General features: G+C 43.1%; 2 protein-coding genes across 2 annotated transcripts; one reads left to right on the top strand and one right to left on the bottom strand.

The window, feature by feature from the left end:
• The first annotated feature begins 5,930 nt into the window (after nt 1-5,930).
• On the top strand, nt 5,931-12,793 carry LOC311135713 (growth arrest-specific protein 1-like). Its single transcript, XM_084169736.1, has one exon. The coding sequence runs from the start codon at nt 6,840-6,842 to the stop codon at nt 7,626-7,628; it is 789 nt and encodes a 262-aa protein (XP_084025862.1). The 5' UTR covers nt 5,931-6,839; the 3' UTR covers nt 7,629-12,793.
• An 18,438-nt stretch (nt 12,794-31,231) lies between these two features.
• c9 (complement component 9) lies at nt 31,232-51,057 on the bottom strand. Its single transcript, XM_084170703.1, has 12 exons — nt 50,950-51,057; nt 50,714-50,822; nt 50,386-50,539; nt 49,948-50,089; nt 48,841-48,979; nt 48,201-48,434; nt 47,747-47,886; nt 45,482-45,582; nt 39,123-39,254; nt 38,384-38,559; nt 31,793-32,015; nt 31,232-31,666 (listed from the first exon to the last, which is right to left on the bottom strand). Exons 1-12 carry the CDS (start codon nt 51,027-51,029, stop codon nt 31,494-31,496), a joined length of 1,803 nt encoding a protein of 600 aa, XP_084026829.1. The 5' UTR covers nt 51,030-51,057; the 3' UTR covers nt 31,232-31,493.
• Nucleotides 51,058-61,735: the final 10,678 nt, after the last annotated feature.

Here is a 61,735-nt window from a genome sequence, read left to right as displayed (position 1 = left end):
GTGGAAATGTATAACATTTTTAGTTTGCATCTCAATAGTACACTTTATATACATCACAGAAGACTGAAAAATATTTGTAAAATGTTTGACATAGAAACACGGCAGTAAAAAAATAGAAAGTTAATTGAATATGAAATTATGAGAAATATTAATAATATTCCACCCATGAGGCCACTATGTCATTTGACTGCAGGAAACGACTACTGTTAATGAATCAGCTTTTTTTAAAGGACTTATATCAGCCAGATAGATATATATATTTTTATTGCAGTTTCCATTAGCAATGAGGGAGAGAGCATAAGTAAAAGCAGGGAAGAAAACAATCTGGCAACTTTTTTATATTGTCCCTCTTCTCCCCCCTCACTCTCTCTCTCTCCCTCCCTTAAGGCAGCCCCCCGCACCTCTCTGATTCAGAGGGGTTGGGTTAAATGCTGAAGACACATTTCAGTTGAATGCATTCAGCTGTGCAACTGACTAGGTATCCCCCTTTCCTTTCCTTTCCACTCTCTCTACCCCTCTCTCTCTCTCCTCCCCCCTCTCTCTCTCTCTTGCTCTCTCTCACTCCCCCCCCCCCCCCCCCCCCCCCCCTCTCAGGGTTGGACACACTTGAATGCAGAGCTCAGAAAGTGATTCTGGCACGGCGGCTTGTATGTAATGACTTCTGACAGCAGTGGAGACACAGTTAAGAGCATGTCTGTCTTTGCATGAGTATTTCTGCGTCTTGAGAACCACATTCCAATTCTGGAATCATTATTATACATGAGTTGCCACCAGCAACCGCATGTACAGGACGCTGAACTAACCGGAGAAAAAACTCCTTCCAAACAAATAGGGGGGATAAGATGGTCAGCCAGTGACTTCAACAGTTGAAGGAGAATCCTGGCATACAATTTCTACACAAGGGATACATACATTATAATACATTATCCTCAATCTCCTATGTTTCCCCCAAAAAATTAATGAGCAGAAAATAAAGTAAGGTATAAATATGGAAAATAGTGAACTGTTAACAGTAGAAGGAAAACCTGGGATATATTAGAAGGGATACATACATTATCATACATTATCCTCAGTCTTCTAAGTTTTCTCCCAAAGAAACAGTCTGAAAATAGAGTAAGGTATAAGACTAAAGAATGTCACACAGTAAAGTATTGGAGTTAGTAATTGAGGGGTCCAGAGAGGGGGGAACGCATCAGCGTCCTCTAGCACACACAGACTAGGGCCTTGTTCGTGCCTGGCCCTAGTCCAACGCTGATGGGATTCTGCTCTGCTATGTGTAATGCTCCCCTCCGCTCAAAGCTAAACGCAGTCAGGAACACTACATAAGAAGACTTCTTCCTATAGGGTTTTTAGAAAATTAAAATAATTGGACGTGGATAATATTATACAGTACCAGTCAAAAGTTTGGACACACCTACTCATTCATTTTCTTTATTTTTTACAATTTTTTACATTGTAGAATAATAGTGAAGACATCAAAACTATGAAATAACACATATGGAATCATGTAGTAACCAAAAAAGTGTTAAACAAATCAAAATATATTTTATATTTGAGATTCTTCAAATAGCCACCCTTTTCCTTGATGACAGCTTTGCACACTCTTGGCATTCTCTCAACCAGCTTCACCTGGAATGCTTTTCCAACAGTCTTGAAGGAGTTCCCACATATGCTGAGCACTTGTTGGCTGCTTTTCCTTCACTCTGCCGTCCGACTCATCACAAACCATCTCAATTGGTTAGAGGTCGGGGGATTGTGGAGGCCAGGTCATCTGATGCAGCACTCCATCACTCTCCTTCTTGGTAAAATAGCCCTTACACAGCCTGGAGGTGTGTTGGGTCATTGTCTTGTTGAATAACAAATGATAGTCCCACTAAGCACAAACCAGATGGGATGGCGTATCGCTGCAGAATGCTGTGGTAGCCATGCTGGTTAAGTGTGCCTTGAATTCTAAAAACATCACAGACAGTGTCACCCGCAAAGCACTCCCACACCATAACACCTCCTCCTCCATGCTTTACGGTGGGAACTACACATGCAGAGATCATCTGTTCACCCACACCGCTTCTCACAAAGTCACGGCGGTTTGAACCAAATATCTCAAATTTGGACTCCAGACCAAAGGACACATTTCCACCGGTCTAACGTCCATTGCTCGTGTTTCTTGGCCCAAGCAGGTCTCTTATTATTATTGGTGTCCTTTAGTAGTGGTTTCTTTGCAGCAATTCGACCATGAAGGCCTGATTCACACAGTCCCCTCTGAACAGTTGATGTTGAGATGTGTCTGTTACTTGAACTCTGTGAAGCATTTATTTGGGATGCAATTTCTGAGGCTGGTAACTCTAATTAACTTATCCTCTCCAGCAGAGGTAACTCTGGGTCTTCCTTTCCTGAGGCGGTCCTCATGAGAATCAGTTTCATCATAGCGCTTAATAGTTTTTGTTACTGCACTTCAAGAAACTTTCAAAGTTCTTGAAATGTTGCATATTGACTGACCTTCATGTCTTAAAGTAATGATGGACTGTCATTTCTCTTTGCTTATTTGAGCTGTTCTTGCCATGATATGGACTTGGTCTTTTACCAAATAGGGCTATCTTCTGTATACCTTCCCTACCTTGTCACAACACAACTGATTGGCTCAAACGCATTAAGAAGGAAAGAAATTCCACAAATTAACTTTTAAGAAGGCACACCTGTTAATTGAAATGCATTCCAGGTGACTACCTCATGAAGCTGGTTGAGAGAATGCCAAGAGTGTGCAAAGCTGTCATCAAGGCAAAGGGTGGCTATTTGAATATATTTTGATTTGTTTAACACTTTTTTGGTTACTACATGATTCCATATGTGTTATAAAAACCCTTGAATGAGTAGGTGTGTGTAATGTAATATTTCAGTAATGAAAAAAAAAAAGAAATTGCAATTTGTGGGACTGAATCACTGTAAATCACAGAGGCTGAGTTTGAAATGGCACACACCCTGTTCCCTTATATAGTGAACTGGTTAACAGATTCACTAAGAGGTGGTTTAATATGACTTCAGTACGATCAAACGTGTGTAACACACTCATAGAAGTGTGTATTAACATGTGTATTAGTTTAGACCCATCCATCTGTTTTGTCGGAGCCGCTCATATTAAACTGTAGCTTACAGTGAGAGGAGGATAGTTTGGATCCATCTGTTTTGTCGGAGCCGCTCATATTAAACTGTAGCTTACAGTGAGAGGAGGATAGTTTGGATCCATCTGTTTTGTTGGAGCCGCTCATATTAAACTGTAGCTTACAGTGAGAGGAGGATAGTTTGGATCCATCTGTTTTGTCGGAGCCGCTCATATTAAACTGTAGCTTACAGTGAGAGGAGGATAGTTTGGATCCATCTGTTTTGTCGGAGCCGCTCATATTAAACTGTAGCTTACAGTGAGAGGAGGATAGTTTGGATCCATCTGTTTTGTTGGAGCCGCTCATATTAAACTGTAGCTTACAGTGAGAGGAGGATAGTTTGGATCCATCTGTTTTGTTCATATTAAACTGCAGCTTACAGTGGGCTCCCTCCCAGCTTGCTATAGCCTTGTGTCTTTGATCAGCAGGATGTAGGGAAGCCACACAAGATCCCAAAGCAGCCAAAACAACACTTTCACACTAACTGGGAAAACGACCATGCGTTTACATACTGTACGTACAGTATAACACCACTGCTGTGTTTTAAGCCATTCAGCTTTTAGTTTAGAACAGAAAATGATTGGTTTGAGAGGAAAAAAAGTGATATGGTATGTGGTAAAAAAAAATATTGAATCATCTCATTGAAGTGTACAAAACCTTACCTCTCATCCTCACTCCTACAAACGCCAACAATACAACACCATGCAGTACATTCGCTCTCTGCCCCACCAACAAAACTAGACGCCCAAATTGCCCACATGAATAAGCTGTTTTTTATCTACAAGTAGACACTCAAGGCTAATATGATATGACGTCACCCTCTTGGAGGGTATAGTGGACACCCTTGAGTGATTCGTCAGTTGGAGGATGTCACGTTTTTCAGATGACCTCGTCTTTGATGTGGCTGTAAGTGTAAGCTGACTCTCCAGCAGGCATGTTGCTCTGGTATGCCATCTGGGATGTCTGGAGCTGCTATGGGTGATATGAGTGTAATTTCTAGAAGAGAAGCGGGGGGAGAGAGAGACATAGAGAGGGAGAGTGAGATAGAGAGACAGAGAGATGGGAGAGGGGGGAAGGAGAGAGAGAGAATCGAGGGCCTGGGGTAGCAGTGGGATTTATTCTGCTCTGCCTGAATCCTCTCTAAACTCACTAATTGGGGTAGGGGGTCCTCGGGTCTCCAGACAGCTGCCAGAACTTTGTGGTCAGAACGGAGTGATATGACGGGGTGTCACAGGGGCAGGCGTATCACAGTGACTGAGTGGTCCCCTCTGGTTTCTGTCTATTTCTGTCTGACTGCTGGCCTTCTGGCCTGGCCTCCGGTCTGGACGGACACTGGAGTCCTACAGGGCATAGGGGCACCAAAGCGGCTGGCGGCGGCTGAAGGGGACAGATGAAACACAGGCGACCATACATACACTATATTTTTCTTCTGGGCTTTTGTTCAAAGGGTGCCATTTCAGACACAGCGTCTGTGATTTATAATGATTCTTCACTAACGCCAATGGATGTATTTTGCCCATTGCTCAATCATCACATTTCACTCGTATTCAGACACAGTGGCTCTGGTTTTGGCCACTCACTCAGTCACTCACTGGCAGCGTGTTTTTTTATGCGCCTTGATACTGTGGCCCCGTTGATCATTTTCACTCTCCCTGGCCTGTAGGCTACAGTCTTTTCATGAACCATTAACAACTAGGAAATAATGTTATCAAAAAGAAGAGCTATCCTTATGGGTTGAATAGCTGAGTATATATGAGGCCGACAAATGAGGTGTTTGTTTTTATCAGGTGAAAGAAAGTTATACTTCTCTTTTTCACCACTCTATTTTCACAAGATTACAGCTCTTCTTTTCTCTTCACCCTCCTGTCCTCCGTGGCTGGCATGTCTTTATTGGCATACATGTGGTGACTGGTGTTCTTCACACGTGTGCTGTAACATAGGAAGGCCCTTAAGGCTTGTGTTAATACTCACTTATGTTGTGTGGAGGGATGGAAGGGAAGGGAAAGTGGGCGGTGGAAGGGGTGGACAGGAGTAGCAGCATGTGTTATAGCAGCTGTGAGGTCAAAAGTAGTGTACTACATAGGGAATAGGGTGCCATTTGGGATGCAGCCTCTCTCTACGGGGAGTTAGTCAACATGACCACGTTTCTAAAGACACTGTCCTTCACCACCTTTAGAATGCCCGGTAATTATTCAGTGTGATTATAGGTCAATCAACATTCACAGTTTTTGTTTCACTGGTAGTTGAACCATAGGTTAGGCTACGACATGTCTTGTGTGATGGACGGCAGAATTTTCTTGGACTACCTTTTATATCTTATTTTCATATGTTTGAAATGTTTGGGGAGAATAATTGAGAATAAGTAAACATTTAGAATTAAATAAAAAGTTATGTGAAGTTAGATCACGTTTATTAGCCTATAATAACAATGTTATTAACTTATTAATGAGTTAAATCTTTATGATCAAAATGTATCCAGGCTCTGTCGCAGCCGGCCGCGACCGGGAGACTCATGGGCAGCGCACAATTGGCCTAGCGTTGTCCAGGGTAGGGGAGGGAATGGCCGGCAGGGATGTAGCTCAGTTGATAGAGCATGGCGTTTGCAACGCCAGGGTTGTGGGTTCGATTCCCACGGGGGACCAGTATAAAATATATATATATATATATATATATATATATATATATATATATATATATGTGTGTATTCACTAACTGTAATTCGCTCTGGATAAGAGCGTCTGCTAAATGACTAAAATGTAAATTTATTATCTTCCCTGGTTTCCACTAGATTCCAGAGCCACTAGGTTAAAATGGCCAATATCATAAAAATTCATGAAAACAAACATTTGCTTTTTGGTCTTAATTTAAGGTTAGGGTTAGGCATATGGTTAGCCATGTGGTTAAGGTTAGGGTTAGGTTTAAAATTAACATTTTAGAAGATAAATTGTAGAAATGGGCGTGGTTTCTAACTTTGTGGCTGTGGAAGCTAGTGACGACCCTTTTCCCCTGCTAATTCATTGGTCACGTTTCTACCTTCACGTCACTGCCCTGAACAATGTAAAAAATCACAACAACTAATTTGACCAGTATGGCAAGGAGGTTTTAGTCAACCGACGCAGAGGAACGAGAGAGTAACTCGGCAGTCTTCTATGGGGCGCATCGTTCATCGTAGTTCTCATTCCTTTACATATTTTTATAGCTGAAAAAGACATCGAATGGCGTGCTGCTTGCGCAGATAGCCTAGGCTACATTATCAAACTTTTCCTGGAACGGAGTTTCCCTTTCTGAACGGTAAAACGACGACAAAACTGTTATTTCTACTTCATCTTGTCTGTGCGGCAAAGCAATGGAACGCAGAAGTTGAATAATTCAATCTTGTGAAGCCGCTACTGCTGTGAAAATAAGTGGAGAGTGCCTGTGAACTTCTATTGTAACCGTGTATCAAACTTCGTGGAAAAGTTCAAATCTAACAAATTGCTAACAAATTGCAGGCGATGTTTGGTTTTCACACCGTATCACTGCATTGCATATTATTTGGTGAACCTCGTTCATTCCCCACTGGCGCGTACTGAATGCGAGGGAATGGATTTGGATTACTGCTTTTTGACACAGATTTAATGGAGATACTGCTACACAAATCCATATGTTGAATTCTTCCATTTATTTGCATCAGTCTACTTCGAAATGGCAAGTTTTGCCGGGTTTATAAAGTGGACTGGGAGATCAACTTTGTATTTATGCTGTGCGTTTGCTCTGTTCGGCTGTCTCTGCATCGGGTCCCCTACTCATGGTCGTCGGCTCATCTGTTGGCAAGCCATCATGAAGTGTCATGAAGAGCCGGAGTGCCACTACGCATATGACCAATACCTTTACGCCTGTGCGCCCGTTATCAACGGGGATAGGAAGAAGTGTCCCAGCCACTGCATATCGTCTCTTATCCAGCTGAATCTAACTGAGACCGGCCCGTCTCTAGAGGACTGTGACTGCGCCTCGGACCCCGTCTGCCGGAGCACCAAACGCGCCATAGAGCCGTGCCTGCCTCGGACCAGCAACATGGGCTGCACCGAAGCCCGGCGGCAGTGCGAAAGAGATGACCAATGCAGCTCCGCAATGCGGGACTATTTGTTTCACTGCCGTAAACTTTTCGGAGGTGAGAGATGTTCGGACGATTGCAGGAGGGTTATAACTAACATGCGCAATATACCCAAAGCACAACAACTTGATACTTGTGTTTGTGATGGCACGGAGAGGACGATATGCGAGTATGTCAAAGTTAGCATGAAAAACTTTTGCTTTGACTCTATGGACAGATACGCAGGCAGCGGGTTTTCTGATTCGGACTCTGAAGATGATTATGATGATATGGAGGATTATGTCTATGTGGAAAACTCAAGTGATTCACCCAGATCTGCCTGTCGGGGTGTATGGACTTCTGCTGTGGCCACCATTTTGGTTCTAATGCATCTTATCTGATAGGGTAGTCTACTGAAGTTGATTCAGCTGTTGGGGAAGTTGTTAGAGAAAGAGAGAGGCCTGTGTAAAATTGACACAGGCAGACAGAGTAGCTCATGAAAGAGTTGTAACACCAGCACACCTGCTTTAGCATATACTTTGGTGTATAGAGGATTTTATGACCTTTGCTCTGCTATCTTCATAATGGGGCTTCTCAACATTCTATCTGGTCTCAGTCTCTGTGCTGATAGGCTATGGGTCGTCTTGGTCACAAAGGTTTATATTTAAATTGTATACATTTTTGTGTGAATCTCAAAAGTTTTTATATTCATTTCCAGACAGCTGTGCACCTCTAAAATATGTTATTTTTTTAACCAACCCTTGAAGAATGTTCTAGGCCTACTATAAGCTTCTCCTTACCTTGTGTCTCACAAAATAGCCAAAAATGTAAGTTTGACACACAATTCTCTTTATGTGGATAGCCAAGTGACTTGTAAGTGTACATATGTATAATGCTGTTTTCGAGACAATAGTGAAAACAACAGTATAAATACCGATTCTTGGTCACTTGGCTGTAATGGGGAAAGACTAATAAAGTTTTATTCTTTCATTATGAGCTAGACAATAGACATAGGCCTACATTTCATTAAGATGTAATTTAAGCTCATCTAAGTGACAGATGTAAAATGGATGCACCTGACCATAGTTTGATTGGTTATTCAATGTTACTAGCCTTAATCATGTCCCAGACATTTCCATAAGCTCAGTATCAATATCAAGTTAAAAAACAAGTTTTAAGGAAGATTATTTTTTATATGTCAAAATCTGTAAAGTTAAATTGTACAGTATATTGTATGATATTGATTTTGTTTCCAGAGATATTTGTTTATTACTGCTAAGAAGATTTTTGCACTGTATAGAAATGTCATGAAATGCTTCACTGTGTCTACATTGTATTTTGGTGAAAATATACATTTTCTTGCTTAAAGTGCTGTTGACTCTTGATTGTTTCACACTTAACTCTACTTTATGTTGCCGTGTGGTTAGCAGCAGGCTACTTTAGCACTGTGTCTCGCGAGTCTTTTGACAGCTGTACCAATCCTTTCTACCATCACAAAACCCCCTCATTACAAACCATCAGTTGATCTGAGCTACTGAATGTCGTCTAAATCCAAGAGCAAATTAAGAGGCAGATTGATATACACTTGACTTTGTCAACATTAATGTTTGCTGAAGGCATACACTGTTAATGCTGGAAGACTGTATAAACCTGAGGACGAAATAGCCTATCTCCTGGGGATTGCTGCTCAGATGGAGCCAAGATGGGCTTGGCTAGTTTATTTATCCTCACCCCATGTGTTTGTTAGAAGAAGCATTCATACAGAGAGGAGAGGGGGAAAGGAAAGCTGTGTCCGGGTGAATTGAGACTTAAGTAGCCATTACAAACGCACTCCGATTGAATTGCTGTTGGTGTGTGTGTGTTTAGCCATGGACCGTTGCTATGTATGTGTAACAAAGTAGTTTGTGTTTTTATTTGACACTTTCGCTTAAACTATACGGTTATCATCCTGAACAGAAGTTGAAATGCTGGTTATTGACCTAGGTCTACTTGTAGATGTTGTAGCGTAGCCTACCCGCCATCAAGATTGTTTTCTTTTGTATATGGAGATCACATAGATTCACAATTGTTTTCTCTCTTGGCACCACTGAGAGACAGAAAAAGAGAGAGGGGACATCATCCTCTCCTTCACCTCTTGTCACGAGGGATTTGAGAGCAATGATGGCAGCCATGTTGTTTCTTTCTGGGAGAGGACGAGGGCCCTCCAGCCCAGTGAATGGAGGAGAAGTCGAGTGGCACTTCTGTCATAGAAATGTAAAACACACAATGGTGGAGCGGCACAATGTGCAGACACTTCATTCACTCTCTTTCTCTCTGACACAATCTCCTCAGAGAGAGAGGGGAGCTGGGCTGGGGCAGAGACAAGAAACTGCGAGCTATTACAGATAGGGGCTTCTTGGAAGGACGTGTAAAACTTCTGTCAAAGTTGTATCTCTCTTTCTCTCTGCTCTGTTAATGTCTTAAGTTAAGGCTATGTGATGCCTCCATGTTTAATATTAGGTGACACTCACTTGGCTTTGTTTCAAGGTGTGCTTATAAACTGTTTATAAACATTTATAAAGTTTGTCAACTATTCAAGTTAATACATTTAAGGCCTGATGTTTATGATATATATGAATACATAGATATATAATGACTAGAACGGACTTGGAACCTCAAACCCTGGCAATTTGACTGGTAAACTCATGGGTACACTCGCGATGGGTCATACACTTGCAATGGTACAGCGTCAGGTAGTCTAGACGGTGGCAGGTAGCCTAGCGGTTAAGAGCGTTGGGCCAGTAACCGAAAGGTCGCTGGTTCGAATCCCTGAGCTGGCCAGGTGGACAAATCTGCCGTTCTGCCCTTGAGCAAGGCAGTTAACCCCCAACAACAACTGCGCTGATGACATGGACGTCGATTAAGGCAGCCCCCGCACCTCTCTGATTCAGACGGTTGGGTTAAATGCCGAAGACACATTTTGGTTGAATGCATTCAGTTGTGCAACTGACTAGGTATCCCATTTTCTATGTATGAGTAGTATACATATTTCTATGATAATACATGTATTAGGTACAACATACATGAAAACATTATTAAGTATGCTTCATAATCAGGTTACTAATGGTTAACAAACTATTTGATACTGGTTAATAAGGAGTTTATAAAACATTTTATTATGAGCTCTTTATAAATACAGTCTTAGAAATCATTTATTTGAGATAGTAGTTTACTATCAGAATTACAATGATGTGATATGTACTCCCTGTTCACCCACGACTACGTGGCCACCCACGACTCCAACACCATCATCAGGTTTGCTGTTGACACAACGGTGGTAGGCCTGATCACCGGTGACGATGAGACAGCTTACAGGGAGGAGGTCAGTGACCTGACAGTGTGGTGCCGGAACAACAACCTCTCCCTCATCATCAGTAAGACCAAGGAGCTGATTGTGGACTACAGGAAATGGTGGGGCGTGCATGCCTCCATCCACATCGACGGAGCGGATTTAGAGCTTCAAGTTCCTCGGTGTCCAAATCACTAAGCACTTAAAATGGTCCACACACGCGCACAGTCGTGAAAAAGGTGTGACGGCGCCTCTTCCCCCTCAGGTGGTTGAAAAGATGTGGCATGGGCCCTCAAATCCTCAAAAAGTTATACAGCTGTACCATTGAGAGTATTTTGACTGTCTGCATCACTGTTTGGTATGGCAATAGCATCACCCTTGATCACATGGTACTACAGAGGGTGGTGTGGACAGGACCTCTGTATCAGGCGGTGTGAAAGGAAGGCCCGGAAAACCCTACACACTCACAGGACCCTACACACTCACAGGACCCTACACACTCACAGGACCCTACACACTTACAGGACCCTACACATTCACAGGACCCTACACACTTATAGGACCCTACACATTCACAGGGCCCTACACACTCACAGGACCCTACACACTCACAGGACCCAACACACTCACAGGACCCTACACACTTACAGGACCCTACACATTCACAGGACCCTACACACTCACAGGACCCTACACATTCACAGGGCCCTACACACTCACAGGACCCTACACATTCACAGGGCCCTACACACTCACAGGGCCCTACACACTCACAGGACCTACACACTCACAGGGCCCTACACACTCACGCACACTGTCACTCCAACACACACAGAAACACTCACTCCATCATTTGCTCACACTAACATAATATGCACATACATTTATACTGACTACACACCCACTCACATTCAACCATCATATACGCTGCTGCTACTCTGTTTATCATATATCCTGATGCCTAGTCACCTTACCCCTATACATATCTACCTCTATCACTCAAGTATTCCTGCACATTGTTAATATGGTACTGGAACTGATTGACCCTGTATATGGTATGTATATAGTATGCTTACATAATTTATTGTGTTTTTCTTATTTTTATTTATTGTGTGTTTTTGTTCTACCTTATGTTATTTTTATATTACATTGTTATTGATTACTGCATTTTTGGGGTTAGAGCTTGCAAGAAAGGCATGTCACTGTACTTGTGCACATGACATTAAAACTTAACTTGAACCAATGATGTATTTCGCTCCAATTACTTTTGCTTTCCTTCCCACTCAATGTTTAAAAAATAAAAAAATATACAAACTGTGGAAACCCTGCAGCTTTGTCATGGTGATGTGGCGAATGCATTTATGGGCCTTTGTTAGCCGTCACAAAGAGGGTACTGCCGCTTTAAGAGAGCAGGCCTGGGCTCCAACCATTATTAATTGTAATGCCTCTTTATTATTGCTAGGAATAATGAAGGATTTTTAATTTTATTTTTTAATTTCACCTTTATTTAGTTCTCATTTACAACTGCGACCTGGCCAAGATAAAGCAAAGCAGTGCGGAAAAAACAACAACAACACAGAGTTACATATGGATAAACAAAACGTAGTAAGTTATGGAGGTAAGGCAATAAATAGGCCATAGTGCAAAATAATTACAATTATTATTTAGTTTTAACATTGGAGTGATATATGTGCAGAATATTATGTGCAAATAGAGATACTGGGTTGCAAATGAGCAAAATAAATAACAGTGTAAATGACAATACGGGGATGAGGTAGTTGGGTGGGCTAATTACAGATGGGCTGTGTCCAGGTGCAGTGATCGGTAAGCTGCTCTGACAACTGATGCTTAAAGATAGTGAGGGAGATAAGTGTCTCCAGCTTCAGAGATTTTTGCAGTTCGTTCCAGTCATTTGCAGCAGAGAACTGGAAGGAATGGCAGCCAAAGGAGGTGTTGGCTTTGGGGTTGACCAGTGAGATATACCTGCTGGAACGCATACTACAGGTGGGTGTTTGCTATGGGGACCAATGAGCTAAGATACGGCGGGGATTTGCCTAGAAGGGATTTATAGATGACCTGGAGCCAGTGGGTTTGGCGACAAATATGTAGTGAAGGCCAGCCAACGAGAGCGTACAGGTCACAATGTTGGGTAGTATATGGGGCTTTGGTGACAAAACGGATGGCACTGTGATAGACTACATCCAATTTGCTGAGTAGAGTGTTGGAAGCTATTTTGTAAATGACATCGCCGAAGTCAAGGATCGGTAGGATAGTCAGTTTTACGAGGGCATGTTTGGCAGCATGAGTGAAGGAGGCTTTGTTGCGAAATAGGAAGCCGATTCTAGATTTAACTTTGGATTGGAGATTCTTAATGTGAGTCTGGAAGGAGAGTTTACAGTCTAACCAGACAGTTTAGTTTTACTAGCGTTTAAGAGCAGTTGGAGGCTACTGAAGGAGTGTTGTATGGCATTGAAGCTCGTTTTGAGGTTTGTTAACACAGTGTCCAATGAAGGGCCAGATGTATACAAAATGGTGTCGTCTGCGTAGAGGTGGATGTGAGTCACCAGCAGCAAGAGCGACATCATTGATATACACAGAGAATAGAGTTGGCCCGAGAATTGAACCCTGTGGCACCCCCATAGAGAATGAGAGTCATATGGGGCCCCCAAAACCATACTTTCCCCTGAAATGTTTTCAATTAACTTTTGGCACCGGAGGAAAATAGGCTAGTTGTTTTTTTCCATCATGCTGAAATAGAGGAGAGGCTAGAGGCAGATGGGTACAGTGCTGCAGGACACACTACTCCATTAAAGTAGCCTCATCATAACTCAAAGTGCTTCTTGTGCAACCCTCTACCTTGTGCAACCACCCCCAACCCCCTTTATCCACACACACAGATGCATGCAAGCACAAACACATACATACATACACACACACTAACCCCTCTCCTTCTGGGTAACTCTGGGATCTGCAGAAGCAGACTAATAGTCTTACATTAGTGGACATTCCAATCTAGACGCAATTAAGTCGATGATATGACTTATGGTTGAGATGCTTCTTGAAACAATCATGATTAACAAACCCCTGAGCATACTGACCACATTTTCCCCTCTGAACTTTCTCTCAGTTGAAATACATTACTAGAAGGTAAACCATTAACATTTTACACAATGTAAACTAGGTAAATTAAATAAGTATCAATACTGGATATCTAAGGTAATTGTGTGGTATTCTAATATCAAAAAGGGGCATATTTCATAAGATGCATACATGTTACACAAATAACATTGGGGCCCCTTAACTATTTTCCATGTTGTTTTAGAAGCATCTGTAGGCTACTCAATGAACTGCCCACAATAATAAAATAATAATAAAAATGCCAGTAATGAAATTACTCCCTTTCTCTTTTAAACTTCTGTGAAACTCTTCAAAATTCCAAACTGCCACATTGATTCTGTCACGTCAAACCCTTTGTGAGTTCACCGGCCTTTGAAAAAAAATGGTCTCTAATCCAGTTAGACTTCCTTGTGCCTCCTGTGAACCCTAAAGCGAGATGGAGAGAAAAATAGGTGAGTGGGGAAAGAGAGGGGGAAACGAAAGACTAAAGATGCTCTGAAAGAGAAGGTTGATTTCCCAGTTGTGTGTAAACAGTCAGCCGAAATAGAAACTTTGCTGATTTGAAATTGAACTTTGAATTATAAAGCAGTTTTTTTTAAATATACAAACATACAGATATAGGATCTTAATTTGATCACTCTTTTGTTGCTGAGAATTGTACTGCGCCGCTGGAAATGCACAAGCTTTGTTATTTACATAAATTCACTGAAAACTCACACTAAAACACGTTGACACTACTTTTCATGTAGCCTACTTTTGGCTAGCTAATAGCCTATCCACCGATCAAGCAACAGTATGGACTAAACGTTCAAATCCTGTTGCTGCAGGATTATGTTGCTGTGACAATACTGGTCAAATTAAGATCCTACAGCTGTATGCTACAGTATATTTGTTTAAATGCAAGCTCTTAGGACAGGGTTAATTTTTCCTCTTTCATTGACATATTTGCTTGTCATGACTGTATTAAACCACACCATGTCAAGTGGAAGGGGTTTCTGCCTGTATTCTTGGCTACTTACCTCTCAGGACTGACCAGAGAATAAACAAACTCACCCACAGACAAGCTGAGTACCTAAACCCCCAGCCCAGCGGTCTACTGAGGGCTGTGGAGGTTATAGGGATGTGAGGGAGGGGGCTGCCTGGTTCACCCTGGGCTTTAGGAGAGGTGAGAGGGGGTTACGGTGGGGGAGGGGCTGATGTATTGTTTTTAGTTCAGACCTCTGTGAATGATGATGCTGACACAAAGGCAATGTCCCAAATGGCACCATTTTACATAGGGAATAGGATAGGGCTATGGTAAAAAGTAGTTCACTACGTGGGGAATAGGGTGCCATTTGGGACATAGATAAAGAAGGGGGATATTCACCCGGGCCAATCAGATAACTTCTTCCAACCCATGCAGGGATCTCTGGAACGCTGGAGTTGAGCTCTCAGCAGGGCGTCCTGATTGGTTTCTCATTCCTGCCTCTCCCACCTGCGGCCAGGGCCAGAGAAGACGAATAGAGGTACGCTAAAGTTTTGAAAGGACCGAGGGAGTCAGGAGTGAAGCGTAGGTTTTGAGTTTGGGTTGCGGGGGAGAGTAGAGGAGGAGGAAGAAGGAACACAAAACATTGCTGACACGGGGCATAATTTCATTTCCACGGTGCTGGGACAGCTGTGTGCAGTAATCTGCCATGGTGGCCCTCTAACCCAGAAATGGCTCCACTGACCCCAGGGGGGAGACTTCAACTGTGTCCAGCCGTTTAGAGGAGAGGACCAGGGAGTGGAGCCCCTTTCACACATTTACGTCATTTAGCAGACGCTCTTATCCAGAGCGACTTACAGTTAGTGCATACATTATTCTTTTTTTTTTTATACTGGCCCCCCGTGGGAATCAAACCCACAACCCTGGCGTTGCAAACGCCATGCTCTACCAACTGAGCTACCTCCCTGCCTGCCATTCCCTCCCCTACCCTGGACGACGCTGGGCCAATTGTGCGCCGCCCCATTGGTCTCCCGGTTGCGGCCGGCTACAGCAGAGCCTGGATTCGAACCAGGATCTCTAGTGGCACAGCTAGCACTGCGATGCAGTGCCTTAGACCACTGCGCCACTCGGGAGATATAGCCTATTAACCTCAACAATTAACCTAAACACACCATTCAGGGGTTTGTCTTAAAGCAATATACCCCCCTATACCTCTCTGAGAGGGGAGAGGCCTGTGTGTTTAGGTCCGAGGACGCAAGGAGAAAACAATGGGTCATTTTTTAAAGCAAACTTAAGAGTTCATGCCTTGGTTCTATAACTGTTTGATCAATGAGCTGGGAAACAATCACACACACACCAATATTTTTTAGAAAGTTAGTTGACCTTTATTTATTTTATTTTAATTTAGTTACCGTTCTAAATTAAACTAATTAATGTTGCTAATTGTTGTTTGGAAAATGTACAAACATAACAATAATCTATTATGATATGGAATATGGCTTTACATGGCCTTTAAGGAAACACATCACTTCTAGCCTGGGGATACATAGATACCTAAATGGGATTTGAGTGCATGATAATTTATGGGAAATAATAATGGTTGTCTATTTCCTTCTGAAGTAAAGGGCAAGTTCCTACCCTACAATTGTTTTAAATTTGTCTTGTAATTATTAATTTTTTTACCATCGTGCACTTGCTGTCTCGGTATATGTTTTTTTTATAGTTTTGCGTCAAACAAGGTTTTTAACTTGTCCTTTTCCTCAAACTCATGTCATCATTAAACCATCGTCAAACTTTCATATCGCCAAATATAATATAACCAACGTGTTTAAGCATACAAACAGAATGTTAAAAAAACAACTCCCTCAAATATACTCATCTTTCAAAGTACTTTTCCCCTTTTGCGTGCTCAACAATTAACCGATATAAAAAACATGAGTAAACAGAGAACTGGGAGAGTCTATCGATGGAAAGAAGTTCATTATTTTGTGCTAACCGTTTTGTTCTAGAGAGGGGCGAGAACAAAACATTTTAGCCTAAGATAATGGCCCGAGGCTGGGGTGATGTCGGCAGTGAATAGGGTCTCCCTGGAGCTCAATGGGAGCCCAAAGCTTTACTCCATTATCCTGACATCCTGAGGGCCAGGGGCCACCACCCCCAGCCACTGTCTAGGTATTCATCCATCACACATTCCTCCCACTCTCTCTATTTCTCTCTCTCTCTCGCTCTAAGGTCTGTGGCTTTTTGTTTTTGCAATGAAGGGAGGGTAGGTCGATGGTGTTATTTTTGAAAAACAAACTGTAGGTCAGTCTTGAGAGGGGAAGAGATGGAGTGATAGAGAGAGGAAGGGAGAGGCACTGGATATGAGAGATAGAGAGCATGCAATTACAAGAGAGAAGAACAATAGAGTTTCGGTAGATAGAGAGAGAGAGAGAGAGAGAGAGAGAGAGAGAGAGAGAGAGAGAGAGAGAGAGAGAGAGAGAGAGAGAGAGAGAGAGAGAGAGAGAGAGAGAGAGAGACATAGACATAGACATAGACATAGACATAGACAGAGACAGCACAGCACAGACAGACAGACAGACAGACAGACAGACAGACAGACAGACAGACAGACAGACAGACACAGACAGACACACACAGAGAGACAGAAACAGACAGACAGACAGAGAGAGAGAGAGAGAGAGAGAGAGAGAGAGAGAGATAGACAGAGACAGCACAGACAGACAGACAGACAGACAGACAGACAGACACACACACACACACACACACACACAGACAGACACACAGAGAGAGACAGAAACAGACAGACAGACAGAGAGAGAGAGCGAGAGAGAGAGAGAGAGAGAGAGAGAGAGAGAGAGAGAGAGAGAGAGAGAGAGAGAGAGAGAGAGAGAAGTCAAGGTTGGTATAAGACTGAGGCCAAAAAGTGTTTGAGTCGTAGTGGCTATTGAAACAAGCTAAGCAACAAGCACTCAGAATATGAGGGTTTACCACAAAATCGATTTATTTGTGGAACCAAAATACAATTATAAGTGGCCAATCATACGCTTTTCCCCTTCAGTTTCCTTATCAGTGTTGCACAAATGAAACGATAAGATTAATATCTACTGTCTCATACATACCTAACCGTAAAAGCAATGGAGAAGTGATCACATTGGAAAGGTCACCTAAAAGATCTCATGCCAGTGTTTCAAATGTGTTATAAACACATACTCCCAAGGTATGCTGCGGCGCTGCAGTTCATTTGATGTATTACTGTGCAGCTTTCAGACAGTGGCAGCCAGTACTCTCATTGCTTTTGTAAGCAAACCAACACTTTGACACCCCCACATTCCCTCCCTCCCTCTCCCTCTGCTTTCTCTCTCTCTCTACCTCTCTCTCTCCACCCCTTCTCCCTCTTTCCCTCCCCCTCCCTCTCCCCCTCCCCCTCTCTCTACCACTCCACCACTGTTTGTTTAACAAGCTTGGCTCAGGCACAGGGATCTCCAGTCATGCTTGCAGTGCTGACGGTAAATGACTCAATTTAAACCCGAGAGCAAACAGGCAAATCAAAGCCAGCCGAGCTAGGCAAATATCACAGTTCATCTCAAGCCCCTTCTACCCATTGTGAGAGCAGGATCTAGGAGCATTAGCCCAGTGCTAATGACTTTGTTCACAGCTCTCAGATGGAAACAGTTAAACAAAGTCACAAAATGGGGCAGGACACTTGTGGTTGTTAGCAGAGGCTTTAAAAAGGCAGAACGGCTTTGACAGTGAAGTGCTATGTAGTAACAGGGATATTACCCTCTGGTTGTGAAAAGTAACGTGTGTGTGTGTGTGAGTGCTTATGTGCATATGTTTATGCACATGTCTGTACCATATGTGTGTGTGTGTGTGTGTGTGTATTGTGTTGTGTATGTGCATGTGTACGTCTGTACCATATGTGTGTGTGTATGTGTAAGTGTAAGTGTATGTGTATGTGTATGTGTATGTGTATGTGTATGTGCATGTGTTGTGTTGGTGTTGTGTATGTGTTGTGTATGTGTTGGTGTTGGTGTTGGTGTTGGTGTTGTGTATGTGTTGTGTTGTGTTGGTGTTTGTGTTGGTGTATGTGTTGTGTTGTGTTGTGTTGTGTATGTGTTGTGTATGTGTTGTGTATGTGTTGGTGTTGTGTATGTGTTGTGTATGTGTTGGTGTTGGTGTTGTGTATGTGTTGTGTATGTGTTGTGTTGTGTTGTGTTGTGTTGTGTTGGTGTTGGTGTTTGTGTTGGTGTATGTGTTGTGTAGTGTAGTGTAGTGTATGTGTTGTGTAGTGTATGTGTTGTGTTGTGTTGTGTTGTGTTGTGTTGTGTTGTGTTGGTGTTGGTGTTGGTGTTGGTGTTGGTGTTGGTGTTGTGTATGTTGGTGTTGGTGTTGTGTTGTGTTGGTGTTGGTGTTGTGTTGTTTTGTGTTGTGTATGTGTTGGTGTTGTGTTGTGTTGTGTATGTGTTGTGTTGTGTTGTGTTGTGTTGTGTTTGTGTTGTGTATGTGTTGTGTATGTGTTGTGTTGTGTTGTGTTGTGTTGTGTTGGTGTTGGTGTTGTGTTGTGTATGTTGGTGTTGTGTTGTGTTGTGTATGTGTTGTGTTGTGTTGTGTTGTGTTTGTGTATGTGTTGTGTTGTGTTGTGTTGTGTTGTGTTGTGTTGTGTATGTGTTGTGCTGTGTATGTGTTGTGTATGTGTTGTGTTGTGTATGTGTTGTGTTGTGTTGTGTTGTGTAGTGTTGTGTAGTGTTGTGTTGTGTATGTGTTGTGTGTGTTGTGTTGTGTTGTGTATGTGTTGTGTATGTGTTGTGTTGTGTATGTGTTGTGTTGTGTATGTGTTGTGTTGTGTTGTGTTGTGTATGTGTTGTGTTGTGTTGTGTTGTGTATGTGTATGTGTATGTGTTGTGTTGTGTTGTGTATGTGTTGTGTTGTTTTGTGTTGTGTTTGTGGTGTGTATGTGTTGTGTTGTGTTGTGTTGTGTATGTGTTGTGTTGTGTTGTGTATGTGTTGTGTATGTGTTGGTGTTGGTGTTGTGTATGTGTTGTGTATGTGTATGTGTTGTGTTGTGTTGTGTTGTGTTGGTGTTTGTGTTGTGTAGTGTAGTGTATGTGTTGTGTAGTCTATGTGTTGTGTTGTGTTGTGTTGTGTTGTGTTTTGTTGGTGTTGGTGTTGGTGTTGGTGTTGTGTTGTGTATGTTGGTGTTGGTGTTGTGTTGTGTTGTGTTGTGTTGGTGTTGGTGTTGGTGTTGGTGTTGGTGTTGTGTTGTTTTGTGTTGTGTATGTGTTGTGTATGTGTTGGTGTTGTGTTGTGTTGTGTTGTGTATGTGTTGTGTTGTGTTGTGTTTGTGTTGTGTATGTGTTGTGTATGTGTTGTGTATGTGTTGTGTTGTGTTGTGTTGTGTTGTGTTGTGTTGTGTTGGTGTTGGTGTTGGTGTTGTGTTGTGTTGTGTTGTGTTGTGTTTGTGTATGTGTTGTGTTGTGTTGTGTATGTGTTGTGTATGTGTTGTGTTGTGTTGTGTTGTGTATGTGTTGTGTATGTGTTGTGCTGTGTATGTGTATGTGTATGTGTATGTGTATGTGTTGTGTTGTGTTGTGTTGTGTTGTGTTGTGTATGTGTTGTGTTGTGTATGTGTTGTGTTGTGTTGTGTATGTGTTGTGTTGTGTTGTGTAGTGTATGTGTTGTGTTGTGTTGTGTTGTGTATATGTTGTGTATGTGTTGTGTTGTGTTGTGTTGTGTTGTGTATGTGTTGTGTTGTGTTGTGTTGTGTATGTGTTGTGTATGTGTTGTGTTGTGTTGTGTTGTGTATGTGTTGTGTATGTGTTGTGCTGTGTATGTGTTGTGTATGTGTTGTGTTGTGTTGTGTTGTGTATGTGTTGTGTTGTGTTGTGTTGTGTTGTGTTGTGTTGTGTTGTGTATGTGTTGTGTTGTGTTGTGTATGTGTATGTGTATGTGTATGTGTATGTGTATGTGTATGTGTTGTGTTGTGTTGTGTTGTGTTGTGTTGTGTTGTGTATGTGTTGTGTTGTGTATGTGTTGTGTTGTGTTGTGTATGTGTTGTGTTGTGTTGTGTAGTGTATGTGTTGTGTTGTGTTGTGTTGTGTATATGTTGTGTATGTGTTGTGTTGTGTTGTGTTGTGTTGTGTTGTGTTGTGTATGTGTTGTGTTGTGTATGTGTTTATTTTATTTATTTCACCTTTATTTAACCAGGTAAGCCAGTTGAGAACAAGTTCTCATTTACAACTGCGACCTGGCCAAGATAAAGCAAAGCAGTGCGATAAAAACAACAACACAGAGTTACATATGGGGTAAAAAAACATTAAGTCAAAAAATACAACAGAAAATATATATACAGTGTGTGCAAATGTAGCAAGTTCTGGAGGTAAGGCAATAAATAGGCTATAGTGCAAAATAATTACAATTAGGAGGATCAAGCAGGATCTAGGAGCATTAGCCCAGTGCTAATGACTTTGTTCACAGCTCTCAGATGGAATCAGTTAAACAAAGTCACAAAATGGGGCAGGACACTTGTGGTTGTTAGCAGAGGCTTTAAAAAGGCAGAACGGCTTTGACAGTGAAGTGCTATGTAGTAACAGGGATATTACCCTCTGGTTGTGAAAAGTAACGTGTGTGTGTGTGTGTGAGTGCTTATGTGCATATGTTTATGCACATGTCTGTACCATATGTGTGTGTGTGTGTGTATTGTGTATGTGCATGTGTACGTCTGTACCATATGTGTGTGTGTTGTGTTGTGTTGTGTATGTGTGTACGTCTATATCATATGTGTGTTGTGTTGTGTATGTGTAAGTGTAAGTGTAAGTGTAAGTGTATGTGTATGTGTATGTGTATGTGTATGTGTATGTGTAAGTGTATGTGTATGTGTATGTGTATGTGTATGTGTATGTGTATGTGTATGTGTTGTGTTGTGTTGTGTATGTGTTGTGTATGTGTTGTGTTGGTGTTGTGTATGTGTTGTGTATGTGTTGGTGTTGGTGTTGGTGTTGTGTATGTGTATGTGTTGTGTTGTGTTGATGTTTGTGTTGGTGTATGTGTTGTGTAGTGTATGTGTTGTGTAGTGTATGTGTTGTGTTGTGTTGTGTTGTGCATGTGTTGTGTTGGTGTTGGTGTTGGTGTTGGTGTTGGTGTTGGTGTTGTGTTGGTGTTGTGTATGTGTTGTGTATGTGTTGGTGTTGGTGTTGGTGTTGGTGTTGGTGTTGGTGTTGGTGTTGTGTATGTGTTGTGTTGTGTTGTGTTGGTTTTTGTGTTGGTGTATGTGTTGTGTAGTGTATGTGTTGTGTAGTGTATGTGTTGTGTTGTGTTGTGTTGTGTATGTGTTGTGTATGTGTTGGTGTTGTGTATGTGTTGTGTATGTGTTGTGTTGTGTTGTGTTGTGTTGGTGTTGGTGTTTGTGTTGGTGTATGTGTTGTGTAGTGTATGTGTTGTGTAGTGTATGTGTTGTGTTGTGTTGTGTTGTGTTGTGTTGGTGTTGGTGTTGTGTTGTGTTGTGTTGTGTATGTTGGTGTTGGTGTTGGTGTTGTGTTGTGTTGTGTTGTGTTGGTGTTGTGTTGTGTTGTGTTGTGTTGTGTTGTTTTGTGTTGTGTATGTGTTGTGTATGTGTTGGTGTTGTGTTGTCTTGTGTTGTGTTGTGTATGTGTTGTGTTGTGTTGTGTTGTGTTGTGTTGTGTTTGTGTTGTGTATGTGTTGTGTATGTGTTGTGTATGTGTTGTGTTGTGTATGTTGGTGTTTTGTTGTGTTGTGTATGTGTTGTGTTGTGTTGTGTATGTGTTGTGTTGTGTTGTGTTGTGTTGTGTTGTGTATGTGTTGTGTTGTGTTTCTTTTTATTTTATTTATTTCACCTTTTTTTAACCAGGTAAGCCAGTTGAGAACAAGTTCTCATTTACAACTACGACCTGGCCAAGATAAAGCAGTGCGATAAAAACAACAACACAGAGTTACATATGGGGTAAAAAAACATAAAGTCAAAAAATACAACAGAAAATATATATACAGTGTGTGCAAATGTAGCAAGTTATGGAGGTAAGGCAATAAATAGGCTATAGTGCAAAATAATTACAATTAGTATTAACACTGGAATGCTAGATGTGCAAGAGATTATGTGCAAATAGAGATACTGGGTTGCAAAAGAGCAAAATAAATAACAATATGGGATGAGGTAGTTGGGTGGGCTAATTTCAGATGGGCTGTGTACAGGTGCAGTGATCGGTAAGGTGCTCTGACAACTGATGCTTAAAGTTAGTGAGGGAGATAAGAGTCTCCAGCTTCAGAGATTTTTGCAATTCGTTCCAGTCATTGGCAGCAGAGAACTGGAAGGAATGGCGGCCAAAGGAGGTGTTGGCTTTGGGAATGACCAGTGAGATATACCTGCTGGAGCGCAGACTACGGGTGGGTGCTGCTATGGTGACCAATGAGCTAAGATAAGGCGGGGATTTGCCTAGCAGTGATTTATAGATGGCCTGGAGCCAGTGGGTTTGACGACGAACATGTAGTGAGGACCAGCCAACAAGAGCGTACAGGTCACAGTGATGGGTAGTGTATGGGGCTTTGGAGACAAAACGGATGGCACTGTGATAGACTACATCCAATTTGCTGAGTAGAGTGTTGGAGGCTATTTTGTAAATGACATCGCCGAAGTCAAGGATCGGTAGGATAGTCAGTTTTACGAGGGCATGTTTGGCAGCATGAGTGAAGGAGGCTTTGTTGCGAAATAGGAAGCCGATTCTAGATTTAACTTTGGATTGGAGATTCTTAATGTGAGTCTGGAAGGAGAGTTTACAGTCTAACCAGACACCTAGGTATTTGTAGTTGTCCACATACTCTAGGTCAGACCCGTCGAGAGTGGTGATTCTAGTCAGTTGGGCGGGTGCCAGCAGCGTTCGATTGAAGAGCATGCATTTAGTTTTACTAGTGTTTAAGAGCAGTTGGAGGCTACTGAAGGAGTGTTGTATGGCATTGAAGCTCGTTTGGAGGTTTGTTAACACAGTGTCCAATGAAGGGCCAGATCTATACAAAATGGTGTGGTCTGCGTAGAGGTGGATCTGAGAGTCACCAGCAGCAAGAGCGACATCATTGATATACACGGAGAAAAGAGTCGCCCCGAGAATTGAACCCTGTGGCACCCCCATAGAGACTGCCATAGGTCCAGACAACAGGCCCTCCGATTTGGTACATTGAACTCTATCTGAGAAGTAGTTGGTGAACCAGGCGAGGCAGTCATTTGAGAAACCAAGGCTATTTAGTCTGCCAATAAGAATGCGGTGGTTGACAGAGTCGAAAGCCTTGGCCAGGTCGATGAAGACGGCTGCACAGTACTGTCTATTATCGATCGCGGTTATAATATCGTTTAGGACCTTGAGCGTGGCTGAAGTGCACCCATGACCAGCTCGGAAACCGGATTGCATAGCGGAGAAGGTACGGTGGGATTCGAAATGGTCGGTGATCTGTTTGTTAACTTGGCTTTCAAATCCTTTCGAAGGGCAGGGCAGGATGGATATAGGTCTGTAACAGTTTGGAACTAGAGTGTCGCCCCCTTTGAAGAGGGGGATGACCGCGGCAGCTTTCCAATCTCTGGGGATCTCAGACGTTACGAAAGAGAGGTTGAACAGGCTAGTAATATGGGTTGCGACAATTTCGGCGGCTAATTTTAGAAAGAAAGGGTCCAGATTGTCGATTATTGTGGTTATTATGGTGGTGACAGTGTTTCCTAGCCTCCGTGCAGTGGGCAGCTGGGAGGAAGTGCTCTAATTCTCCATGGACTTTACAGTGTCCCAAAACGTTTTGGAGTTAGTGCTACAGGATGCAAATTTCTGTTTGAAAAAGTTAGCCTTTGCTTTCCTGACTGCTTGTGTATATTGGTTCCTAACATCCCTGAAAAGTTGCATATCGCGGGGGCTATTTGATGCTAATGAAGTACGCCACAGGATGTTTTTGTGCTGGTCAAGGGCAGTCAAGTCTGAGGAGAACCAGGGGCTATATCTGTTCTTAGTTCTGTATTTTTTGAATGGGGCATGTTTATTTAAGATTGAGAGGAAATTACTTTTAAAGAACAACCAGGCATCCTCTACTGACGGAATGAGATTTATATCCATCCAGGATACCTGGGCCAGGTCAATTAGGAAGGCCTGCTCGCTAAAGTGTTTTAGGGAGCGTTTGACAGTGATGAGGGGTGGTCGTTTGACCGCGGACCCGTTACGGATGCAGGCAATAAGGCAGTGATCGCTGAGATCCTGGTTGAAGACAGCGGAGGTGTATTTAGAGGGTAAGTTAGTCAGGATGATATCTATGAGGGTACCCATGTTTACGGATTTAGGGTTGTACCTGGTAGGTTCGTTGATAATTTGTGTGAGATTGAGGGCATCTAGTTTGGATTGTAGGATGGCCGGGGTGTTAAGCATATCCCAATTTAGGTCACCAAGCAGTATGAACTCTGAGGATAAATGGGGGGCAATCAATTCACATATGGTGTCCAGGGCACAGCTGGGGGCTGAGGGGGGTCTGTAGCAAGCGGCAACAGTGAGAAACGTATTTCTGGAAAGGTGGATTTTTAGAAGTAGAAGCTCAAACTGTTTGGGCACAGACCTGGATAGAATGATAGAGCTCTGCAGGCTATCTCTACAGTAGATTGCAACTCCACCCCCTTTGGCAGTTCTATCTAGACGGAAAATGTTGTAGTTGGGGATGGAAATTTCAGAATTTTTGGTGTCCTTCCTAAGCCAGGATTCAGACACTGCTAGAACATCAGGGTTGGCGGAGTGTGCTAATGCAGTGAATAACTCAAACTTAGGAAGTAGACTTCTGATATTTACATGCAAGAAACCAAGACTTTTGCGATTACAGAAGTCAGCAAATGATAGCGCCCTGGGAGTAGGAGTGATACTGAGGGCTGCAGGGCCTGGGTTAGCCTCTACATCACCGGAGGAACAGAGGAGGACTAGAATAAGAATACGGCTATAGGCTGAACTGGTCTTCTAGTGCGTTGGGTACATAGAATAAAGGGGGCAGATTTCCGGGCGTTGTAGAAAAGATTCAGGGCATTATGTACAGACAAGGATATGGAAGGATATGAGTAAAGTGGAGGTAAACCTAAGCGTTGGGTAACAATGAAAGAGATAGCATCACTGGAGGCACCAATTGAGTCGGTCTCCGCGTGTATGGGGGGTGGGACAAAGGAGCCATCTAAGGCAGGTTTAGCTGGCCTGGGGGATCTACAGTGAAATAGTACAATTAGAAATAACCGAGACAACAATAAGCTAACCATATTGACAAGGGAGAGAGGCATAAAGCAATCACAGGTGTAATTTGAGAGAGCTAAGACAACAGCTGGTAATGACGACACAGTTTGGGCTGAGGCTAAACATAAACAGAATGCAGTACTGTAAAAAGGAACAGTCCAGCAGACATCAGCTGTATAGCTGAGTTATCATAAGGTCCGGTGAACAGCAATAGGATAGTTCGGAGGTAGTTCGGGGGCTGCTAAAGCACTAGCGAGAAAGAGGCCACGGCTAGCATGTGCTAGCGGGCCGGGGCTAGCAGATGGAATCTTCGTGGTCGACTTCATAACGGGAAGCCTGTTGTAACCACATCAGACGATTTCGTCGGCAGACCAGTCGTGTAGGATCGGCGGGGCTCCGTGTCAACACTAGGTGGTCCCGTCCGGTTGACAGAGAGGTAGATAGCCGGGATATGGGAGATGGGCCTAGCTCAGGATGATTAGCCAGACCACAACATCCATTTTGTTGCAGCTAGCTGGTAGCGATGAATCCGGAGTTAAAGGTCCAGTGATTCAGTTATCCGGCAGAAAAACTGATATGTTCTGGGTCGATAACGCGCTGTGCAGACAGTGCAGACTGGCCGAATAATAGTCCAGACTAGAGCTGGCTGGTAGGTGGTGCAGGCCACGGACAATGGTGAAAAACCGCTAACGGTAGCTGATAGCAAGTAGCTAGTTAGCTGGCTACTCCCGTCCGAAAGACCTAGAGATAGATAGCCGGGATATGAGCCTGGCTCTAGGCTAGCTCGAGACTAACTGGTGCTTGCATCGGGGGCAGTGGTGATTAGCCAAACAGCAACATCCATTCGGTTGCGGCTAGCTAGTTGCAATCCGGTGATTAATGTCCAGTGATTAAATTATTCCGGCAGAAAAATCCAATGTTCTGGGTGAAATACCGCTAACTGTGGCTAATAGCAAGTAGCTAGTTAGCTGGCTAGCTAGTTTCAACTGGAGATTCTAGATAAAAGGTAAGTCAATAATAGAATCCGTTCCACATTGAGTGAGGCGGGTTGCAGGAAAGTATATTTTGTAGAAGGATGAAAAGTCTGATAGGAAAATATGTACGAAAAATACAAAAAAACAGGGTATTTACAGGCTATTTACAGACACACGACAAAAACAGGACTGCACTACTACGCCATCTTGGTTTACACGTGTATGTGTTGTGTATGTGTTGTGGTGTGTTGTGTTGTATTGTGTATGTGTTGTGTTGTGTATGTGTTGTGTTGTGTATGTGTTGTGTATGTGTTGTGTATGTGCAAACCATATGGAGTATGAGTCTGTGTATCAGTAGTGCTATGACGAGAGGGTCCAAGTTCAAACACCAGGGAGCTGCTATCTTTCTGCCTCGTCAACATCCACTGTCACTTTCAATCCATTATGATGTAAAACCCAGATAAATCTCCATCCAGGTTCTATCCAGCAGGACACAGAGACCAGCGGGACAGAGAGATCAGCGGGACAGAGATCAGCGGGACAGAGAGACCAGCGGGACACAGAGATCAGCGGGACAGAGAGACCAGCGGGACACAGAGACCAGCGGGACACAGAGACCAGTTGGACACAGAGACCAGCGGGACACAGAGACCAGCGGGACACAGAGATCAGCGGGACACAGAGATCAGCGGGACACAGAGACCAGTTGGACAGAGAGACCAGCGGGACACAGAGACCAGCGGGACAGAGAGAATCAGGATCAGGAACATCTTAATGACCTGGCCTGTCTGGTTCCAGTTTGCTCAATCTAGGAACCCTGCTGTTACCAGTTCAGACTTGTGTCAAATGTTAAACATGGCTATGTGAGAGGTAATGCCCAAATATGTTCATATCGAAAGAGAGCTCTCTTGTTGCATACTTAATGCTAGCCTAAGATGTCTCGTGTCCTGTGTAGCTCAGTTGGTAGAGCATGGCGCCTGCAACGCCAGGGTTGTGGGTTTGATTCCCACAGGGGACCAGTATGAAAAAAATGTATGTACTAACTGTAAGTCGCATGGATAACAGTGTCTGCTAAATGACTAAAATGTAAATGTAATGTCTACATACTGCAAACCTAATTTACGAGGGCTTGGTATCTCTACACTCTTAGAAAAAAGGGTTGGTAAGCTGTCCCAATTGGAGAACCATTTTCAGGTAGAACCCTCTGTGGAAAGGGTTCTTCATGGAACTCAAAATGGTTCTACCTGGAACCAAAAGGGTTCTATCTGGAAAAGCCGAAGAACCATTTTAGGTTCTAGATAGCACCTTTTTTTTCTAAGAATGTATACACAATTAAAAAATATCAGATATCTCATTTTCCCCCTGTCCATGTCAAGATAAACCATCTCTCTCTCTCTCTCTCTCTCTCTCTCTCTCTCTCTCTCTCTCTCTCTCTCTCTCTCTCTCTCTCTCTCTCTCTCTCTCTCTCTCTCTCTCTCTCTCTCTCTCTCTCCCCTCTCCCATCTCTCTCTCTGTCTGTCTTTCAAGCTTCAGCTCATCTGTTTCTCATTTCCACGGTGTAGCTGCTTGGAATGTGGCCATGTTTTTAAAGATGAGTTATTAGGCCATTAACCTAATGCTATTGTTTGAGGAGAGTGCACAACAACAAAAAACGTATCACGGCAACTGGTTTGATACATTCACCTCTGAAGGTAAATAATGTACTTACATTCAGTAATCTTGCTCTGATTTGTCATCCTAAGGGTCCCAGAGATAAAATGTAGCATAGTTATTTTTTTATAAAATCAATTTTTATAATCAAATGTAGGAACTGTGTTCTACAGTTTGAACCCCTGCTGTCTCTGGCTCCACACCCACCCAGCCCGGACATCTAGATGTGTGAAAGTTAGTGTATAAGCTAATGATCATTCATGTATGACATTCCTGGGAGTGTGTAAACTAACATTTTGTATTAGCACATAATTTTTGTATTTTCTCTATAGTTATGTACTTGACAATGTATCAATTGACCAATTCGGCACATTTGGGCAGACTTGATACAAAATAGTCCAGTATTGCAATGCTTCACTGGATCAATCTGAAACTTTGCGCACACACTGCGGCCATCTAGTGGCAAAAAAATCTAAATTGCGCCTAAACTGCAATATTATATTGTGGCCTTTCTCTTTCATTTCAAAGATGATGGAACAAAAAAAAAAAATAGAAAACGCATGTTTTTTTGTTTGTATTATCTTTTACAAGATCTAATGTGTTATATTCTCCTACATTAATTTCACATTCCACAAACTTCAAAGTGTTTCCTTTCAAATGGTATCAAGAATATATGCATGTCCTTGCTTCAGGTCCTGAGCTACAGGCAGTTAGATTTGGGTATGTCATTTTAGGCGAAAATTGAAAAAAAGGGTGAACGTACAAACTTTACCCAACACTTTTTGAAGTTGACCAAAGTGGAAAGACGGACAGCAGCACTGTGTTTTAGGAACAAGGCTGTTTTGGATGACTTATTTTAGCATGGTTCCATGGTTTCATGCATATTTGGAATGTAGGATACATGTTTTGGAAAATGTGTTTTAAATGTTTGTGTTAGCAAGGGGCTGATCAGATTTACTGGCAGTTTTTTTTTCTGTAAATGTATACGGCCCTCCAGTGCCGTTATTTACATTTCCTTAGTAGACAAAAGAGGATAACTTTTTTGTGGAAGCTCTCTAACGATAATGTATTTAACTTACAATGCATTCGGAAAGTATTCAGACCCCTTGACTTTTTCGACATTTTGTTACGTCCATATTCTAGAATTGATTAAATTGTTTTTTTCCCTCCTCATTCAACACACAATACCCCATAATGACAAAGCAAAAACAGGTTTTTAGAAATGTTTGCAAGAGAATCTTGTTTCTCATTGTCTGAGAGTCCTTCAGGTGCCTTTTGGCAAACTCCAAGCAGGCTGTCATATGCCTTTTACTGAGGAGTGGCTTCCGTCTGGTCACTCTACCATGAAGGCCCGATTGGTGGAATGCTGCAGAGATGGTTGTCCTTCTGGAAGGTTCTCCCATCTCCACAGAGGAACTCTGGAGCTCTGTCAGAGTGACCATTGGGTTCTTGGTCACCTCCCTGACCAAGGCCCTTCTCTGCCGATTGCTCAGTTTGGCCATGGCGGCCAACTCTAGGAAGAGTCTTGGTGGTTCCAAACTTCTTCCATTTAAGAATGATGGAGGCCACTGGGTTCTTGGGGAGCTTCAATGCTGCAGAAATTTTTTGGTACCCTTCCTCAGATCTGTGCCTTGACACAATCCTGTCTCGGAGCTCTACGGACAATTCCTTCAACCTCATGGCTTGGTTTATGCTCTGACATGCACTGTCAACTGTGGGACCTTATATAGACAGGTGTGTGCCTTTCCAAATCATGTCCAATCAATTTGATTTACCACAGGTGGACTCCAATCAAGTTGTAGAAACATCTCAAGGATGATCAATGGAAACAGGATACAACTGAGCTCAATTTCGAGGCTCATAGCAAAGGGTCTGAATACTTATGTAAATAAGGTATTTCTGTTTTTTATTTGTAATGAATTTGCAAAAAATTATAAAAACCTGTTTTTGCTTTGTCATTATGGGGTATTGTGTGTAGATTGATGAGGAAAATGTTTTATTTAATACATTTTAGAATAAGGCTGTAACGTAAGAAATGTGGAAAAAGGGAAGGGGTCTGAATACTTTCCGAATGCACTGAGTGTACAAAACATTAAGAACAGCTTCCTAATATTGAGTTGCACCCCCCCCTTTTGCCCTCAGAACAGTCTAAAATCCTTCATTAACCTTAAAAAATCCTCCCCTTCATCTACACTGATTGAAGTGGATTTAACAAGTGACATCAATAAGGGATCATAGCTTTTACCTGGATTCACCTGGTCAGTCTGTCATAGAAAGAGCAGGTGTTCTTAATGTTTTGTACGCTTAGTGTATATTTTAACATGATAACATTATGGTTCTAGATATTATTTGGTTTCCTGAAGGAAGGATCATAATATTATGAATGCCAAACCATAATGATAGGTTTTGGTTCATTAAGTTGAATGGGATAAAATACATGAGCATTTCAAGATGTTATATGGCTGTCCTGGTCTCCGTTTTCCTTAAATTCCTGAGATTATGAGATTTTGAATGATGATCATTAACACAAACCAAAGGTCTCTAAGGACCACATTAATTGTATTACCCACTTTTGGCCAAAAGGTGGCATCATTTTTCTTCTTAGACGATCAGTCAAAGGAAGCTACTTCAATTCACAGTCTATAGTGAACACTTGAGATTAGGATGAATTTTAAATATGTAATGCAATTGGATGTTTTCATGTTTTGTGTGGACACCTTTCATCTAAACTCTCAAAAGGTCAAACTTTATTGGAAAATTTGTATTTGTAAAACAGAACCAGGCCTACTTCAAGGAATAAGTTGATAAAGTTTTTCCTATCACAAAATTAAATAGACCTGTGTGTGTGTGTGCGTGTGTGTGTGGGTGCATGCCGGGACTGTGTGTGAGTGTGTGTGTGTATAAGATGCATTAACTCCTTTTTGTCTACATATATGGGGGTCAGGTTGTTATGCTGTGTCATCATTGTGTTCTGTATGAGAGGGAGCTCAGCAGTAGTCTTCACTGACTCTGTCTCCCCTGCAGGTGGCGCCAGAGAGGCCCTGTGTGTTGCAGCTGCGGGTCCTGGTACGTTTTCCTCCACTGCAGCCTGACCAGGCTGCCCAACACGACCAGTTCCCCTCATCAGGAACACGCTCCACGGGGGTTTTAGTATTCTTATCTGGAGAAGAAAACTGTATTTTCAGCTTGACAGCTTTAACTATATACATAGGACAGTGTGCTTGTGTGCTTGTGCGTGAATACATGCTTGGGCATGCGTGTGTATAAAACGGCTGGCTCCACTCACTGTTATCAGCCTTGACATCCTGGCAGGCCAGACCTTCAAACTGGGGCAGACAGAGACACAGGCACAACCCGTCCAGCAGGGCCAGAGTGCCCCCGTTGTGACAGGGCTTACACTTGCACACGTTGTACTCAGCCTCGTACTCCTGAGTGGCTCTCTGCACGTTAAGCCTCCTGGTGTTGGCATCAGGCATACTCAGTGGGATCAGGGTCTGGATGGGTTCTGGCTACCAGGGGAGACAGACAGGAGGAGAGGAGACTGAACTACTGTAACATTCACTTCATTTCACTTCAGTTCAATTCAATACAACTGAGGAAAACTGAGGGTTGGGATGTGATAGATAATGGCGCCGGAGAAGATGGCTGCCGTTTTACAGCCCTCTAACCAATTGTACTATTATGCGTGTTTTTCCGCGTTATTTGTAATTTATTTTGTACATAATGTTTCTGCCATCGTCTCTTATAACCAAAAAGAGCTTCTGGATATCAGGACAGCGATTACTCACCTCGTATTGGACAAAGATTTTTCTTCAACGAGGCGGCCGCAAAGGATATCCTACAGACACCCGACAAGGCCCAAATCCCTGTCATTCGCATGAGGAAGAGACGGAGATATTGTGGACGTAGGTCGGGGTGCCTTGTAAGGATCCGACGGCGAGCGAGTAAACTGCCTCTCCCATCAATCCTATTTGCCAATCTTCAATCATTTGAGAATAAATGGGATGACCTAAGATTACGGTTATCCTACCAACGGGAAATTAAAAACTGTAATATCTAGGGGTATAACGATTCGTTTTAACAACGATTCGATTTGTATCACGATTCGTGGTTGTCGATACGATTCAAGGACGATATTGGTTCATTTAGAACGATACGATCCGAAACGATTCAGTGACTTGAAATCGATTCAGTAACCTTTTAGCCAAAAATTCAACCAGTGTGACTGAAATAAATACCTGGATACTGGACAGTGCAGGTGAAGTTTCCTAGATTCCTGTTTCTTGTAAGGACCGCAATGGTGGCTTGATAATTTCTCGCTCGTCGGCTTCTCCTCTGTCGTCTGCCATGCTATGTTTTGTTGTCTTTGCACCTTTGCGCTGCTGCTGGCCTGGGGCGATGACGTCACGGATAGGCAGACTGAATCGAGTAATGTTTAAAGCCTTTATCATTAAAAGTGCTAAGAAAAAACATCCATATAAAGTCTGACGTGCTTAAATCCAATGGGTTATTTCCTAGTATCGATACAATCTATTTATTACATTTTAAAACGATGTTAGATTGATATATGTTGTCCAAAAGGCCAACTCGCCGAGCACAGATCGATGTAGTTGGATCATAGGAATATAAATCGATACATCGATGTAGTAAATGGATCGTTACACCTCTAGTAATATCTTATGTTTCACAGAGTCGTGGCTGAATGACGACATGGACAACATACAGCTAGCGGGCTATACGCTACATCGGCAGGATAGAACGGCTGACTCCGGTAAGACAAGGGGTGGCGGTCTGTGTACATTTGTAAACAACAGCTGGTGCACAAAATCAAATACTAAGGAAGTCTCTAGGTTTTGCTGGCCTGAGGTAGAGTATCTTATGATAAGCTGTAGACCACACTATTTACCAAGAGAGTTTTCATCTATATGTTTCATAGCTGTCTATTTACCACCACAAACCAATGCTGGCATTAAGATTGCACTGAATGAGCTGTATAAGGCCATAAGTCAACAGGAAAACGCTCATCCAGAGCCAGCGCTCCTAGTGGCTGGGGACTTTAATGCAGGGAAACTTAAATCCATTTTACCTAATTTCTATCAGCATGTTAAATGTGCAACCAGAGGGAAAAAAAACTCTAGACCACCTTTACTCCACACACTGAGACGCATACAAAGCTCTCCCTCGCCCTCCATTTGGCAAATCTGACCATAATTCTATCCTCCTGATTCCTGCTTATAAGCAAAAACTAAAGCAGGAAGCACCAGTGACTTGGTTAAGCAATCAGATGACGCAGATGCTAAGCTACAGGACTGTTTTGCTAGCACAGACTGGAACATGTTCCGGGATTCTTCAGATAGCATTGAGGAGTACACCACATCAGTCACTGGCTTCATCAATAAATGCATCGATGATGTCGTCCCCACAGTGACCGTACGTACATACCCCAACCAGAAGCCATGGATTACAGGAAACATCCGCACTGAGCTAAAGGGTAGAGCTGCCGCTTTCAAGGAGCGGGACTCTAACCCGGACACTTATAGGAAATCCCGCTATGCCCTCCGACGAACCATCAAACAGGCAAAGAGTCAATACAGGACTAAGATTGAATCGTACTACACCGGCTCTGACGCTCGTCGGATGTGGCAGGGCTTGAAAACTATTACAGACTACGAAGGGAAGCACAGCCGCGAGCTGCCCAGTGACACAAGACTTCCAGACGAGCTAAACCACTTCTATGCTCGCTTCGAGGCAAGCATGCATGAGAGCACCAGCTGTTCCGGATGACTATGTGATCACGCTCTCCGTAGCCGATGTGAGAAAGACTTTTAAGCAGGTCAACATTCACAAGGCCGCAGGGCCAGACGGAATACCAGGACGTGTACTCCGAGCATGTGCTGACCAACTGGCAAGTGTCTTCACTGACATTTTCAACATGTCCCTGACTGAGTCTGTAATACCAACATGTTTCAAGCAGACCACCATAGTCCCCGTGTCCAAGGACACTAAGATAACCTGCCTAAATGACTACCGACCCGTAGCACTGACGTCTGTAGCCATGAAGTGCTTTGAAAGGCTGGTCATGGCTCACATCAACACCATTATCCCAGAAACCCTAGACCCACTCCAATTTGCATACCGCCCCAACAGATCCACAGATGATGCAATCTCTATTGCACTCCACACTGCCCTTTCCCACCTGGACAAGAGGAACACCTACGTGAGAATGCTATTCATTGATTACAGCTCAGCATTCAACACCATAGTGCCCTCAAAGCTCATCACTAAGCTAAGGATCCTGAGACTAAACACCTCCCTCTGCAACTGGATCCTGGACTTCCTGACGGGCCGCCCCCAGGTAGTAAGGGTAGGTAACAACACATCTGCCACACTGATCCTCAGCAGAGGGGCCCCTCAGGGGTGCGTGCTCAGTCCCCTCCTGTACTCCCTGTTCACCCATGACTGAATGACCAGGCACGACTCCAACACCATCATTAAGTTTGCCGACGACACAACAGTGGTAGGCCTGATCACCGACAACGATGAGACAGCCCATAGGGAGGAGGTCAGAGACCTGGCCGTGTGGTGCCAGGATAACAACCTCTCCCTCAACATGACCAAGACAAAGGAGATGATTGTGGACTACAGGAAAAAAAAAGAGGACTGAGCACGCCCCCATTCTCATCGACGGGGCTGTAGTGGAACAGGTTGAGAGCTTCAAGTTCCTTGATGTCCACATCACCAACGAACTATCATGGTTCAAACACACCAAGACAGTGGTGAAGAGGGCATGACAAAGCCTATTCCCCCTCAGGAGACTGAAAAGATTTGGCATGGGTCCTCAGATCCTCCAAAAATTGTACAGCTGCACCATCGAGAGCATCCTGACTGGTTGCATCACTGCCTGGTATGGCAACTGCTTGGCCTCCGACCGCAAGGCACTACAGAGGGTAGTGCGTATGGCCCAGTACATCACTGGGGCCAAGCTTCCTGCCATCCAGGACCTCTATACCAGGCGGTGTCAGAGGAAGGCCCTCAAAATTGTCAAAGACTCCAGCCACCCTAGTCATAGACTGTTCTCTCTGCTACCGCACGGCAAGCGGTACCGGAGTGCCAAGTCTAGGTCCAAAAGACTTCTCAACAGCTTCTACCCCCAAGCCATAAGACTCCTGAACAGTTAACCATGGCTACCCGGACTATTTGCACTGCCCCCCACCCCATCTTTTTACGCTGCTGCTACTCTGTTAATTATTTATGCATAGTCACTTTAACTCTACCCACATGTACATATTACTTAAACTACCTCAACTAGCCGGTGCCCCCGCACATTGACTCTGCACCGGTACCCCCCCTGCATATATAGCCTCCCTACTGTCTTTTTCTTCTCAACACTTTTTTGTTGTTGTTTTATTTTACTTTTTTTATTTAAAATAAATGCACTGTTGGTTAAGGGCTGTAAGTAAGCATTTCACTGTAATGTCTGCACCTGTTGTATTCGGCGCATGTGCCAAATAACATTTTATTTTATTTTATTTTATTTGAACTGGAGACAAGTGGGAGTGGAGTTGCTGGGCGGGGGATAGAATGACGGTCAAAGATGAAAGTAAAAAATGAAGTCAAAATAAACAAAAAAATAGTAAGTTTGAATGACACTGAAGGGCAATGCTGATACATCTAATGCCTGTTTGCCTGAGGCTGATGCTGCGCAGGTGCTTGTACGAGTGTACACATCCATATACACTCACTCGCATTCAAACCCACACGTGCACACGCACGGACACACACACACATACACAGATGTAAATAGTGCCACACATGCACTGAAACATATACAGTTGGCCTTGCTGTTATGATTTTCGTTGTCCTTGATGTATTTTGTTTTTGTGTTGTTGTTTTCTGTTTTCCTGTTTTTCTCTTTTTTCTCTTTTGTTCATTTTGTTGGTTGTTGGTGCATTGGAGGATGGTGGCTTGGGGGGGGGTAATGGAGGGTGAGGTTTTGTTTGTTTTTGTTTTTCTCGGGGGGGGGGGGGGGGGTGGTGTTCTCTGATGGTCTCGGGGCAGCTCTCGGGGGACTGTGGGGGGATCTTGGATGGTTGGTGGCCTGGCAGTTGGGAGCTTGGGCTGGTGGCCGATAGGTTGCGGGTTCGGGTCCCCGTTTTGACTTGGTGGGAGATCTGTTGACGTGCCCTTGGGCGGGGCGCTTGACCCTGGTTGCCCCTGTCGGTCACTCTGGACGGGGGACGGTTAGATGACTGAATGTAATGTAAATGTTGAGCGGCTTCACTGCAAGTAGATTGTATGTTTTAATATAAACTCAGCAAAAAAAGAAACGTCCTCTAACTGTCACCTGCATTTATTTTCAGCAAACTTAACGTGTAAATATTTGTATGAACATAACAAGATTCAACAACTGAGACATAAACTGAACAAGTTTGACAGACATGTGACTAACAGAAATTGAATAATGTGTCCCTGAACAAAGGGGGGATCGAAATCAAAAGTAACAGTCAGTATCTGGTGTGGCCACCAGCTGCATTAAGTACTGCAGTGCATCTCCTCCTCATGGACTGCACCAGATTTGCCAGTTCTTGCTGTGAGATGTTACCCCACTCTTCCACCAAGGCACCTGCAAGTTCCCAGACATTTCTGGGGGGATTGGCCCTAGCCCTCACCCTCCGATCCAACAAGTCCCAGACGTGCTCAATGGGATTGAAATCCGGGCTCTTCGGTGGCCATGGCAGAACACTGACATTCCTGTCTTGCAGGAAATCACGCACAGAACGAGCAGTACGGCTCATCATGTCAGGATGAGCCTGCAGGAAGGGTACCACATGAGGGAGGAGGATGTATTCCCTGTAACGCACAGACAGCGTTGAGATTGCCTGCAATGACAACAAGCTCAGTCGTCCGATGATGCTGTGACACACCGCCCCAGACCATGACGGACCCTCCACCTCCAAATCGATCCCGCTCCAGAGTACCGGACTCGGTGTAACGCTCATTCCTTCGACGATAAACGCGAATCCGACCATCACCCCCGGTGAGACAAAACCGCGACTCGTCAGCGAAGAGCACATTTAGCCAGTCCTGTCTGGTCCAGCGACGGTGGGTTTGTGCCCATAGCCGGTGATGTCTGGTGAGGACCTGCCTTACAACAGGCTTACAAGCCCTCATTTCAGCCTCTCTCAGCCTATTGCGGACAGTCTGAGCACTGATGGAGGGATTGTGTGTTCCTGGTGTAACTCGGGCAGTTGTTGTTGCCATCCTGTACCTGTCCCACAGGTGTGATGTTCGGATGTACCGATCCTGTGCAGGTGTTGTTACACGTGGTCTGTCTGTCCTGTTTCCCTGAAGCGCTGTCTTAGGCGTCTCACAGTATGGACATTGCAATTTATTGCCCTGGCCACATCTGCAGTCCTCATGCCTCCTTGCAGCATGCCTAAGGCACGTTCACGCAGATGAGCAGGGACCCTGGGCATCTTTCTTTTGGTGTTTTTCAGAGTCAGTAGAAAGGCCTCTTTAGTGTCCTAAGTTTTCATAACTGTGACCTTAATTGCCTACCGTCTGTAAGCTGTTAGTGTCTTAACAACCGTTCCACAGGTGCATGTTCATTAATTGTTTATGGTTCATTGAACAAGCATGGGAAACAGAGTTTAAACGCTTCACAATGAAGATCTGTGAAGTTATTTGGATTTTTACGAATGATCTTTGAAAGACGGTCCTGTTTCTTTTTTTGCTGAGTTTATATGTATTTTTTTATACAAAAATAAAATACAACTTTACCAATCCCCCTTTTGGGCAATGTAACAACTCCTTTCAGATCTACATAGTGTTTATAGGAATGAGGCAGCATGGGATGGGTTTGGAATTGGGCCCTTACCTCACTGCTGAGGAGTGCAGGGGCATCGCCCACTGTCCGGGCCCAGTTCTGATAGGTCTGTATGTCCATTAGCCCCTCCTTCTTTATCTGGGTTCTCATGGCGACAGCGGTCTCCAGGGTTCCGCCCCTGACTGCAGTAATCACCTTATCTACCAGCGCCTTGCCCTCCTTCTCATCTGTGGATACAGAGCCATAGCAATCAGGAAGGAGGGTGTGTGTTTTGTGTGTGTGTGTGTGTGTGGCTTGCCTCTGAAACTAAGCAGGGTTGCTAAGGGTTGGTTCTGGTCGGTCCCTGGATGGGAGACCAGATGCTGCTGGAAGTGGTGTTGGAGGGCCAGTACGAGACACTCTTTCCTCTGGTCAAAAAAAATGATGATACCCTAATGCCCCAGGGCAGTGATTGGGGACATTGCCCTGTGTAGGGTGCTGTCTTTCAGATGGGACGTTAAACGGGTGTCGTGACTCTCTGTGGTCACTAAAGATCCCATGGCACTTATCGGAAGAGTAGGGGTGTTAACCCCGGTGTCCTGGCTAAATTCCCAACCTGTTCCTCAACCATCATGGCCACCTAATCATCCCCAGCTTCCAATTGGCTCATTCATCCCCCCTCCTCTCCTCTCTAACTATTCCCCAGGTCGTTGCTGTAATTGAGAATGTGTTCTTAGTCAACTTACCTGGTAAAATAAGGGTAAAATAAATAGATAAACTGTATGTTTGTGTTAACATTGTTTTAACAGACCTGTGTTTGTATTGGTAATGTCTTTACAGTGTCCCGGTCTGATGTGGGCATCTCCTCCAATCCCGATGTTAGTGTCAAAGTTTGCTGTTACTCCAACTTTAATGCATTCCTGGATTTTTTTCTCAGTCACCTCTATAGGAGAGACAACATTGCTTAAACATCACATACGGACATCACTGCAAACAGGAGAGGTTTCAATATGGTCACATTTCATTCATTTTCCCAAATCATTATAAAAAAACATTAATATGGAAACCAAATACTTTCTCTCTGATCCTCAATGCAATGTTGGGCTGTTTTGAATAAGAGCCCTAGCTAGTTTTGATATGACATGTATCAGTGGTAGCATCTTAAAGGTCCAGTGCAGTCAAAATTTAGTTTTTCTGTGTTTTATATCATATTATACAACAGCTGATGAAATGAATACTGTAAAAGTGTGATTTATTTTAATCAGATGGGACTTGCGAAACAAAAGTCCTGACTTTAAATCTTCCTCATACTTATCTTCTTATTAATCTCCTGCACGCCACCCTGTTTAAGCTAGAAATGCCATTCAAACTTTAAAATGTGCAGACTGGTCTAGAATAGTGTGCTTGCATACAACGTTTTGTTTAAGTACCTGCTTCAACAACATTTTCTGTAACCTTTTATAAACAACTGACATTTTGACCACTTTCCGAACAAGTTAGACAAGAAGTTAGAGGGTATGACATCTTCGTCTACTCGTCTGCTATTTAAATCTGTCCGCGTAACCAAAATATCCGCTACGGATCTAACAATACAGCTGTTTTAGTAACCGCATGAACCATTTTTCCCCAACTTTTTCCAAACAACTGATGTTTTAACCACTTTCAGAACAAGTTAGACAAAAACTTAGAGGGTACGACATCTTGGTCCACTTCTCTGCTATTCAAATCTGGAAATAAGAACATAAATATCTACTACCAGTCAAGAGGTACAGCTGTTTTAGTAACCACATCAACTCATTTAGCTAACTTCCCACAGTTGAATTAACTGCCATGGAACTTTTCTGAACTTTCAAATGATAACAATGGGGAGCACATTCTAAGCATGAGACAATGAGTAAACATTGTGACTTCTGACACTAATCAGCTATCTTGACCACTTTTCCCAACAACGTGTCGTAGACAAAAACTTAAAGGGTATGGTACCTTGGTCTACTTCTCTGATATTCAAATCTGAAATCAGAATAGCAATAACTACTACCACACACACACCTTCAACCATACATTCATTCTATTATCATACCAATCAGTCCAACTTAACTTAACTTTTATTTTAACAGTTTAATCCTTTGATTTTAGAAATGAATATATGTTAGAAGTGAGGGATAAAAGCTTGGGATAAAATATATTTTTGACATTTAATGTATGTTAGAAGTGAGGGATAAAAGCTTGGGATAAAATATATTTTTGACCTTTAATGTATGTTAGAAGTGAGGGATAAAATATATTTTTGACATTTCATGTATGTTAGAAGCTTGGGATAAAAGCTTGCGATAAAATATAGTTTGGACATTTAATGTATGTTAGAAGCTTGGGATAAAATATATTTTGGACATTTCTTTTCAACTTCAACAATGCCTCCTTGTTTTCTGTACTCTATTATTACAGTTGTCATATTCTGTGTTATTCTATTAAGATAGTGTCTAAAAGTGTAGTAGGCTAGTCTGAGTGTAGTTATTTGTGATGAAATATAATTTGATCTAACTGCCCCACAATCCAAAGCAATAAGGTTGATAGTGTAGTATATCAAAGTAATCAGACCAATCATTTTACTAAATTTAACTTTGACTATATTTAACTTCTTGGCTTAAGTAAAACATTTTAAACTTCTTACACTACCACAAAAATACTTGTAAAGAGTTAAAGCAAGTCCCATCAATTTTACTTCATGGAAAATTACCATCTAGTTTCCTGATAGTTGCTGGTCAAAAATACACTCTACACAGGACCTTCTAATCAGCAGGTTTGCATTGGATCACCGCAGCTAGCTAGCTGCAACCAAATGGACGTTGTTGTTGGCTAATCATCCTTGAGCTAGCCTAGAGCCAGGCACATCACCCGGCTATCTACCTCTCTGTCAACCGGACGGGACCTCCTAGTGTTGACCCGGAGCCCCCCGATCCAAAACTCGTCTGATGTGGTTACAACAGGCTTCCCGTTACGACGTCGACCACGAAGATCCATCTGCTAGCCCTGGCCCGCTAGCACACGCTAGCCATGGCCTCTTGCTCGCCAGTGCTATATCAACCCCCGAACTCTACTATTGCTGTTCACCGGACCTTATGATAACTCAGCTACACAGCTGATGCTTGCTGGACTGTTCCTTTTTACGGTACCGCATCATGTTTATGCTTAGCCATTACCAGCTGTTGTCTTAGCTCTCTCGAATAACACCTGTGATTGCTTTATGCCTCTCTCCCATGGCAATATGCCTTGCTTATTGCTGTTTCGGTTATTTCTTATTGTACTATTTCACTGTAGATCCCCCAGCCCAGCTCAACCTGCCTTAGATAGCTCCTTTGTCCCACCCCCAATACACGCGGAGACCGACTCAATCGGTGCCTCCAGTGATGCTATCTCTTTCATCGTTACCCAACGCTTAGGTTTACCTCCACTGTACTCATAATCTTCCATATCCTTGCCTGTACATAATGCCCTGAATCTATTCTACAACGCCCAGAAATCTGCCCCTTTTTTCTCTGTACCCAACGCACTAGAAGACCAGTTCTTAAAGCCTTTAGCCGTATCCTTATTCTACTCCTCCTCTGTTCATCTGGTGATGTAGAGGTTAACCCAGGCCCTGTAGCCCCCAGTATCACTCCTGCTCCCCAGGCGTTATCATTTGTTGACTTCTGTAACTGTAAAAGCCTTGGTTTCTTGCACGTTAACATTCGAAGCTTCCTCCCTAAGTTTGAGATATTGACTGCGTTAGCACACTTCGCCAACCCTGATGTTCTAGCAGTGTCTGAATCCTGGCTTAGGAAGGCCACCAAAAATTCAGAAATGTCCATCCCCAACTACAACATTTTCCGTCTCGATAGAACTGCCAAAGGGGGTGGGGTTGCAATCTAATGTAGAGATAGCCTGCAGAGCTCTATCGTATTATCCAGGTCTGTGCCCAAACAGTTTGAGCTTCTACTTCTAATAATCCACCTTTCCAGAAATAAGTCTCTCACTGTTGCCGCTTGCTACAGACCCCCCTCAGCCCCGAGCTGTGCCCTGGACACCATATGTGAACTGATTGCCCCCCATCTATCCTCAGAGTTTGTACTGCTTGGTGACCTAAACTGGGATATGCTTAACACCCCGGCCAACCTACAATCTAAACTAGATGCCCTCAATCTCACACAAATTATCAATGAACCTACCAGGTACAACCCTAAATCTGTAAACATGGGCACCCTCATAGATATCATCCTGACAAATTTACCCTCTAAATACTTCAACCAGGATCTCAGCGATCACTGCCTTATTGCCTGCGTCCGTAATGGGTCCGCGGTCAAACGACCACCCCTCATCACTGTCAAACGGTCCCTAAAACACTTTAGCGAGCAGGCCTTTCTAATTGACCTGGCCCGGGTATCCTGGATGGATATTGACCTCTTTCCGTCAGTAGAGGATGCCTGGTTGTTCTTTAAAAGTGCTTTCCTCTCAATCTTAAATAAGCATGCCCCATTCAAAAAATTCAGAACTAAGAACAGATATAGCCCCTGGTTCTCCTCAGACTTGACTGCCCTTGACCAGCACAAAAACATCCTGTGGCGTACTGCATTAGCATCGAACAGCCCCCACGATATGCAACTTTTTAGGAAAGTCAGGAACCAATATACACAATCAGTTAGGAAAGCAAAGGCTAGCTTGTTCAAACAGAAATGTGCATCCTGTAGCACTAACTCCAAAAAGTTTTGGGACACTGTAAAGTCCATGGAAAATAAGAGCAGCTCCTCCCAACTGCCCACTGCACGGAGGCTAGGAAACACTGTCACCACCATAATAACCACAATAATTGAGAATTTCAACAAGCATTTTGTTACGGCTGGCCATGCTTTCCACTCTCCGCTGCAACTTGCCCATGCCCCCCCTGCTTCTCCTTCACACAAATTTAGACAGCTGATGTTCTGAAAGAGCTGAAAAATCTGGACCCCTACAAATCAGCTGGGCTAGACAATCTCGACCCTTTCTTTCTAAAATTAGCCACCGAAATTGTCGCAACCCCTATTACTAGCCTGTTCAACCTCCCTTTCGTAACGTCTGAGATCCCCAGAGATTGGAAAGCTGCCGCGGTCATCCCTCTCTTCAAAGGGGGTGACACTCTAGATCCAAACTGTTACAGACCTATATCCATCCTGCCCTGCCTTTCGAAAGTATTTGAAAGCCAAGTTAACAAACAGATCACCAACCATTTCAAATCCCACCGTACCTTCTCCGCTATGCAATCCGGTTTCCGAGCTGGTCATGGGTGCACCTCAGCCACGCTCAAGGTCCTAAACCATATTATAACTGCGATCGATAAAAGACAGTACTGCGCAGCCGTCTTTTCATCGACCTGGCCAAGGCATTCTTATTGGCAGACTAAATAGCCTCTGTTTCTCTAATGACTGCCTTGCCTGGTTCACCAACTACTTCTCAGATAGAGTTCAATGTGTCAAATCGGAGGGCCTGTTGTCTGGACCTCTGGCCGTCTCTATGGGGGTGCCACAGGGTTCAGTTCTCGGGCCGACTCTATTCTCTGTGTATATCAATGATGTCACTCTTGCTGGTGACGCTCAGATCCACCTCTATGCGGACGACACCATTTTGTATACATCTGGCCCTTCATTGGACACTGTGTTAACAAACCTCCAAATGAGCTTCAACGCCATACAACACTCCTTCCGTAGCCTCCAACTGCTCTTAAACACTAGTAAAACTAAATGCATGCTCTTCAACCGAACGCTGCTTGCACCCGCCCACACGACTAGAATCACTACTCTCGGCGGGTCTGACCTAGAGTATGTGGACAACTACAAATACCTAGGTGTCTGGTTAGACTGTAAACTCTCCTTCCAGACTCACATTAAGCATCTCCAATCAAAAGTTAGATCTAGAATCGGCTTCCTATTTCGCAACAAAGCCTCCTTCACTCATGCTGCCAAACATGCCCTCGTAAAACGGACTAGCCTACTGATCCTTGACTTCGGCGATGTCATTTACAAAATAGCCTCCAACACTCTACTCAGCAAATTGGATGTAGTCTATCACAGTGTCATCCGTTTTGTCACCAAAGCCCCATATACTACCCACCATTGTGACCTGTACGCTCTTGTTGGCTGGCCCTCACTACATATTCATCGCCAAACCCACTGGCTCCAGGTCATCTATAAATCACTGCTAGGCAAATCCCCGTCTTATCTTAGCTCACTGGTCACCATAGCAACACCCACCTGTAGTCTGCGCTCCAGCAGGTATATCTCACTGGTCATCCCCAAGGCCAACACCTCCTTTGGCCGCCATTCCTTCCAGTTCTCTGCTGCCAATGACTGGAACGAACTGTAAAAATCTCTGAAGCTGGAGACACTTATCTCCCTCACTAACTTTAAGCGTCAGTTGTCAGAGCAGCTTACCGATCATTGCACCTGTACACAGCCATTCTGAAATTAGCCCACCCAACTACCTCATCCCCATATTGTTATTTATTTTGCTAATTTTGCACCCCAGTATCTCTTTTTGCACATCATCTTTTGCACATCTATCATTCCAGTGTTAATACGAAATTGTAACTATTTTGCACTATGGCCTATTTATTGCCTTACCTCCATAACTTACTACGTTCGCACACACTGTATATATATTTTCTGTTGTATTTTTGACTTTATGTTTTGTTTACCACATATGTAACCATATGTAACTCTGTGTTGTTGTTTTTATCGCACTGCTTTATCTTGGCCAGGTCGCAGTTGTAAATGAGAACTTGTTCTCAACTGGCTTACCTGGTTAAATAAAGGTAAAATAAAAATTGGAGGGAGTTTCGGCTTTCCATGGTGATATCACCATGCAGTAAATAGGTTAATAGACCAATAACAAAGAGAGTTCCAAACCTCTCTGCCAATAACAGCTTGCTTTCAGTTTTCCCCTCCCCACTCAGACCACTCCCAGACAGTCCTATAAAAATTATTGGTTGAGAAATAGTTTATTTTGCTAAAAAGTTATTTTTGCAAATTGGAATGGAAATCTATTACAGTAAGGTACTTAATTGTTACCCAGAAATGATCTGATATTGATATAAAAACAGCTGCATTGGGCCTTTAAGAGTGGTGTTGGTAGAAAGACAAAATATGATTTTAAGATTCCTACTTTTGTCCTTGATGTTGTCCTGGTTGAGAACGTAGACCAGCTCGTACTCTCCTCCAGACTTCCCATTCCTGGTGTAGTGAGTCCCATAGTCCTCCAGAAAGCTGCATTCAATTCAATTCAATTCCATTCCAATACATTCCATTCAACTCAACACAAAATACTTTATCCATCCCACAATTGTCCAAGCAGGAGTAGGCAAATACATAAAAATAAATATACAGTACCAGTCAAAAGTTTGGACACACCTATTAATTCAAGGGTTTTTCTTTATTTTTACTATTTTCTCCCTTGTATAATAATAGTGAAGACATCAAAACTATGAAATAACACATATGGAATCAAGTAGTAACCAAAAAAGTTTTGAAAAAATCAAAATATATTTTAGATTTTAGATTCTTCAAAGTAGCCACCCTTTGCCTTGATGACAGCTTTGCACCCTCTTGGCATTCTGTCACGCCCTGGCTCTGGGGACTCTTATATGTTGAGCCAGGGTGTGTAGGGTCTATGTTTTGTGTTCTATGTTCTGTTTCTAGTTCATGTGTTTTCTATGTTGACCGGGGTGGTTCCCAATCAGAGGCAACGTGAATCAGCTGTTGCTTGTTGTCTCTGATTGGGACCCATACTTAGGCAGCCTTTTGTGCACTTGTCATTTGTGGGATCTTGTTCTGTGTAGGTTTGTGTGTTTATGACCGAGGACTTTATGACCGAGGACTTGTTGTTTGTATCGTGTTGCTAAGTACACATTAAAAAGATGTGCGCATATCACGCTGCGCCTTGGTCCACTTTTCATGACAATCGTGACACATTCTCTCAACCAGCTTCACCTGAAATGCTTTTCCAACAGTCTTGAAGGAGTTCCCACATATGCTGAGCACCTGCTGGCAGCTTTTCCTTCACTCTGAGGTCCAACTCATCCCAAACCATCTCAATTGGTTAGAGGTTGGTTGATTGTGGAGGCCAGGTCCTCTGATGCAACACTCCATCACTCTCCTTCTTTGTCAAATAGCCTTTACACAGCCTGGAGGTGTGTTGCGTCATTATCCTTTTGAAAGACAAATGATAGTCCCACTAAGCCCAAACCAGATGGGATGGCATATTGCTGCAGAATACTGTGGTAGCCATGCTGGTTAAGTGTGCCTTGAATTCTAAATAAATCACAGACAGTGTCACCAGCAAAGCACCCCCACACCATCACACCTTCTCCTCCATGCTTCTCGGTGGGAACTACACATGCAGAGATCATCAGTTCACCTACTCTGTGTCTCACAAAGACATGGCGGTTGGAACCAAAAATCTCAAATTTCGACTCCAGATTTCCACCTGTCTAATGTCCATTGCTCCTGTTTCTTGGCCCAAGCAAGTTTCTTCTTATTATTGGTGTCCTTTAGTAGTGGTGTCTGTTACTTGAACTCTGTGAAGCATTTATTTGGGCTGCAGTTTCTGAGGCTGGTAACTCTTTTGAACTTATCCTCTGCAGGAAAGGTAACTCTGTGTCTTTTTAGGGGGTCGATCAGCTTTATTGCAGATAGATTGTAACTACCATCAATGTAATTGTCTGCATCACTTCCAATCCCCTAGGTTTTTATATATATAAAAACTCTGGGTCTTCCTTTCCTGTGCCGGTCCTCATGAGAGTCAGTTTCATCATAGCGCTTGATGGTTTTTGCCACTGCACTTGAAGAAACGTTCAAAGTTCTTGAAATGTTCCATATTGACTGACCTTCATGTCTTAAAGTAATGATGGACTGTCGTTTCTCTTTGCTTATTTTAGCTGTTCTTGCCATAATATGGACTTGGTCTTTAACCAAATAGGGCTATCTTCTGTATACCACCCCTACCTTATCACAATATTTCTGATTGGCTTAAATGCATTAAGAAGGAAATAAATTCTACAAATTAACTTTTAAGAAGGCACACCTGTTAATTGAAATGCATTCCAGGTGACTACCTCATAAAGCCAAGAGTGTGCAAAGCTGTCATCAAGGCAAAGGGTGGATACTTTGAAGAAACTCAAATATAAAATATATTTTGATTTGTTTAACACTTTTTTGGTTACTACATGATTCCATATGTGTTATTTCATAGTTTTGATGTCTTCACTACTATTCTACAAATAGTAAAAATAAAGAAAATCCCTTGAATGAGTAGGTGTGTCCAAACTTTTGACTGGTACTGTATATATAACAATTTACATAAGATATAGTCACAAAAACAATGAGGTAATAGTTTTAAAAACATGTTCTAGTGTAATGATAACAGTCCAACCTGAAGTACTGTCCTTTCTCGTACTCCAGAGGTAGAGACTTGACATGCTCTAGAAACTCCCCGGCCACATGAAGTTCCCGGGAACGCATCCTATAGGTGCTCAGTTGCACACGGCCGTTCACACGCATGAAACTCTTGTTCTAATTGGACAAGGACCCACATCAACCAATAGGAATCGCCATAAGTATTCTGGCACTGCTTTTGGTTGTAATATTATTGTTATGCAACTTTGGGTCCTAGAAAAGACCGTTATAAATGTATTGTTGGTTTATTGTTCAATTAAAATCAGGGAGTTTAAACTCAAAGTCAGCCAAGACATTTTAGACTTCAATCAAAAATAAAGCCATTGTGATTTACAAGATAGATGAAATAAACAAATACAAGTGGACTGAAAGTATATTATCCATGGTGTACACAGAGTGTACACTACAGTATAACGTGAAGCCTACTGTACCTTTATTGTAGTGTACTCCGAGACATCCTTGATCATCTGTGTCTTTTCATACTCAGCGTCTGCCCCTAACCCTCCTGACACAGTCGTGTTGGACTTGGCCATAGACTTCTCTGTGGGGCTGATTTTTAAGTTCAACCCAGCGCTCACAGTCAACTTGGTCTCAGTCATCAGTTCCCTCAGGAGGGTGTATGTGTCCTCATAGATCTCTCTGGAAACGGTCTCCTCTGCTATAGTCTGGGAAAGACCCATGCAGGGGTCAGAGGTCAATCACAAAGGTTTGAATTTGCTGAAGTGTTACATACTGTACTGTCAAATGTTGGAACCCAAAAGCAAATCTCACATGCTCACTTGCCAGCTACTAAACGTTAACAGTCTGTCACGATGTGGGATGGAACTTTGATCAAATATATAGACAACATCATAAAGCCAGAATGGTTTGAGTCAGTTCAATTTAAGAACTGATTTGAAATTACATAAAGATGATTACATAAAGATTATTTGAAATTACAATGCAAGAATTGAAAAGTCACATTTATCAACAGAGCCGTGATTAATCTTAGTCTGAAATCTGAGCCGAATATCTCTGTTTCACTATTGTAATACTGAAGTGAAGGCAGATTCCAGGCTAGGCCTAACTCACCTCATAGTTGAGCACGCCCACGTTCCAAGGCAGCCTGTTGTACTCGTTGTTATTGGTGTTCTTCACCTTGTTGCACACCCCATTGAAGTAGTCGTTGTTGAAGGGGTTTATACGGGGGTCCAGGCCCAAGATGTTGATTCTGTCACAGCATAAAGACATAGACACAGAACTTAAAAGAACACTAATATAATGTAATCTAATATGTATTTCTATGGACATTCTATGTATTCAGTCAGGGACCTGAGTGGCTGCTGGAGAGCATTCAGGAGTAGACCTGAGTTCAAATAGTATTTGTTTTCTTTACTTTGTATCTTTGATTGAGTGTGCATGGAGTCAAGGTTTGCATTTTTGGGACTATTCCATTGATTCCATTGATTCTATTGCGCCAGGCATCCTCAATCAAGTGCAGCTATCATCCTCGTGCCCAAGAAAGGGAATGTAACTGAACTGAATGACTACCGACCCGTAGCACTCACTTCCGTCATCATGCAGTGCTTCGAGTGTCTAGTCAAAGACCTTCACCTCCTCCCTTCCCCGACACACAGTACCCTCTCCAATTCGCCTACCGCCCTGACAGATCCACAAATGACGCAATCACCATTGTACTGCACACTGCCCATCACCCACCTGGACAAAATAAATGCATACAGTATGAGAGGATTCTGTTCATCGACTACAGCTCGGCCTTCAATACCATAGCGCCCTCTAAGCTCATCACAATGCTCACGACCCTGGAATCCAGGCTCTGTCGTAGCCGACCGCGACCGGGAGACGCATGGGGCGGCGCACAATTGGCCCAGCGTCGTCCAGGGTAAGGGAGGGAATGGTTGGCAGGGATGTAGCTCAGTTGGTAGAGCATGGCGTTTGCAACGCCAGGGTTGTGGGTTCGATTCCCATGGGGGGCCAGTATAAAAAAATAAAATAATAAAATAATATATATATATATATATTATTTTTTTTTATGATGTATGCACTCACTAACTGTAAGTCGCTCTGGATAAGAGCGTCTGCTAAATGACTAAAATGTAAATGTAATGCTACTGTGCAGGTGTTTGAGAGGTGATTGCTACTGGACTGTGGTTGTAAGGGAAGTGCTGCTGTGCTCACCCGTATCCTGCAGTCCTGCCCTGTTCGTTGGTGTTGTAAATCTGTGTGCCACAGGGCTTACGGTTGGGCTCACAGTCCTCGTCTGACCCGTCCTCGCAGTCATAGTCTCCATTACACGACAGTCTCAACTTAATACACGCACCTTCACAAAGAGAGGGAGAGACAGAGAGAAACCCAGACAGACAGAAACGTGCATGATCAGTGTATGATGACAGTTTTATGCACTTAATTCACTGTAATAGCACTACTGCAACTGTGTAAATTGTATTATGGTTAACTTTACTTTAGTCCATAGCTGCTCAGAGTAAACAGCCTGCCCTAACCTAAATAATCTACCCACCTTGATGCGCACAGATTCAGCGTCATATTGGATCTGAAAGATGGAGGTACCATAGGCAGACATACTCATGCCTATGACCTAATTGGAAGGTACAGTACCTGATTCACAGGTGAACTCAGTTCTGGAGCACTCAGGGGGCGGGGCCTGTTCACACACATCCTCTGTGTTGCACGCCTGCTGCTCTCCTATTGGCTGTCCACGACAGGGCTTCCCACCGAATTGGCCGTACACCTCCACACTCCGTGAACGGTGCTGCCAACATGACAAAAGAGTTCACACACTTAAGGAGCATAGGAGCATACAAACTTTCACTCATGTTTTTTAAGCCATGAATCATTTGAGACTGACATTTGAGAAAAATTTGAGACTTGGAGGCAAAATTGCTAGTCCCTGTTCTGTATATATTTTTTAAAATCTGAGACTCACCCGTATCTTGGTGCAGTTGTTACAGGGGGTCCACTGAGACCAGCGGCTCCAGACACAGTCCACTGGGTCAGGGGGAGCCACCTTGACCTCCCGAGTGTCCCGTTTGCCTCTATGGGTTACACACACAAGGTTCAGAGCTCAGATTACTAGAACAAGTGACCTCTAATTGTATTTTGTGCAATGAGAGCATAAATGAGAGTAAAGAGAGCATTTTGTGTAAAATAGAGCATACGTACGTTCTGTTTTCATCACCAGACACAGCCACAGCCACGGCACAGAACCCCAGGAGAAGAGCAACAGCTACCTCAGTCCTCATGACGACAGAATGATGAACAGAATGTTGGTCTGTCCTGCTTTATATGTATGGCCTTTCCGTTAATGATTGCAGAACAAATCAATAGTTTGACTGATGGAAAAACACAACCCAGAGTGTAATCTGTGGACTCATGGTAGAGTTACTGGACTATACTCTATTTCACAATTTTTTACCATTATTGTCTGTAGTGTAAATTCAGAGAAAGTGACACTTTTTGCATTTCCATCTACTGTAACCTCTTCAGACATCTATCCAACATATTATCCCAACACATTATATATTTCTGAAATCCTCAAGATGTGTCCTAATCACACAAAAATGACAAATGTTGATATTTTATTCACAGGAGGCATTACACACCCATTTGTGTAAACTGAGCCAAAACCGCATTTTCAGTTTGGGACAGCAGCTTAGATAAACGGGGACACCATTATTACAGTCCAAATTGTACCTCAATGACAGTTTCACTCTTTGTTGTTATATTATCATCTTGAAGATTTCAGAAATGTACAGTTCATTCAGAAAGTATCCAGACCCCTTCTCTTTTTCCACATTTTGTAACGTTACAGCCTCATTCTAAAATTGATAAATGTTTTTTCCTCATCAACAATACCCCATAATGACAAAGCGAAAACAGGTTTTTATAAATTTTAGCAAAAACAGAAATACCTTATTTACATAAGTATTCAGACCCTTTGCTATGAGCCTCGAAATTGAGCTCAGGTGTATCCTGTTTCCATTGATCATCCTTGAGATGTTTCTACAACTTGATTGGTGTCCACCTGTGGTAAATTAAATTGATTGGACATGATTTGGAAAGGCACACACCTGTCTATATAAGGTCCCACAGTTAACAGTGTATGTCAGAGCAAAAACCAAGCCATGAGGTCAAAGGAATTGTCTGTAGAGCTCTGAGACAGGATTGTGTCGAGGCACAGATCTGGGGAAGGGTACCAAAACATTTCTGCAGCAATGAAGGTCCCCAAGAACACAGTGGCCTCCATCATTCTTAAATGGAAGAAGTTCGTAACCACCAAGACTCTTCCTAGAGCTGGCCACCCGGCCAAACTGAGCAATCGGGGGAGAAGGGCCTTGGTGAGGGAGGTGACCAAGAACCCGATGGTCACTCTGACAGAGCTCCAGAGTTCCTCTGTGGAGATGGGAGAACCTTCCAGAAGGACAACCATCTCTGCAGCACTCCACCAATCAGGCCTTTATGGTAGAGTGGCCAGATGGAAGCCACTGCTCAGTTAAAGGCACATGACAGCCCGCTTGCAGTTTGCCAAAAGGCACCTAAAGGACTCAGACCATGAGAAACAAGATTCTCTGGTCTGATGAAACCAAGATTGAACAGAGAGTACAGAGAGATCATTGATGAAAACCTGTTCCAGAGCGCTCAGGACCTCAGACTGGGGCGAAGGTTCACCTTCCAACTGGACAACGACCCTAAGCACACAGCAAAGAAAATGCAGGAGTGGCTTCGGGACTCAAGTCTCTGAATGTCCTTGAGTGACCCAGCCAGAGCCTCGACTTGAACCCGATCGAATATCTCTGGGGAGACCTGAAAATAGCTGTGCATCGACGCTCCCCATCCAACCTGACAGAGCTTGAGAGGATCTGCAGAGAAGAATGGGAGAAACTCCCCAAATACAGGTTTGTCAAGCTTGTAGCGTCATACCCAAGAAGACCCAAGGCTTTAATCGCTGCCAAAGGTGCTTCAACAAAGTACTGAGTAAAGGGTCTGATTACTTATGTAAAAGTGATATTTCAGTTTAAAAAATATATATGTATTTGCAAACATTTCTAAAAACCTGTTTTTGCTTTGTCTTTATGGGGTATTGTGCGTAGATTGATGAGGGGGAAAAACTACTTCATCCATTTTAGAATAAGGCTGTAACGTAACAAAATGTGGAAAAAGTCTAGGGGTCTGAATACTTTCCGAATGCACTGTATCATGTGTTGGGCTAATATGTTGGATAGATGTCGAAAGATGTTACAGAAGATGGAAATGCAAAAATAATTAATAAAACTGTCTGGGACAGCTTAATCTTGACGCGTTTATTTCTTGGTCTGACAAGTGAAAATCTAAACTATTTTTACTAAGCCCCTGCAGAGAAACCACATTATCAAAATCACATCACTTCATTGGTGTGACATTATAGAGGGGGGCAAAGCAAGCTTCAAACAGGAAGCTCACCCGTGAAGCACACAGTAAGATCAGTGACAGCTTTTTTTCTGTTTTTCTGTTAAAGTTATAAAACTGTCATAAATAATGCTCTGTGCCAAACTGTGATGTAAATGTGCATACTATGTACTGGTGCATCAAAATAAAATAAAACGTTGCCAATATTATGTTCAAATGTAATTTTATTGTTGTCCTGCTTTACCAACCATAGCTAGCTAAAGTAGCACAGCATAGAGTAGCTAAAGGAAACAGCATGGAGTAGCTAAAGTAGGACAGTCTTATAGGCTTTTCCAATGGAGGAAAGAGATCCAGTTTACATTAGGGACCCCATATACTTAGGTTAGGCAGGGCCCTGGTTCTCGTAGTACTGTTATCCTGTTTAATTTACATTTATTCCAGAGTACAGTGGTACCAAACAGAACTATAGTAGGCCTACTGTATCTACCATTAACACATTATTGCAATTAGCTACGTCTTACATCTGCAAAGTTAAGTTATTGTTGCAAGAGTGTTACGGGAAAATGTCAGCTGCCCCCCTGACTACTGGAGTTTGTGGGAATACAGGAGCAAATATTTAACGTTGTTCCTTTGTTTGTACATTCTGGTGATGCAATGGTATTATTGACAAGATAAAAGTCCACAAAACATTCTAGGAAAGCATTTTCAAGGAAGATTCTCCATTAAACTGTTTTTAGTCCAGGCAGGACTAGGCTTAATCTGTGTCTGGAAAACTGGCCCTAAATCAGTCTCCCACAAACAGGCAGGGCCGTGTGTGGGTCTGTAATGTGTGTCATTTAACAAATGTCCACAAGATGGCAACCCTAGACAGGTCTGAAGTCGAGATAATTTTGCCTCAGTCTGTCTGAAACTGTGAATCCATTTTGCATTACAGTGGCTTTTAAAACAACCTGCAACAACATTACAAATGTTCCACTCTGGGGGGTTTTCGTAATCTTTTCGTGTCATAGTTAAAAACATTTGCAATCACTGCAATGTCTGTTTACATTTGCTGCCCTCCTGTAGGCTTATAACATTTGTGGGAAAACCACAGTAGGCCTATTGAGCAACATGACTAAAGTACTGTAGGTACAGTACATTAAAACATAGCCTTACACAAAAAAGTTAGCTTCTAAGAACATTTCAGAATGTTCTACGGAATGTTCTACGGAATGATCTAGCCGTCATGTGATTGGATCGTTCAGGAAGCAGGAGTTTGCTGTGTTTAGATAAATTAGAGAATAAGAGATGTTGGGGCAAGAGAGAGAAAGGCTCAGACAGTCAGCACGGTTCCGTATTGGATGGAAGCTCTTTTAAACTGAAGGGGTTTGTTTAAGTCTGGTTTGATCAATACTGATTTAAAGGTGGATTATTTAATGTTGAAGAAATGTTGGTCGCATATTTATTGTGAGAATTGTTATGTGTGTTAATGTGCAATTATTTGGTTTATGTACTGACCTTGTGTTCTACATGTCTGAAATAAAACTCCCAGCCCAAGCTGCCAGCAATTTATGATGAGTTAGCAGCAAGCTGCGAGCAACTCTTTAAACAAAACACAAGTCAACCTCCTTTTTAACCCCTACTGCCCCTCCAGTCAATCTGGGGGCTGCCCTCTCCTGACCTTCCCTCTTCCTTTCCTCCCCTCCTCTTCTCCTCCCCTCTTCCCTGAGCCGTGAAAAACGACAGGCAGAGAGAGAGGTAGTCCAGAGGCCATCTGGCCAATGTGTGTGCATGCCGTGCATGCATGTGTGTGTGTGTGGGCGCCGTGCATGTGTGTGTGTGGGCGCCGTGCATGTGTGTGTGTGCGAGCCGTGCATGTGTGTGTGTGTCTCTCTCTTAGGTCCTGCCTGAGAGGCACAAATATGTGCTGAAGTCACCATTTTTCACCGGGCTCTGCCACTGCAGCTGGTTTCCTCCCAGCCTTCTCAGGAAGCCAGAGGGGAGGCAAGGTGCTGCTTGGTCCTCACTAGAAAGACTTCCTGATTTAGGGGGGGGGGGGGGGGGTCCAGGATTCAAAGTAGACATTCAGGGAGAACAGGATGAGAAACGCATCAACTTCTCCTCTGGCACAGTCAGAAGACTAGAATAAGAAAATAAAAAAAGACCAAAGGAAGAAGACTCCCTCAATTATGGAGTTAATTGTCTCCTTTGGGTCCAGGCTGTGATCTGATTGGCTCCTTTGGGTCCAGGCTGATGCTGTGGTCAGGTGGCCAGAGGTGATGCCAGAAGTCACTCCTCACATTGTTCATGCAGGGACTGTAGCCTTCCTGCGGTATACTTGTGTCAGCTGCTCTGCTGTGGACATGGCTATTGGCTATTTCTCAGGTACATTTGGTTTAAAAAGATGACATGGAACTCTTACTCATCACATTCAGCAGAATTTCATCAGCAAAATCATTTAGAAGAATCATTTAGCAGAATCATTTAGCAGAATCATTCAGCAGAATCATTCAGCAGAATCACTTAGCAGAATAATTCAGCAGAATCATTCGAATCATGGCTAATATGTCAATATCAATTGGTATCTCTTGTTTGGATCCTATTCAGTGCAGGTTTGGATGCGTCCCAAATGGCACCACATTGCCTTCATGGTGCACTACTTTTGACCAGAGACCTGGTCAAAAGTAGTGCACTATATAGGGAGCCATTTGAGACGCATCCTTGGTGTCTGTTCACTAAATCACATTCCCAAAATATACAGTGAGGGAAAAAAGTATTTGATCCCCTGCTGATTTTGTACGTTTGCCCACTGACAAAGGCATGATCAGTCTATAATTTCTGGTTATATCCAGAAAGACGCATGTCAAAAATGTTATAAATTGATTTGCATTTTAATGAGGGAAATAACTATTTGACCCCTCTGCAAAACATGACTTAGTACTTGGTGGCAAAACCCTTGTTGGCAATCACAGAGGTCAGACGTTTCTTGTAGTTGGCCACCAGGTTTGCACACATCTCAAGAGGGATTTTGTCCCACTCCTCTTTGCAGATCTTCTCCAAGTCATTAAGGTTTCGAGGCTGACGTTTGGCAACTCAAACCTTCAGCTCCCTCCACAGATTTTCTATGGGATTAAGGTCTGGAGACTGGCTAGGCCACTCCAGGACCTTCATGTGCCTCTTCTTGAGCCACTCCTTTGTTGCCTTGGCCGTGTATTTTGGGTCATTGTCATGCTGGAATGCCCATCCACGACCCATTTTCAATGCCCTGGCTGAGGGAAGGAGGTTCTCACCCAAGATTTGACGGTACATGGCCCCGTCCATCGTCCCTTTGATGTGGTGAAGTTGTCCTGTCCCCTTAGCAGAAAAACACCCCCAAAGCATAATGTTTCCACCTCCATGTTTGACGGTGGGGATGGTGTTCTTGGGTCATAGGCAGCATTCCTCCTCCTCCAAACACGGCGAGTTGAGTTGATGCCAAAGAGCTCGATTTTGGTCTCATCTGACCACAACACTTTCACCCAGTTCTCCTCTGAATCATTCAGATGTTCATTGGCAAAGTTCAGACGGGCCTGTATATGTGCTTTCTTGAGCAGGGGGACCTTGCGGGCGCTGCAGGATTTCAGTCCTTCACGGCGTAGTGTGTTATCAATTGTTTTCTTGGTGACTATGGTCCCAGCTGCCTTGATATCATTGACAAGATCCTCCCGTGTAGTTCTGGGCTGATTCCTCACCGTTCTCATGATCATTGCAACTCCAAGAGGTGAGATCTTGCATAGAGCCCCAGGCCGAGGGAGATTGACAGTTATTTTGTGTTTCTTCCATTTGCGAATAATCGCACCAACTGTTGTCACCTTCTCACCAAGCTGCTTGGCGATGGTCTTGTAGCCCATTCCAGTCTTGTGTAGGTCTACAATCTTGTCCCTGACATCCTTGGAGAGCTCTTTGGTCTTGGCCATGGTGGAGAGTTTGGAATCTGATTGAATGATTGATTGCTTCTGTGGACAGGTGTCTTTTATACAGGTAACAAGCTGAGATTAGGAGCACTCCCTTTAAGAGTGTGCTCCTAATCTCAGCTCGTTACCTGTATAAAAGACACCTGGGAGCCAGAAATCTTTCTGATTGAGAGGGGGTCAAATACTTATTTCCCTCATTAAAATGCGAATCAATGTATAACATTTTTGACATGCGTTTTTCTGGATTTTTGTGTTGTTATTCTGTCTCTCACTGTACAAATAAACCTACCATTAAAATGATAGACTGATCATTTCTTTGTCAGTGGGCAAACATACAAAATCAGCAGGGGATCAAATACTTTTTTCCCTCACTGTAGATTGTGGAATGTGGATTTAACTTTGTGTGTTGCTGTAATCTCTGTCGCCCCCATGTTGAACCTTCCCACTGGGCACAGACGTCAGTTCAATGTCTAGTTTTGATTTACATTTGTTTGAGTTGTCAACTAACGTGAAATCAACATGAAATCAACAAAAAAAGTCACCATGCCATTGGATTTAGGTTAAATGTTGGGTAAAAAAAGACAAAATGCTCTTACGTTGACTTTTTGCAAATGTAATTCTTTTTCCATGTTGATTCAACATCATCTCATAGATTTTGGGGTTGAAATGATGTGGAAACAATGTTGATTCAACCAGTTTTTGCCCAGTCAGTGGGGACTAGATAGGGAAGTTGGGACATGTATCTGTGGTCAGAAGTGTCCCAATAGTGTTCTTGTTATTGGGTGTGCCTCACAACTAAATGGAAGTGATTTTTTTCCTGACACCAGAGTCATTAAAAGAAGAATGAACTTGTCACCATTGACAGTTTTGATATAGGGCAATGTCTGTGTCTACAATAAATGTGTCTATAGGATACTATGTGTCTGTGTGTCTTGTACACATGCGTCTACATCTGTTTTATAAAGATTCCATATCTACTGCTGAAGGGAAAATTGGTCTACACGCCCACAGTCATTCCAACCAAACCTGTATCATATTTGATGGGTTGACATAACAGAAACATGCTGATATACTCCACTAGTCCTGACTGGCTGTTTCTCAAATGGCACCCTATTCCATTTAAAGTGCACTACTTTTGACCAGAGTACTTTTTTTGTTGTCGATTTATTTGACAATTTAAAAACATAATACAACCACACGTGGACACAATGCATTTAAAAATCATTGAGGATGACACAAAAACGTTTTTAAACATATTTCCATTCTTGTCCTGTTGAAAACAGAATGTGCAAGATTATAACATGAAAACAAAATACACATAATCAAATCAAAGTTTATTGTTCGTGTACATAGATTTGCAGGTGTTATAGCAGATGCAGCGAAATGCTAATGTTACTAGCTCCAAAAGTGTAGTAAAATGTCTCGCAATACAATACAAATACTCAAATAATCAAATCAAAGCTCAAAACAAGAAATAAAGAAATAACAGATCGAGTCCAATAAACAACCCAGTGTAGATATAGAGTGAGAATGTGTCAGAATCCAGAATATAAATACGTGGTGTGTATAGACAGTATATCATTTGGAAAATAATCTAGTATGTACAGTAGTAGGTATATGAGGATGGGCTATGTGGAGAATACAGTATATACAGTTGAAGTCGGAAGTTTACATACACCTTAGCCAAATACATTTAAACTCAGTTTTTCCCAATTCCTGACATTTAATCCTAGTAAAAATTCCCTGTTTTATGTCAGTTAGGATCACCACTTTATTTTAAGAATGTTAAATGTCAGAATAATAGTAGAGAGAATTATTTCTTTCAGCTTTTATTTCTTTCATCACATTCCAAGTGGGTCAGAAGTTTACATACACTCAATTAGTATTTGGTAGCATTGCCTTTAAATTGTTTAACTTGGGTCAAACGTTTCGGGTAGCCCATTCCTCCTCACAGAGCTGGTGTAACTGAGTCAGGTTTGTAGGCCTCCTTGCTCGCACACGCTTTTTCAGTTCTGCCCACAACTTTTCTATATATTGAGGTCACAGCTTTGTGATGGCCACTCCAATACCTTGACTTTGTTGTCCTTAAGCCATTTTGCCACAACTTTGGAAGTATGCTTGGAGTCATTGTCCATTTGGAAGACCCATTTGCGACCAAGCTTTAACTTCCTGACTGATGTCTTGAGATGTCCATTTGGAAGACCCATTTGCGACCAAGCTTTAACTTCCTGACTGATGTCTTGAGATGTTGCTTCAATATATCCACATCATTTTCCTTCCTCATGATGCCATCTATTTTGTGAAGTGCACCAGTCCCTCCTGCAGCAAAGCACCCCCACATCATGATGCTGCCACCCCGTGCTTCATGGTTGGGATGGTGTTCTTCGGCTTGCAAGCACCCCCTTTTTCCTCCAAACATAAAGATGGTCATTATGGGCAAACAGTTCTATTTTTGTTTCATCAGACCAGAGGACATTTCTCCAAAAAGTATGATATTTGTTCCCATGTGCAGTTGCAAACCGTAGTCTGGCTTTTTTCTGGCGGTTTTGGAGCAGTGGCTTCTTCCTTGCTGAGCCGCCTTTCAGGTTATGTCGATATAGGACTTGTTTTACTGTGGATATAGATACTTTTGTACGTGTTTCCTCCAGCATTTTCACAAGGTCCTTTGCTGTTGTTCTGGGATTGATTTGCACTTTCCGCACCAAAGTACGTTCATCTCTAGGAGACAGAACGCGTCTCCTTCCTGAGCGGTATGACGGCTGCGTGGTCGCATGGTGTTTATTCTTGCGTACTATTGTTTGTACAGATGAACGTGGTACCTTCAGGCGTTTGGAAATTGCTCCCAATGACGAACCAGACTTGTGGAGGTCTACCATTTTTTTCTGAGGTCTTGGCTGATTTCTTTTGATTTTCCCATGATGTCAAGCAAAGAGGCACTGAGTTTGAAGGTAGGCCTTGAAATACATCCACAGGTACACCTCCAATTGACTCAAATGATGTCAATTAGCCTATCAGAAGCTTCTAAAGCCATGACATCATTTTCTGGAATTTTCCAAGCTGTTTAAAGGCACAGTCAACTTAGTGTATGTAAACTTCTGACCCACTGTAATTATGATACAGTGAATTATAAGTGAAATAATCTGTCTGTAAACAATTGTTGGAAAAATTACTTGTGTCATGCACAAGAAATTTGTGGAGTGGTTGAAAAACGAGTTTTAATGACTCCAACCTAAGTGTATGTAAACTTCCGACTTCAACTGTACATACACAGTGAGTAAACAACGGTATATAAACAGTATATGAAGTGACCCGCGTTCAATGACTCTTTATACATGAGGCATTAGTCTCAAGGTGCAGGGTAGAGTACCGGGCAGGTAGCCGGCTAGTGATGTCTGTTCAACAGTCTGATGACCTAGAGATAGAAGCTATTTTTCAGTCTCTTGGTCTCATCAATAGGGAGGAAACAGTAAACGGAATAAAATAGTTAATATTCATTAATAGATTATACTTTCTCTTAGCCTGTTCAGTCTCAGCCTGGCTCCAAGACTAGACGTAGCATGTCTAGCATAAATGTACATCTGTGATACTCAAATTAGTATGATATATTATGGTTACATAAGACAGAAACGAAAGGAGGGAGGTTGGCGGTGAGGATGGTTGGGCGTATAACCTTGAACGTGGAGGATGGTTGGGCGCATAACCTCGAACGTGGAGGATGGTTGGGCGTATAACCTCGAACGTGGAGGATGGTTGGGCGTATAACCTCGAACGTGGAGGATGGTTGGGCGTATAACCTTGAACGTGGAGGATGGTTGGGCGTATAACCTCGAACGTGGAGGATGGTTGGGCGTATAACCTCGAACGTGGAGGATGGGTGGGTGTATAACCTCGAACGTGGAGGATGGTTGGGCGTATAACCTCGAACGTGGAGGATGGGTGGGTGTATAACCTCGAACGTGGAGGATGGTTGGGCGTATAACCTCGAACGTGGAGGATGGGTGGGTGTACTCTAAGATAACCTGCCTAAATGACTACCGACCCGTAGCACTGACGTCTGTAGCCATGAAGTGCTTTGAAAGACTGGTCATGGCTCACATCAACAGCATAATCCCAGAAACCCTAGACCCACTCCAATTTGCATACCGCCCCAACAGATCCACAGATGATGCAATCTCTATTGCACTCCACACTGCCCTCTCCCACCTGGACAAGAGGAACACCTACGTGAGAATGCTATTCATTGACTACAGCTCAGCATTCAACACCATAGTGCCCTCTAAGCTCATCACTAAGCTAAGGATCCTGGGACTAAACACCTCCCTCTGCAACTGGATCCTGGACTTCCTGACAGGCTGCCCCCAGGTGGTAAGGGTAGGTAACAACACATCTGCCACACTGATCCTCAACACGGGGGCCCCTCAGGGGTGCGTGCTCAGTCCCCTCCTGTACTCTCTGTTCACCCATGACTGCATGGCCAGGCATGACTCCAACACCATCATTAAGTTTGCCGACGACACAACAGTGGTAGGCCTGATCACCGACAACGATGAGACAGCCTATAGGGAGGAGGTCAGAGATCTGGCCGTGTGGTGCCAGGACAACAACCTCTCCCTCAACGTGACCAAGACAAA

The sequence above is a fragment of the Coregonus lavaretus genome (genome assembly GCF_964263955.1).
Source record: "Coregonus lavaretus genome assembly, chromosome: 10".
Lineage (NCBI taxonomy): Eukaryota > Metazoa > Chordata > Actinopteri > Salmoniformes > Salmonidae > Coregonus > Coregonus lavaretus.
Note: the sequence above shows the minus strand (reverse complement) of the source record. Positions and strands in the feature narration are given on the sequence as shown.

Coding starts and splice junctions, on each gene's coding strand:
- c9 (XM_084170703.1), bottom strand. CDS start 51,029: ATGAGGACTGAGGTAGCTGTTGCTCTTCTCCTGGGGTTCTGTGCCGTG. Junction 50,540..50,713: donor ACAACTGCACCAAGATACGG/GTGAGTCTCAGA, acceptor TCATGTTGGCAG/CACCGTTCACGGAGTGTGGA. Junction 48,435..48,840: donor TGGGCGTGCTCAACTATGAG/GTGAGTTAGGCC, acceptor GGTCTTTCCCAG/ACTATAGCAGAGGAGACCGT.
- LOC311135713 (XM_084169736.1), top strand. CDS start 6,840: ATGGCAAGTTTTGCCGGGTTTATAAAGTGGACTGGGAGATCAACTTTG.